The 70,882-nt window shown below is 47.3% G+C and overlaps 3 protein-coding genes across 4 annotated transcripts in view; 1 reads left to right on the forward strand and 2 right to left on the reverse strand.

Moving 5' to 3' along the window:
- Positions 1 to 18,389: 18,389 nt before the first annotated feature.
- On the reverse strand, positions 18,390 to 34,636 carry LOC308661193 (uncharacterized protein). The gene is made up of 3 exons (XM_081316044.1): positions 33,486 to 34,636; positions 30,184 to 30,307; positions 18,390 to 19,656 (listed from the first exon to the last, which is right to left on the reverse strand). Exons 1-3 carry the CDS (start codon positions 34,161 to 34,163, stop codon positions 18,833 to 18,835), a joined length of 1,626 nt encoding a protein of 541 aa, XP_081172170.1. The 5' UTR covers positions 34,164 to 34,636; the 3' UTR covers positions 18,390 to 18,832.
- Positions 34,637 to 44,909: 10,273 nt separating this feature from the next.
- LOC308661224 (uncharacterized protein) lies at positions 44,910 to 50,530 on the forward strand. Its single transcript, XM_081316123.1, has 2 exons — positions 44,910 to 44,916; positions 48,923 to 50,530. The coding sequence occupies exon 2, from the start codon at positions 48,941 to 48,943 to the stop codon at positions 50,156 to 50,158; it is 1,218 nt and encodes a 405-aa protein (XP_081172249.1). The 5' UTR covers positions 44,910 to 44,916; positions 48,923 to 48,940; the 3' UTR covers positions 50,159 to 50,530.
- A 12,889-nt stretch (positions 50,531 to 63,419) lies between these two features.
- LOC308661188 (uncharacterized protein) overlaps positions 63,420 to 70,882 on the reverse strand; it is a 14,755-nt gene continuing 7,292 nt past the window's right edge. For both annotated transcript variants that reach the window (XM_081316031.1, XM_081316032.1), the window contains 3 exons: positions 70,559 to 70,882; positions 69,445 to 69,562; positions 63,420 to 67,323 (listed from right to left, as the gene is read on the reverse strand). The exon at positions 70,559 to 70,882 is cut by the window's right edge. In XM_081316031.1, coding sequence (XP_081172157.1) covers positions 66,353 to 67,323; positions 69,445 to 69,562; positions 70,559 to 70,882 — 1,413 coding nt within the window. In that variant the 3' untranslated portion in view covers positions 63,420 to 66,352. The remainder of the gene's footprint in view (positions 67,324 to 69,444; positions 69,563 to 70,558) is intronic.

Consider the following 70,882-nt stretch of genomic DNA (forward strand, 5'->3'; position numbering starts at 1 on the left):
GCGGGACGAGGTTGGGTGGGGGGTTGGGGGTGGATGGAAAAGGGGGAAAGAAGACCCGGTTAATGCAAGGGGGGGGTCTTCAAACTTGGCCCTTTTATGACTTGTGGACTTCAACTCCCAGAATTCCTCAGCCAGCATGGCTCAGCTTGGACACCTCTCCCTTTCCCCTCAGCAAGGCCGGCTCAGGAATTCTGGGAGTTGAAGTCCACGAATCATAAAGCGGCCTAGGGCAGGGGTAGGCCACCTTGGCTCTTCGATGACTCGTGGACTTCAACTCCCAGAATTCCTGAGCCAGCCACGCTGAGGGGGAAAGAGAGAGGTTTCCAAGCTGAGCCATGCTGGCTCAGGAATTCTGGGAGTTGAAGTCCACGAGTCACAAAAGAGCCAAGGTGGCCTACCCCTGGTCTAGGCCGCTTTATGACTCGTAGACTTCAACTCCCAGAATTCCTGAGCCAGCCACGCTGAGGGGGAAAGAGAGAGGTTTCCAAGCTGAGCCATGCTGGCTCAGGAATTCTGGGAGTTGAAGTCCACGAGTCACAAAAGAGCCAAGGTGGCCTACCCCTGGTCTAGGCCGCTTTATGACTCGTAGACTTCAACTCCCAGAATTCCTGAGCCAGCCACGCTGAGGGGGAAAGAGAGAGGTTTCCAAGCTGAGCCATGCTGGCTGAGGAATTCTGGGAGTTGAAGTCCACAAGTCATTAAAGGGCCATGTTTGAAGACCCCAGGATTAGCACTAAGGAAATTAATCAAGGAGAGAGCCTGGTTCACATCTCTTCTTAGCTGTGGTACCTCACTCACTTTGTGTCAGTTGTTCCTTCTCAGCAAACTCATGGACTGGCTGGCTGGGGAATTCTGGGAGTTGAAGTCCACAAGTCATAAAAGGGCCAAGCTTGAAGACCCCCACCCCTGCCGTAACGGCTACACCTCTTGAAAAAGGATCTCATGTTTAATGTGCCGCTGGCTGAGGAATTCTGGGAGTTGAAGTCCACAAGTCATAAAAGGGCCAAGCTTGAAGACACCCCCCCTGCCGTAACGGCTACACCTCTCGAAAAAGGATCTCATGTTTAGTGTGCCGCTGGCTGAGGAATTCTGGGAGTTGAAGTCCACAAGTCATAAAAGGGCCAAGCTTGAAGACCCCCCCCTGCCGTAACGGCTACACCTCTCGAAAAAGGATCTCATGTTTAGTGTGCCGCTGGCTGAGGAATTCTGGGAGTTGAAGTCCACAAGTCATAAAAGGGCCAAGCTTGAAGACACCCCCCCTGCCGTAACGGCTACACCTCTCGAAAAAGGATCTCATGTTTAATGTGCCGCTGGCTGGGGAATTCTGGGAGTTGAAGTCCACAAGTCATAAAAGGGCCAAGCTTGAAGACCCCCACCCCTGCCGTAACGGCTACACCTCTTGAAAAAGGATCTCATGTTTAATGTGCCGCTGGCTGAGGAATTCTGGGAGTTGAAGTCCACAAGTCATAAAAGGGCCAAGCTTGAAGACACCCCCCCTGCCGTAACGGCTACACCTCTCGAAAAAGGATCTCATGTTTAGTGTGCCGCTGGCTGAGGAATTCTGGGAGTTGAAGTCCACAAGTCATAAAAGGGCCAAGCTTGAAGACCCCCCCCTGCCGTAACGGCTACACCTCTCGAAAAAGGATCTCATGTTTAGTGTGCCGCTGGCTGAGGAATTCTGGGAGTTGAAGTCCACAAGTCATAAAAGGGCCAAGCTTGAAGACACCCCCCCTGCCGTAACGGCTACACCTCTCGAAAAAGGATCTCATGTTTAATGTGCCGCTGGCTGGGGAATTCTGGGAGTTGAAGTCCACAAGTCATAAAAGGGCCAAGCTTGAAGACACACCCCCTGCCGTAACGGCTACACCTCTCGAAAAAGGATCTCATGTTTAATGTGCCGCTGGCTGAGGAATTCTGGGAGTTGAAGTCCACAAGTCATAAAAGGGCCAAGCTTGAAGACCCCCCCCTGCCGTAACGGCTACACCTCTCGAAAAAGGATCTCATGTTTAGTGTGCCGCTGGCTGAGGAATTCTGGGAGTTGAAGTCCACAAATCATAAAAGGGCCAAGCTTGAAGACCCCCCCCTGCCGTAACGGCTACACCTCTCGAAAAAGGATCTCATGTTTAATGTGCCGCTGGCTGGGGAATTCTGGGAGTTGAAGTCCACAAGTCATTAAAGGGCCATGTTTGAAGACCCCAGGATTAGCACTAAGGAAATTAATCAAGGAGAGAGCCTGGTTCACATCTCTTCTTAGCTGTGGTACCTCACTCACTTTGTGTCAGTTGTTCCTTCTCAGCAAACTCATGGACTGGCTGGCTGGGGAATTCTGGGAGTTGAAGTCCACAAGTCATAAAAGGGCCAAGCTTGAAGACCCCCACCCCTGCCGTAACGGCTACACCTCTTGAAAAAGGATCTCATGTTTAGTGTGCCACTGGCTGAGGAATTCTGGGAGTTGAAGTCCACAAGTCATAAAAGGGCCAAGCTTGAAGACACCCCCCCTGCCGTAACGGCTACACCTCTCGAAAAAGGCTCTCATGTTTAATGTGCCGCTGGCTGAGGAATTCTGGGAGTTGAAGTCCACAAGTCATAAAAGGTCCAAGCTTGAAGACACCCCCCCTGCCGTAACGGCTACACCTCTCGAAAAAGGATCTCATGTTTAGTGTGCCGCTGGCTGAGGAATTCTGGGAGTTGAAGTCCACAAGTCATAAAAGGGCCAAGCTTGAAGACACCCCCCCTGCCGTAACGGCTACACCTCTCGAAAAAGGATCTCATGTTTAATGTGCCGCTGGCTGGGGAATTCTGGGAGTTGAAGTCCACAAGTCATAAAAGGGCCAAGCTTGAAGACACCCCCCCTGCCGTAACGGCTACACCTCTCGAAAAAGGATCTCATGTTTAATGTGCCGCTGGCTGAGGAATTCTGGGAGTTGAAGTCCACAAGTCATAAAAGGGCCAAGCTTGAAGACACCCCCCCCTGCCGTAACGGCTACACCTCTCGAAAAAGGATCTCATGTTTAATGTGCCGCTGGCTGAGGAATTCTGGGAGTTGAAGTCCACAAGTCATAAAAGGGCCAAGCTTGAAGACACCCCCCCTGCCGTAACGGCTACACCTCTCGAAAAAGGATCTCATGTTTAGTGTGCCGCTGGCTGAGGAATTCTGGGAGTTGAAGTCCACAAGTCATAAAAGGGCCAAGCTTGAAGACCCCCCCCTGCTGTAACGGCTACACCTCTCGAAAAAGGATCTCATGTTTAGTGTGCCGCTGGCTGAGGAATTCTGGGAGTTGAAGTCCACAAGTCATAAAAGGGCCAAGCTTGAAGACACCCCCCCTGCCGTAACGGCTACACCTCTCGAAAAAGGATCACATGTTTAATGTGCCGCTGGCTGGGGAATTCTGGGAGTTGAAGTCCACAAGTCATAAAAGGGCCAAGCTTGAAGACACCCCCCCTGCCGTAACGGCTACACCTCTCGAAAAAGGATCTCATGTTTAATGTGCCGCTGGCTGAGGAATTCTGGGAGTTGAAGTCCACAAGTCATAAAAGGGCCAAGCTTGAAGACACCCCCCCTGCCGTAACGGCTACACCTCTCGAAAAAGGATCTCATGTTTAGTGTGCCGCTGGCTGAGGAATTCTGGGAGTTGAAGTCCACAAGTCATAAAAGGGCCAAGCTTGAAGACCCCCCCCTGCCGTAACGGCTACACCTCTCGAAAAAGGATCTCATGTTTAATGTGCCGCTGGCTGGGGAATTCTGGGAGTTGAAGTCCACAAGTCATTAAAGGGCCATGTTTGAAGACCCCAGGATTAGCACTAAGGAAATTAATCAAGGAGAGAGCCTGGTTCACATCTCTTCTTAGCTGTGGTACCTCACTCACTTTGTGTCAGTTGTTCCTTCTCAGCAAACTCATGGACTGGCTGGCTGGGGAATTCTGGGAGTTGAAGTCCACAAGTCATAAAAGGGCCAAGCTTGAAGACCCCCACCCCTGCCGTAACGGCTACACCTCTTGAAAAAGGATCTCATGTTTAATGTGCCGCTGGCTGAGGAATTCTGGGAGTTGAAGTCCACAAGTCATAAAAGGGCCAAGCTTGAAGACACCCCCCCTGCCGTAACGGCTACACCTCTCGAAAAAGGATCTCATGTTTAGTGTGCCGCTGGCTGAGGAATTCTGGGAGTTGAAGTCCACAAGTCATAAAAGGGCCAAGCTTGAAGACACCCCCCCTGCCGTAACGGCTACACCTCTCGAAAAAGGCTCTCATGTTTAATGTGCCGCTGGCTGAGGAATTCTGGGAGTTGAAGTCCACAAGTCATAAAAGGGCCAAGCTTGAAGACCCCCCCCCCTGCCGTAACGGCTACACCTCTCGAAAAAGGATCTCAAGTTTAGTGTGCCGCTGGCTGAGGAATTCTGGGAGTTGAAGTCCACAAGTCATAAAAGGGCCAAGCTTGAAGACCCCCCCCTGCCATAACGGCTACACCTCTCGAAAAAGGATCTCATGTTTAGTGTGCCGCTGGCTGAGGAATTCTGGGAGTTGAAGTCCACAAGTCATAAAAGGGCCAAGCTTGAAGACACCCCCCCTGCCGTAACGGCTACACCTCTCGAAAAAGGATCTCATGTTTAATGTGCCGCTGGCTGGGGAATTCTGGGAGTTGAAGTCCACAAGTCATAAAAGGGCCAAGCTTGAAGACACCCCCCCTGCCGTAACGGCTACACCTCTCGAAAAAGGATCTCATGTTTAATGTGCCGCTGGCTGAGGAATTCTGGGAGTTGAAGTCCACAAGTCATAAAAGGGCCAAGCTTGAAGACACCCCCCCTGCCGTAACGGCTACACCTCTCGAAAAAGGATCTCATGTTTAGTGTGCCGCTGGCTGAGGAATTCTGGGAGTTGAAGTCCACAAGTCATAAAAGGGCCAAGCTTGAAGACCCCCCCCTGCCGTAACGGCTACACCTCTCGAAAAAGGATCTCATGTTTAGTGTGCCGCTGGCTGAGGAATTCTGGGAGTTGAAGTCCACAAATCATAAAAGGGCCAAGCTTGAAGACCCCCCCCTGCCGTAACGGCTACACCTCTCGAAAAAGGATCTCATGTTTAATGTGCCGCTGGCTGGGGAATTCTGGGAGTTGAAGTCCACAAGTCATAAAAGGGCCAAGCTTGAAGACCCCCACCCCTGCCGTAACGGCTACACCTCTTGAAAAAGGATCTCATGTTTAATGTGCCGCTGGCTGAGGAATTCTGGGAGTTGAAGTCCACAAGTCATAAAAGGGCCAAGCTTGAAGACCCCCCCCCCCTGCCGTAACGGCTACACCTCTCGAAAAAGGATCTCATGTTTAGTGTGCCGCTGGCTGAGGAATTCTGGGAGTTGAAGTCCACAAGTCATAAAAGGGCCAAGCTTGAAGACACCCCCCCTGCCGTAACGGCTACACCTCTCGAAAAAGGATCTCATGTTTAATGTGCCGCTGGCTGAGGAATTCTGGGAGTTGAAGTCCACAAGTCATAAAAGGGCCAAGCTTGAAGACACCCCCCCTGCCGTAACGGCTACACCTCTCGAAAAAGGATCTCATGTTTAATGTGCCGCTGGCTGGGGAATTCTGGGAGTTGAAGTCCACAAGTCATAAAAGGGCCAAGCTTGAAGACACCCCCTTGCCGTAACGGCTACACCTCTTGAAAAAGGATCTCATGTTTGATGTGGAATTGATACATGGCGGGCTGATTCACTCAACAGCCGTGTGACTAATTTCACAACTGCAGTGATGCACTGAACAACTGGGGCAAGAAAGGTCGTAAAACGGGGCAAAATTCATTTAATATCTCGCTTAGCGACATACATCTTGGGCTCACTTGTGGTCGTGAGGACTAGTACGTCGCTGGCTGAGGAATTCTGGGAGTGGAGGTCCACCCATCACAAAGTTGACAAAAACACTAATCTCAGGAATGGGGAGGCTAAGTTTCATTTAGAGACCATTCAGAGTTACGACGGCACTGAAAAAAGTGACTTATGGCCATTTTTCACACGACCGTTCCAGCATCCTCATGCTCATGTGATAAAGATTGAGACGCTTGGCAATTAACTCATATTTATGACGGTTGCAATGACCTGGGGTCATGTGATCCCCTTTTGCGACCTTCTGACAAGCAAAGTCAATGGGATAGCCGGATTCACTTAACAACCGGGTTACTAACTTAACCAGCTGCAGTGATTCACTTAACAACTGTGGCAAGAAAGACAGTTGTGAAAGACTTGTCTTGCTTAGCAATGGAAATTTGGGGCTCAGTTGTGGTCGTAAGTTGAGGACTATCTGTATACATGCACGCACCCCACAGACACTCTATGGGGAGTGGATTTGGGCAAGTCTCATTTCTGAGCCCCAGAACCAGCAAGGAATAGCAGGGAAAGGTTGGACGAGGAATGGGGGAACCACAATTCTGGAGATTTTAGGTTAGTGCCAGGGGTAGGCAACCTTGCCTCTTTTATGACTCGTGGACTTCAATTCCCAGAATTCCTGAGCCGGCCATGCTGAGGGGGAAAGGGAGAGATTTCCAAGCTGAGCCATGCTGGCTCAGGAATTCTGGGAGTTGAAGCCCACGAGTCACAAAAGAGCCAAGGTTGCCTACCCCTGGCCTAGGCCGCTTTATGACTCATGGACTTCAACTCCCAGAATTCCTGAGCCGGCCACGCTGAGGGGAAAGGGAGAGGTTTCCAAGCTGAGCCATGCTGGCTCAGGAATTTTGGGAGTTGAAGTCCATGAGTGATAAAAGAGCCAAGGTGGCCTACCCCTGGCCTAGGCCGCTTTATGACTCGTGGACTTCAACTCCCAGAATTCCTGAGCCAGCCATGCTGAGAGGGAAAGGGAGAGATTTCCAAGCTGAGCCATGCTGGCTCAGGAATTCTGGGAGTTGAAGCCCACGAGTCACAAAAGAGCCAAGGTTGCCTACCCCTGGCCTAGGCCGCTTTATGACTCATGGACTTCAACTCCCAGAATTCCTGAGCCGGCCATGCTGAGGGGAAAGGGAGAGGTTTCCAAGCTGAGCCATGCTGGCTCAGGAATTTTGGGAGTTGAAGTCCATGTGTGATAAAAGAGCCAAGGTGGCCTACCCCTGGCCTAGGCCGCTTTATGACTCGTGGACTTCAACTCCCAGAATTCCTGAGCCAGCCATGCTGAGGGGAAAGGGAGAGGTTTCCAAGCTGAGGCATGCTGGCTCAGGAATTCTGGGAGTTGAAGTCCATGAGTCATAAATGAGCCAAGGTGGCCTACCCCTGGGCTAGTCCTTCCCTCTCAACCCCAGAGAAGGGAGGAATTCAGATTATCAAGGGACCCTTGTATAAAAATGATGGAAAATATTGAACTTCTCAATACAATTAATTTTGAACCTATAATCCATGTTTTACAAACAATAGCAAAGCCGCTATGGATTCATACCACGTAAAAATTCCCCCGGTTGTCATGGTTAGTATTAGGTGATGTACAAGGTGTTTTTAAAAAAAAAGTTTACTTTTTGTTCCATCATGAACTCATGGAACTGAGTTGAGAAACAGTGTTCTCAACAGTAACTAAGTCTAAAAAAAGTTCAACCACTTCCTTAAAATAGTTTTTGAATGAGTCTGTGCGTTTAAGGTCAGTATCTTAGTTATGTGTCAACTTGCCCCAGTTGTGATTTGCGTAACACATCTGCTTCTTATGTACTGTGCTGATTTTCCAAGAATGGGTTAGCATGAAGGTATCCAAACTCTTTCTAAATCCAATTTACACTTACGGGCAAAGCTTATGCAATACCGTGAAACTCCCCATGGGGAAATTAGAAGGGAAAGCGTCATTCTGAGGCTGTAACTACACATCTGCTCATCAACGTAACGCGGTGCGGACTTTCCTGCTGGAGCAGCCTCTCCCCAGAGCAGGGGTAGGCAACCTTGGCTCTTCTATGACTTGTGGACTTCAACTCCCAGAATTCCTGAGCCAGCCATGCTGAGGGGAAAGGGAGAGGTTTCCAAGCTGAGCCATGCTGGCTCAGGAATTCTGGGAGTTGAAGTCCACGAGTCATAAAAGAGCCAAGGTTGCCTACCCCTGGCCTAGGCTGCTTTATGACTTGTGGACTTCAACTCCCAGAATTCCTGAGCCGGCCATGCTGAAGGGAAAGGGAGAGGTTTCCAAGCTGAGCCATGCTGGCTCAGGAATTCTGGGAGTTGAAGTCCACGAGTCATCAAAGAGCCAAGGTGGCCTACCCCTGCCCCAGAGATCCTTCTGACTCCTCTGCACCCATGATGTTCCAAGATTACTTGAAAACCTGCTTGTTTGCCCAGTCCATAGCAGTGTGGCTATGGAGACCCCGTCAGAGTTGCTCTCTGGTGTGTTATGTGTGGTGTTGTTTGCTTTTTACCAGATGCACATTATTTCTTTTCTCCACTTTACTTTTCCATATTTATTATAATCTGCCCAAAGTCAGCGGAGATGAGCAACCTCTAAAATGAATTAAGCAAGCAAAGAACTAAGAGCTATTTATTACTACAGTACCATGGTGCCTAGTAGTAAGAGCTACCCACCAATCAAATCTTCCCCTCCTCAAAATAACAAGGAATGCTTACATCCTACACAGGCTTATTTCCTAGAAGTGTTCAGTAGTCCTCAACATAGAAGAGTTCGTTTAGTGGCTACCATCCCGTGGAAAAGGCTGCCTCATGTTAAATTCTCCTTCATTGGAGATCTTGAAACAAAGCCTGGTTCCCCATTTGCCCAAAAATGTTCTAGCAGCTCTTGTGCTAAGCAGAGGGTTAGACTAAATGATCTCTGAGGTACCTTCTACTCCAGTGTTTGACTCAGCAGACAATCATATCGCGTTCAAGGCTGCTATGTCTCAGATAAAGGTGGCTATAATGGCAACTAGGGTCAAGAGCAGGGGATTGGACTAGAACAGGGCTCTTCAAACTTGGCCCTTTTATGACTGGCTGAGGAATTCTGGGAATTGAAGTCCACAACTCATAAAAGGGCCAAGTTTGAAGAGCCCTGCACTAGAAGATCTCCAAGTTCCCTTCCAACTCTGTCATTCTGTTCTTCTATATATCTCACCTCAATCTATTTCCCTGTAGTTTATTTAATTTTATATATTTCAAGGTTTATAAGGTCACCTAACTATATATGGGGACGCGGTGGCTCAGTGGGTTAGGACGCTGAGCTTGTCGATCAGAAGGTCGGCAGTTTGGCGGGTCGAATCCCAAGTGCCGCGTAAAAGAGTGAGCGCCTGTCACTCGTCTCAACCTAGCAGTTCGAAAGCATGTAAAAATGCAAGTAGAAAAATAGGGACCACTACGGTGGGAAGGTAACAACGTTCTGTGCGCCTTTGGCGTCCAGTCATGCCGGCCACATGACCACGGAGATGTCCTCGGACAAGCGCTGGCTCTTCGGCTTTGAAACGGAGATGAGCTCCTAGAGTCGGAAACGACTAGCACGCATGTGCGGGGGAACCTTTACCTTTACCTAATTATATATATCCTTAACAGTTTTAAAAACTTGAATCCCAGGTACACACCATTAAAATCCAATAAAAGCTACTGATCTCCGGGATAAAGAAAAAACGTTTTTAATCACTGAGCTTTCGTCAGTCCTCTGCTGACATCATCAAAGTAAGAGCAAATGGCTGGAAGAACTCGCTTTTATAGCTATGCGATATTTAGCGCTCTGGTCATGGAGCGCGTGACCGGCCTATCCGTCCCTCGCTCTCCCGTAATTGATCCCGGTTTCACCATATAAGCTGGAATCTGCCGCGATCGTAACGCTTTCCCTCCCCTGATCTGCCCAGCCCGCTGGTCACGTTCATTCCGCAGCGCGCAGCTGTTTGGCGGTGCTGCCGGATCATTCTCCCTACCGTCCCTTTCGGCAGTGCCGTCAAAATGCCACGCAGCCATGTCCACTGACAACGCTCTTGCCGCACGTCTCATCCCGATCGTGCTGGTCTGCTGTCTTCCTTTTGATTCTGTAATGGGTGCTGCCCGTGCTTCCATCTCCCCACTCATGATGGGACCTTGCCGCTCAATAGGTAAGCGACCCAACTCTTTCATGTTTCTGTTCATCCGGTACAAATGTGGTAGAAGGTTTGCCTGCTCTGATTCCTTGCGTAGGTGTACGTCTTCTCAGTGTTTGGTATGGAGGTAGTAATTCCACATCAGTTGATTGAATCATGATTAGCCACGCTTTTCATAGGCGGCCCCCTTTCGTAGAGTCCTGGGTGATGACCTCAGCCCCCGCAGAATCAAATGTGTGGTTGTTCTCGGCTACACGTGACCATACCTGGGAACGCTGCTCATGTCGATGTCTCTGTAAGTGTGTGGCTAAGACCTTTCATGTTTCTGTTTGCTTCAGAGACGGGTGGTCGATGGTTTATCCGTTTGAGTCCCCTGCGTGACTGTTTGTGTTGTCTCAGTATTTGATAAAGGTAAAGGTAAAGGTTCCCCCACACATGCATGCTAGTTGTTTACAACTCTAGGGGCCGGTGCTCATCTCTGTTTCAAAGCCAAAGAGCCAGCGCTTGTCCGAGGACGTCTCCGTGGTCATGTGGCCGGCATGACTAGACGGCAAAGGCACACGGAGCGCTGTTACCTTCCCACCGTAGTGGTCCCTATTTTTCTACTTGCATTTTTACGTGCTTTCGAACTGCTAGGTTGGCAGAAGCTGGGATGAGTAACAGGCACTCACTCTGCTACGTGGCACTCGGGATTCGACCCGCCAAACTGCCGTCCATCTGATCGACAAGCTCAGCATCCTAACCCACTGAGCCACCGCGTCCCTGTCCAGTGTTTGATACGCTGGCAATAATTCTGTATGTCGGTTAATAGAATGCTGGTTGGATAGCCAGGCTTCTTTCAGCAGGTGGCCACCCTTTGTTGGGTCCTGGGCGATGACCTTAGTTCCTGCAAAGTTACATGTGTGGTTGTGTTCACTCATGTGTGTCCAGACCTGAGACCATTGCTCTTTACGTTTGGCCACTAATTCATGTTCATGGACCCTTGTCTGAAGGTGTTTCGCGGTCTCTCCAATATAATTGCACGGGCAATTAATTCTGTAGATCACGGATGACTTTTCGCCTTCGGATGGAGCCTTTGGGGCACATTATTCTCATTCGCAGGGTTTGGTTAGGCTTATGCGCCACTTTGATGCCATGAGAGGCGAGTATCCCTGCCGCCGCTTCGGATACCCCATTGATATACGGTAGTGTCACCCAAGTGGCCGTTGTTGGTCCATCATTGGTTGGTCATGGTTTTTGGTGTGGGCAGCAGCGTCGGATGAAATCCACTGAATACCCATTTGGCATGCATACAGTACCTGATAGAGGTGTGCATGTTCCTTAGACGCAAGCGGGGAGAGCAGCGACAAATATGACAAACGGCACATCCAGATATGTCAATAGAAGGAGATGTCCTGCAGCAACACTGAACGGCCATTCCTTGCGTGACAACCACGGTTCACGAGACAGAGAAGATCGGCAGACAGGGCAAGCAGAGAGAGCAGCGGAACTAAGGCGGATGCCAACCAGCAAGGGCGGATCGATACATTCTATCACGGGAGAGCGAGGATGGATGGATCTGTCGTGCGCCCAAAGGCCGGATCACTGGCATCTAGAGAGCCGTAGGGACAAGCACATACAGACGCTGGCTCGTAGTTTGAAAACTTCAGCAGTTGCTGACAAAAGCTCTGTTAGATGATTAGTGCCAGCCATTGGCAGTTCCCCAAAAGGGTCATCAGATGGAGGCAAAGAGGCTTCTTTGCTTCCACTGATGAGCCAAGGGTCTCAGACCCACAGCCCCATTGGTGAGAGTGTTTTATGGTCAAGGAGGGGCCAAGACCCCCATAAATACCTCTGCACGAGGGGCTGCTCTTTGTTCTCCATTTTCCAGCTTCTAGTTTCTATCTCCTTTGTTCCAGTTCTATCTCTACTCCTAACCTCTATTTTAGTCATGTAATACTAGCTTGTTTTGTTTTATTTTACTTCTCTCTCACATGCAGGCATGAATGCTTTCATGCCAAGTATTTCTTTCTCTTTGATCTATCATGAATAAATCTAATATGATTGCATCTCTGCGTGATGCCTTTGCTTGGAAGCACCTTTAACGATTCATTGTGAGAACACCTCACAAGTTGGTAGCAGAGGATGGTTTAAAGGAAAGCTTCCAAGCTTGCAGAAGATTTGAAACTGAAATGGATGGCCGCAGATCCCAGATTGTCACCAGGAGTCTTCAATCAAAATCAACAGCCCCAGCCCCTGAGGCAACCTCAGCTGCAGATGAGAGTGCAAATGACCTTCATTCCGTCAGAGGATCCAGCAGAGCGTCCAGGACCCCTTCACATGCCTCTCTACAACTGAACGCCACAGAGGAGAGCATACAAGGTTTGCAGACTGTCCAAGATTGCTCAGATGCTGCAGAGACGGACCTGGCTGAAACCAAACGCCGCGTGAGTAAACTGACTGCACAGGAACGTGAAGAGCTGCTTAAAGAGATTTTTGCAATGCAAGGGAAGGGGGGGGCAGCCCAGGAAACAGCAGAACCCCTGGTGAGCCTCTCCCTAGAGACCACGAGGCCCCCAAATATGGCGCCTGCCTCCTTTAGTGACCCCGGGACCCCAGGGCTTTTGGCGCGAACCCCCCCTCCCAGCCGTGAGCTACAGCTTCCGGGGGCAAGCGGAAACAAGATGGCTCCGCCCACGTGGTCTGGCACAGGAAACAAGATGGCGGCCCCCACTAAATCTAACAAAGACTTGATTTCTTTAAGTCTGGAAGGCCAGCAGTCCCTGGCATCCAGCCTGAATGACATGCAATTCCTGGCATCCGAGCAAGGCAGCATGCATATTCCTGATTTCTCCCCCCCACAAAGCCTAAAGTGCTATGATGGCGATGAGATCTGCCCAGCCGATACTAATACAAATACAAATGCAATTAAAACGGCCATCCAAGTCCTGACTACGGCCCTGGGGGCCAAGCAGACGTCGGGGGTGCCCACACCCCCCCCAAGGCCTCCCATCCTCTCCCCAGGGCCCAACTGCCGGGGGGAATCCAGCCTGCAGCCTCCCAACAATCAACCCCTGCGGCCTCCCACCTTCTCTTCAGGTCTTCAGGACCAGCAATGGGCTCCTCAGGGCAAAACAGGCAATGATAAAAATCCATGTGGCTTTAATTCTTGGGAGGATCCATTGAAGCAAGTCCGAGCTGGTAAATCTGGGCTCCGCCCCCCCAATGCCTCATGGGAAGAAGGGAGAAACCCTGAACAACGCCCTCCCCCGGGTCACATGGTTCCCGGGCACGCCCATCTGGAGTCAATAAATAACCAAGAAAGGATTCCCTCCTCGACCACTAGAGGGACCCCTTTCACTGAAGGATTCACTGAAGGAGCCACTTCAGGAGTAAGCATTTTTCCGCTTCCTTTTACATCAATGGACGTTTCAGAATTTTTTGAATATGGGTCCGAGTTTCTAGCCACAGACCTTCCTAGAGATTTTAAAAAACTACAGCTGGGGGGGGAGAATTATAGCAGTTGGAGTAAAGATATACAGCTATATCTCTTAAAGAATGGGATTCTACAAATGGTTCGAAAACCACCCCCTCCCCCATGGGGACGTCAAGAAGAGCTGCGACACTTGCAGGCTTATTCTGCTCTACTCAGTTCCCTGGACAATAACTTGTTCCCTAGCATCCCAGCTGGTCTCAGAGCTGCTCAGGTCTGGGAACTGTTATTCAAATTATTCAACAGCGATACCATTGGTTCCATCACCAGATATACAACTGAGCTCTATACAACCAAACTGAAATTTGGTGCCAGCATGCCTGAACATCTTGCAAAATTAAAGGCACTCAGGGCAGAATTGATTTCCAGAGATTTTCCTGTGTCTGATGTGAGCATGCTCTCCATAATTTTTACTTCTCTAGACAGGAGTTGGAGCAATTTCATTGTTTCACTCGAAGCGGTCAAGAGGGAAGACATAAATCTGTCCTACCTCACAGGGAGACTGATCGAAGAAGATCGGAGAAGGAGAAATGCTGGAGAATACGCTAGAGTCACCACTCAGCAAGCCAGAAGGGGGCGCCACAACTCAGAGCAAATTAATGCTCTGCTTAAATGTTTCATCTGTGGCTCTGAGGAGCATCTCAAGAAAGACTGCCCCCATCAACATCAAGCCCCTAAACGTGGTCCCAATCAAGTAAGAGGCAAAGGGGGAGGAAGGGGGCGTGGCAGGGGCAAGGGAAATTCACTGCATACTTGTTCCCTCACCCCCACAACAAAGGCTGATAGCTCCACTGACTTATGGTTGCTGGACTCTGGAGCTTCTTCTCACATTACTAATATGAGTCAAGGTTTTAAAAGGTTAAAGAAAATTACCTCATCTGTCAAGGTTGCAAACGGTGATACTGCTTCAGTTGTTGGGGAGGGTTTTGTTTCTGTACCTGGACTTGGAAAAGTAGAAGGTGTCTTGCACGTGCCTTCCATAGCCAACAACCTTTTGAGCATCACCAAATTGTGTGACGATGACAAAGTGGAAGTCTTATTTCGCAAGGGGGGAGGTCATGTCACCCGGGACCAGAAGGTCATTGGAAATATTACCATAATAAATGGCTTACCATATTTTTCTCCCAAGCCACCACAGCCTGCCCCAAGGCTTTCCAAGGGCAGTGTGGGCAAGGAGCCTGAATCTCAGCAGGCACCTACAGCACCACTCAAAGCAACCAGAGCCAAGAGAGTGTCAATGGGGAAGCCAATTCATGATATGTGCGCCCACTTATTGCACAGAAGGCTGGGTCATGCAAGCTTCCCTGTAGTTAAAAAGATGGGAGAATTTGCTGAGGGAGTCCAGCTCAAGGACTGTGACGTATTTCTGGACTGTGCCATTTGCAAGAAAACAAAGAGGAAGGCTGCCCCTATACCAAAGGTGTCATCCCGTAAGACTCTATATCCGTACCAACTAGTACATGTTGATTTGGTTGGGCCTTTTACACCTTCCCTAGGAAAGAAAAAGTATTTTCTCACTGCCGTTGATGATTTTTCACGTTACGGTCACGTGTATACCCTCACAGAAAAATCTGAAGCCTTTGACGCCATAAAGTCACTGTACAACTTCGTAGAGACCCAGTACAAGACCAAGATTGCACAATTGCAGAGCGATTGCGGGGCTGAGTTCATGTCTCAGAAGTTCCAGGACTGGGTAAGGCGTAAGGGCATCCGCCATTTCCTAACTGCACCATTCACGCCTTCGCAAAATGGTGTAGCTGAGAAAAGGAATGGAATCCTGCAAACCATGATGCGTAGTCTGATTGCAGACGCAAAAGTCCCAGAATCATACTGGGGAGAGGCGGTCCATTACGCTAATTACACCTTAAACCGCACCTGGAGCAGTGTTGTGAACCAGACCCCATATTTCCTGGTTCACGGTAGGAAACCAAATCTGGCACATTTGCGCGTGTTTGGTTCCTATGCATGGGTACACATCCCCAAGCAGCTGCGGAAGAAGGGGAGATCTGTTTCCCAGAGACTAAGGTTCTTGGGCTATGCTCCTGGCTCCAAGGCCTATCGTTTCCTGGGAGAAGGGGGCAGGCCTGTGACTTCTCAATCTGCCTCTTTCGAAGAGGATTCCAATTGGACCCAGATCCACTCAAATGATCTGGGCCCATATGCCAACCGACCCAGCAGAGGCACATCGACAACGACATCACCTGAGACGACCACATACCCTGCCACCGACGAAAGTGAGGAACAAGACGAAGATGCGTCCAGCCCCATGGAAGAAGACACGCCGTCTTCACCCCCAGCGACACCTCAGAAACCCGCGGAAGAAAAGAGCGGTGAGTGGCAGAAGGTAAGGAGGTCAAAGCGGTCCAACAAAGGGGTCCCGCCAAAGAGAATTGACATTGGCCACATCGCGTCTGTCAACAGCGTTGTGGTCACCCCAAAATCCTTCTCTGACATCCAGGAGCTGCCCATCGAGGAGCAGGAGAGATGGCAGCTCGCAATGGAGAAGGAAATGCAGAGCTTAAAACAACTCAAGGTCTTCACCCCCCAGCAACCTCCAAAGGAGAGAAAAGTCATTGGCACAAGATGGGTTTACAAGGCCAAACCACTTGCCAATGGCCTCTACCTATACAAGGCCCGTTTGGTAGCCCAGGGCTTCGCTCAGCGTTATATGGAGGACTACTCGGAGACTTACTCTCCAACCGTCCGGGCAGAGAGCGTCAAGGCCGCCCTCGTGACTGCAGCCGCTCTGGGAGAAGAAGTCTTCCAATTTGACATCCAGACGGCTTACCTCCACGCCAACTTGGACCGGCAGATCTACGTGAGAGCTCCTCCTGGCTACCAGCAAGAAGGGGGAAATACATGGTTGCTTCACAAAGGATTATATGGTCTTAAGCAGTCAGGGAAATTATGGTATGACTGTCTTAGAAAGAGTTTAGAACGAGTTGGTTTCTCAGAATCTCATGCAGATCAATGTGTTTTCACACGCAATTCCAAGGGAACCACAGAACGGGTGTTAGTTTATGTGGACGACCTATTATATGTAGGGCCTAACAAGGAAAGGTGTGATGAATTTGCCAAGGCCCTGGAAGAAAAGTTTACTCTGAAGTCTTTGGGGCAGGTTGACAAGTACTTGGGTGTGCATATTTTGGCCACTAAAGGGGGGTTCGCTCTATCTCAAAAAGAAAAGATAGAGGAATTACTGGCCAAATGCAAAATGACAGAATCCAATCCTACGCATAGCCCAATGCAAAGCGACTTTTACAACCACACCCATAAGGACGGTCCTGAGTTCACAGATAACACGCTTTACAGATCTGTGATTGGCTCCTTGCTATACATCAGCAATTGGAGCAGACCTGACATAGCTTTAGCTGTGAACCTATTGTCCAGGCACGTGGAACACCCAAAGGAATTCCACTGGACTGCTGTCAAAAGGGTGCTCAGATACCTAAAGGGCACAGCTGATGCTCTTCTCATGCTAGAACCAGAGAAGGGGAAGACGGCCCAGCTCTCCGCTTACTCAGACGCAGACTGGGCTGGCGACTCCAAAAGTAGACGGAGCACTTCTGGTTTCCTCATATTGCTAAATGGCTGCCTAATACATTGGCATGTTAGGCAGCAAAAATTTATTTCTTGCTCCACGGCCGAGGCTGAATTTGCCAGTCTGTCAGACACGGCCAATGATTTGACTTGGTTCAATGAGCTGATAACAAACATCTGGGCATCTCCTCCTCTGCCCATCCAAATTCTAGAGGACAACACTGCCGCAATTGCAATCTCGGAGGCTTATGCAGTAGGCTCCAGATCTCGCCATATAGACATACGCTATAAAAATGTCAGGCAGCTCACCAAAAGGGGTTTTATACATGTTGAGCACTGTAATACAGCTGACCAGATAGCTGATCTGTTTACCAAGCCTGTTCCCATTGACCGGCACAACCTTCTGTGTAAGCGTTTGTGTTTGGCCTTCTGAATGTTTTCATGCATGTCTATGACACCTGCTCGCCCCTTACATACATTCACTGGTCCCTGTCATTGGCTGGCAAGAAGGGGAATTGTTAGATGTTTAGTGCCAGCCATTGGCAGTTCCCCAAAAGGGTCATCAGATGGAGGCAAAGAGGCTTCTTTGCTTCCACTGATGAGCCAAGGGTCTCGGACCTACAGCCCCATTGGTGAGAGTGTTTTATGGTCAAGGAGGGGCCAAGACCTCTGCACGAGGGGCTGCTCTTTGTTCTCCATTTTCCAGCTTCTAGTTTCTATCTCCTTTGTTCCAGTTCTATCTCTACTCCTAACCTCTATTTTAGTCATGTAATACTAGCTTGTTTTGTTTTATTTTACTTCTCTCTCACATGCAGGCATGAATGCTTTCATGCCAAGTATTTCTTTCTCTTTGATCTATCATGAATAAATCTAATATGATTGCATCTCTGCGTGATGCCTTTGCTTGGAAGCACCTTTAACGATTCATTGTGAGAACACCTCACAAGCTCAGTGTTAAATAAAGATTTTTTCATCCCGGGGAACAGCATTTTAACAGTCTCTCATAATCTTTTAAATGAATACACCCGGGACTCAGATATTTAGAGTGATTTTACACACACACACACACACACACACACACACACACACACAGAGTTTCCCTATTTTTCAAATGCCTGAAAAGTTATTATTATTATTTACATTTACATTTGGATTTTAATATTGTTTTAATGTATTTTAACTTAACTTATTGTTAGTTACTGGGCACCTTGTTTAATCTTTTTTAATATTTGTATTCTTGTACTTTTATATGTTTACCCTGTTCACCGCCCTGAGTCCTTCGGGAGAAGGGCGGTATACAAATAAAATTAATAATAATAATAATAATAATAATAATAATAATAATAATAATAATAATAATAATAATAATAATAATAATAATAATAATACATTTAATATAGGCCACAGACTCCAGAGGACTTTAACGCTCCCTCAGTCCTCTTTTCTGGAGATTAAATGTACTATGTTCTTCACAGGACTTGCCTTTCCCCCCTCCCACCAACAAATCTTATTAGTCTTCCTCAGAATTCACTCCCAAATTTGTTGGTGTCCATTTTAGGGTGCGGTGTCCACAATGTGCATTAGATGTACACTACACCAGTGGTTCTCAGCCTTGGCCACTGTTAAGATGCGTGGACTCCAACTCCCAGAATTCCTCAGCCAGCCATGTTGACTGAGGGGTTCTGGCACTTGAAGTCCACACATCTTAAAGTGCCCCAGTATGACAGACACTGCCCTATGCAGACAAACTTTCCAGTTAGCCGGGTGCATGAATATCTTTTTTATGATTTCGCCAGCACTCCAAATCCAGATTTTGATTTTCATCAACATTTGTCTTCTTGGTGGCTGTTCTGGTGCCTGACGAGAAGCGATCTGTCTCCAAACATTTTCCCACAATCAGAGCACAGGTACGGCTTCTCCCCCGTGTGGATCCTCATGTGCACCCTCAGGTTTGAGTTGCCCCCAAAGCCCTTCCCACAATCGGTGCAGGTGTACGGCTTCTCTCGGGTGTGAGTGCGTTCGTGCACCAAAAGACCAGAGCTCTGGCTGAACCCTTTCCCGCAGTCTCGGCATTTGTAGGGCTTCTCTCCCATGTGGATCCGCTGGTGCCGAATAAGGACCGGGCGTTCCCGGAAGCTCTTTCCACAATCGGCGCACTGGTACGGTCGCTCGCCTGTGTGAGTCCTTTTGTGGACTATGAGGTTGGAGTTGTCGCAGAAACCCTTCCCGCAGTCGGAGCACCGGTAGGGCTTCTCGCCCGTGTGGATCCTGGCGTGGGTGACCAGATACGCCCTCGTGCTGAAGGCCTTGCCGCACACGGAGCACTTGTATGGCTTTTCGCCCGTGTGAGTTCTCTCGTGCGCTCCGAAGTTGTGCTTGGCTTGTAAGTCCTTGCTGTAGCACGCACAAGGTTTCTCACACTCACTTAGAGGTTTCTGTCTTCGGCCTGCAGGGGTTGTTAGCTGAGATGTGCCACTATCCAACTCAACATACCGTCCCTGGGAATTGATGAACTGGTCCAGATCTTTTTCAAGGTAAGTTTCTGTTGGGCTTATAGCGGCACCATCTTGCTTCAGATGGTTTGGCTCAGCTCTTCCGGGAGTTTTGGAGTTCTTCTTCCCCAATTTGCTTTCCTCTTCCGCATCTCCTAGAATAAAGAGGGAACTCTATGGTGAAAATCTGAATGGAAGGGTGCTTGGTGTTCTCTGAACCTGGTTGTTTTTATTATTAAATTTATATGCCGCCCTTCTCCCTGAGGACTCAGGGCAGCTGACAACCATAAAAATTTAAAAACATAGAGTAAAAAATTTAAAAGAGAATTAAACAATACATGCAAAATTACGAGACAATTTAACCCAGTAAAAAGCCTAATTAAAAACAGTAGTCAGTCCAGGCCCGCTTGTTGGAACAACCAGGTATTCAGGTCGCGGCGGAAGGACCGAAGGTCAGGGGTCGTCTGCAGCTCTGGAGGCAGTTCATTCCAGAGGGTTGGCGCGCCCACAGAGAAGGCTCTCCCCTTGGGGGTCACCAGCCGGCACTGCCTGGCCAACGGCACCCTGAGGAGGCCGACTCTGTGGGAGCGAACCGGGCGATGGGAGGTTGACAATGACAGCAGGTGGTCTCGCAAGTACCCCGGGCCTAAGCCATGTATGGCTTTAAAGGTTATTACCAGCACCTTGAATCGCACTCGGAGGGCAACCGGAAGCCAATGCAGCTCGCGCAGGAGTGGTGTAACATGGGAGTACAGAGATACTCCCATAAGCACCCGCACGGCCGCATTTTGCACCAGTTGAAGCCTCCGGGTGCTCTTCAAGGGCAGCCCCATGTAAAGAGCATTGCAGTAATCCAGGCGAGAAGTGACGATGGCGTGGGTAACCGTGCATAGGGCATCTCGGTCCAAAAAGGGGCGCAACTGGCGCACTAGGCGAACCTGTGCGAAGGCCCCCCCTGGTCATGGCCGTTAGATGATCTTCCAAATTAAGCTGTTAGATGATCTTCCAAATTAAGCTGTTAGATGATCTTCCAAATTAAGCTAAACTAGGTAGCTGGCACTGAAGAGGTTACCTAGTTTGGGTAATGAAACGTCTGCAAGAAAACAACCAAGCTCAGAGGGCACCAATGCCACAGATTCAACCCTGAGTTACAAAATCTGAGCTGCCATTTTTCCATTTGGGACGCTAATCTCTGGACAGAGATCTGCCAATCTACCCCAGAATCACCCTGAAGTAGCACTGGGTTTTGATGTCGTGACGTTTCTCCCTTTTAAAAAAAATAAAATAAAAATGTTTAGATTTATTGTACACTTCGATCACCCAATGACAGGAATACAGTAGGCCCACTGATTTCTCGGCACTACACAGTTTACAGGGAGGATAGAGGGGGGGGGGAAATCAAACTTTATTTTCACTAACATCTAACTAAAATTTAGGTTTTGTTACCGATCTATTGGACTAGTAAAGAAATTCATCTAGCACTGTTATTTATTCACACTGAATGTATATACCACACATCTCACTTTCCAGAGCAACTATGAATGGCTTACACTAGTATGATAAAATCGTAAATATGAGATTAAAATTAAGAAGAATTAGAAAAAGACTAAAAAATCAAGACCATGAAGAACATAATAGGATGACAGTATGAATATTCCACTCACATCATAGAGCAGGGGTCTTCAAACTTGGCCCTTTTATGCCTTGTGGACTTCAACTCCCAGAATTCCTCAGCCAGGCACGCGTGCCTGGCTGAGGAATTCTGGGAGTTGAAGTCCACAAGGTATAAAAGGACCAAGTTTGCAGACCTCTTTCACAGAGTACCCTCATCAGGGCCCCAAGCCAACTGGCAGAGCCAGTTTTTAAGGCTCTTTCGGAAAGCCAAAAGGGTGGGGGCCGATCTCACATCTGCTGGCAAGATGTTACAGTATTATAGATTTGTTATTTTTAATATTCTGATTATAGTATTTGAGCATAACTGCATTTTGCATTTATGCAAACTTCCTTTGCAAGGCTCCTTTGCTCTCTGAGCTTGCTTGTTTTCTTGCAGACCTTTCATTACCCAAACTAATGATCACTGTGATTACCCAAACGTGGTTTGATAATGATAGCGGGGCACTGTGATGATGGTAACCTAGTTTGGGTAATGAAACGTCTGCAAGAAAACATCCAAGCTCAGAGAGCACCAAGGGCCCCTCATTTCATCCCTGAGCTACACATGTTCTCCTTTATTAAAATTCCTTTTATTAGTTTTGCAGCCGTCCAGAGTGAACATCAGTATCCCTGGGTGTATCAAAATAGAAAACTCTGACTTCCTGACTCCATGTTAAGATTCCTGCTCCAAACATTGCCGCCAAAGTGAATATTAATACATTTTAAATAGCACTAATGAAACCACAAGGGACGCGGTGGCTCAGTGGGTTAGGACGCTGAGCTTGTCGATCAGAAGGTCGACAGTTTGGCAGGTCGAATCCCGAGTGCCGCGTAGCAGAGTGAGCGCCTGTTACTTGTCCCAGCTTCTGCCAACCTAGCAGTTCGAAAGCACGTAAAAATGCAAGTAGAAAAATAGGGACCACTCCGGTGGGAAGGTAACTGTTAGATGTTTAGTGCCAGCCATTGGCAGTTCCCCAAAAGGGTCATCAGATGGAGGCAAAGAGGTTTCTTTGCTTCCACTGATGAGCCAAGGGTCCCAGACCCACAGCCCCATTGGCGAGAGAGTTTTATGGTCAAGGAGGGGCCAAGACCCCCCATAAATACCTCTGCACGAGGGGCTGCTCTTTGTTCTCCTTTTTCCAATCTCCAGTTCTATCTCTACTCCTAACCTCTATTTTAGTCATGTAATCCTAGCTTGTTTTGTTTTATTTTATTTCTCTCTCACATGCAGGCATGAATGCTTTCATGCCAAGTATTTCTTTCTCTTTGATCTATCTTGAATAAAACTAATATGATTGCATCTCTGCGTGATGCCTTTGCTTGGGAGCTCCTTTAACGATTCATTGTGAGAACACCTCACAAGTTGGTAGCAGAGGATGGTTTAAAGGAAAGCTTCCAAGCCAGCCAGGAACTAACCAATAAGATGTCTGGAGGACCCGGCTCCAATCCATTTATAACAGATGGCAGGACTTCTACTATCGTGACCAGGAGTCATCGATCGAAGACAGCCTCCCTGCCTACATCCAAGACTTCAGTCCCTGAAGCAACCTCAGCTGCAGATGAAAGCACAAATGGCCTTCATCCCGTCAGAGGATCCAGCAGAGCGTCTAGGACCCCTTCACATGCCTCTCTACAACTGAACGCCACAGAGGAGAGCATAGAAGGATTACAGACTGTCCAAGGCTGCTCAGATGCTGCAGAGACGGACCTGGCTGAGACCAAACGCCGCGTGAGTAAACTGACTGCACAGGAACGTGAAGAGCTGCTTAAAGAGATCCTTGCAATGCAGGAGGAGGGAGGGGCAGCCCAGGGAACAGCTCAGAAAGCCTCAGAACCCCTGGTGAGCCTCTCCCTAGAGACCACGAGGCCCCCAAATATGGCGCCCGCCTCCCTTAGTGACCCCGGGACCCCAAGGCTTTTGGCGCGAACCCGCCCCCCCAGCTGTGAGCTACAGCTTCCTGGGGCAAGCGGAAACAAGATGGCTCCGCCCACGTGGTCTGGCACAGGAAACAAGATGGCGGCCCCCACTATATCTAACAAAGACTTGATTTCTTTAAGTCTGGAAAGCCAGCAATCCGTGGCTTCCAACCAGAATAGCCTGCAGTCCCTGGCATACAGCAGAAATGACATGCAATCCCTGGCTTCCGAGCAAGACAGCATGTATATTCCTGATTTCTCCCCCCCACAAAGCCTAAAATGCTATGATAGCAATGAGATCTGCCCAGCCAAAACTGTTACAACGGCTCTCCAGACAGCAATGCAAGCTCTGGCCACTGCCTTAGAGGCTAGCAAGACAGCGGCCAAGCAGACGTCGGGGGTGCCCACCCCCCCTCCAAGGCCTCCCATCCTCTCCCCAGGGCCCAACTGCCGGGGGGAATCCAGCCTGCAGCCTCCCAACAATCAACCCCCGAGGCCTCCCACCTTCTCTTCAGGTCTTCATGACCAGCGAGGGCAAAGAAAAACAGACAATGATGAAAATCCATGTGCTTGCAGCAACAAGAAAGGGATGCCGGCCGGCAAATCTGGGCTCCGCCCCCCCAATGCCTCATGGGAAGAAGGGAGAAACCCTGAACAACGCCCTCCCCCGGGTCACGTGGTTCCCGGGCACGCCCACCTGGAGTCAATAAGTAATCAAGAAAGGATTCCCTCCTCGACCACTAGAGGGAACCCTTTCACTGAAGGACTCACTTCAGACTTAAGCATTTTTCCGCTTCCTTTTACATCAATGGACATATCAAAAATTTTTGAAAGTGGGTCTGATAAGGACTATATTCCTGCAACAAATTTGCCAAATGATTTTAAAAAACTACAGCTGGATGGGGAGAATTATAGCAGTTGGAGTAAAGATATACAGCTACATCTCTTAAAGAATGGGATTCTACAAATGGTTCGGAACCCCCCCTCCCCCATGGGGACGTCAAGAAGAGCTGCGACACTTGCAGGCTTATTCTGCTCTACTCAGTTCTCTGGACAATAACTTGTTCCCAAGCATTCCAGCTGGTCTCAGAGCTGCTGAGGTCTGGAAACTGTTATACAATTTATTCAACAGCAATACCATTGGTTCCATCACCAGATATACAACTGAGCTTTATACAACCAAACTGAAGTTTGGTGCCAGCATGCCTGAACATCTTGCAAAATTAAAGGCACTCAGGGCAGAATTGATTTCCAGAGATTTTCCTGTGTCTGATGTGAGCATGCTCTCCATAATTTTTACTTCTCTAGACAGGAGTTGGAGCAATTTCATTGTTTCACTCGAAGCGGTCAAGAGGGAAGACATAAATCTGTCCTACCTCACAGGGAGACTGATCGAAGAAGATCGGAGAAGGAGAAATGCTGGAGAATACGCTAGAGTCACCACTCAGCAAGCCAGAAGGGGGCGCCACAACTCAGAGCAAATTAATGCTCTGCTTAAATGTTTCATCTGTGGCTCTGAGGAGCACCTCAAGAAAGACTGCCCCCATCAACATCAAGCCCCTAAACGTGGTCCCAATCAAGTAAGAAGCAAAGGGGGAGGAAAGGGGCGTGGCAGGGGCAAAGGAAATTCACTGCATACTTGTTCCCTCACCCCCACAACAAGGGCTGATAGCTCCACTGACTTATGGTTACTGGACTCTGGAGCTTCTTCTCACATTACTAATATGAGTCAAGGTTTTAAAAGGTTAAAGAAAATTAACTCATCTGTCAAGGTTGCAAACGGTGACACTGCTCCAATTGTTGGGGAGGGTTTTGTTTCTCTACCTGGACTTGGCAAAGTTGAGGGTGTCTTGCACGCCCCTTCTATAGCCAACAACCTTTTGAGCATCACCAAATTGTGTGACGATGACAAAGTGGAAGTCCTATTTCGCAAGGGGGGAGGTCATGTCACCCGAGACCAGAAGGTCATTGGAAATATTACAATAATAAATGGCTTGCCATATTTTTCTCCCAAGGCACCACAACCTGCCCCAAGGCTTTCCAAGGGCAGTGTGGGCAAGAAGCCTGAATCTCAGCAGGCACCTGCAGCACCACTCAAAGCAACCAGAGCCAAGAGAGTGTCAATAGGGAAGCCAATTCACGATAAGTGCGCCCACTTATTGCACAGAAGGCTGGGTCATGCAAGCTTCCCTGTAGTTAAAAAGATGGGAGAATTTGCTGAGGGAGTCCAGCTCAAGGACTGTGACGTGTTTCTGGACTGTGCCATTTGCAAGAAAACAAAGAGGAAGGCTGCTCCTATATCAAAGGTGTCATCCCGTAAGACTCAACACCCTTACCAACTAGTACATGTTGATTTGGTTGGGCCTTTTACACCATCCCTAGGAAAGAAAAGGTATTTTCTCACTGCCGTTGATGATTTTTCACGTTACGGTCACGTGTATACTCTCACAGAGAAATCTGAAGCCTTTGACGCCATAAAGTCGCTGTACAACTTCGTAGAGACTCAGTACAAGACCAAGATCGCACAGTTGCAGAGCGATCGTGGGGCTGAGTTCATGTCTCAGAAGTTCCAGGACTGGGTAAGGCGTAAGGGCATCCGCCATTTTCTAACTGCACCGTTCACCCCGTCGCAAAATGGTGTAGCTGAGAAAAGGAATGGAATCCTGCAAACCATGATGCGTAGTCTGATTGCAGACGCGGGTGTCGCAGAGTCATACTGGGGGGAGGCAATTCATTATGCCAATTACACTTTAAACCGCACCTGGAGCAGTGTCGTGAACCAGACCCCATATTTCCTGGTTCACGGTAGGAAACCAAATCTGGCACATTTGCGTGTGTTTGGCTCCTATGCATGGGTACACATCCCCAAGCAGCTGCGGAAGAAGGGGAGATCTGTTTCCCAGAGACTAAGGTTCTTGGGCTATGCTCCTGGCTCCAAGGCCTATCGTTTCCTGGGAGAAGGGGGCAGGCCTGTGACTTCCCAATCTGCCTCTTTCGAAGAGGACTCCAATTGGACTCAGATCCACTCAAATGATCTGAGCCCATATGCCAACCGACCCAGCAAGGACACCCCGACCGCGACATCACCAGAGGCGACCTCGTACCCTGCCACCGACGAAAGTGAGGAACAAGACGAAGATGCGTCCAGTCCCATGGAGGAAGACACACCGTCTTCACCCCCAGCGACACCTCAGAAACCCGCGGAAGAAAAGAGCGGTGAGTGGCAGAAGGTAAGGAGGTCAAAGCGGTCCAACAAGGGGGTCCCGCCAAAGAGAATTGACATTGGCCACATCGCGTCTGTCAACAGCGTTGTGGTCACCCCAAAATCCTTCTCTGACATCCAGGAGCTGCCCATCGAGGAGCAGGAGAGATGGCAGCTCGCGATGGAGAAGGAAATGCAGAGCTTAAAACAACTCAAGGTCTTCACCCCCCAGCAACCCCCAAAGGAGAGGAAAGTCATTGGCACAAGGTGGGTTTACAAGGCCAAACCACTTGCCAATGGCCTCTACCTATACAAGGCCCGTTTGGTAGCCCAGGGCTTTGCTCAACGTTATATGGAGGACTACTCGGAGACTTACTCTCCAACCGTCCGGGCAGAGAGCGTCAAGGCCGCCCTCGTGACTGCAGCCGCTCTGGGAGAAGAAGTCTTCCAATTTGACATCCAGACGGCTTACCTCCACGCCAACTTGGACCGGCAGATCTACGTGAAGGCTCCTCCTGGCTACCAGCAAGAAGGGGGAAATACATGGTTGCTTCACAAAGGGTTATATGGTCTTAAGCAGTCAGGGAAATTATGGTATGACTGTCTTAGAAAGAGTTTAGAACGAGTTGGTTTCTCAGAATCTCATGCAGATCAATGTGTTTTCACACGCAATTCCAAAGGTACCACAGAACGAGTGTTAGTTTATGTGGACGACCTATTATATGTAGGGCCTAACAAGGAAAGGTGTGATGAATTTGCCAAGGCCCTGGAAGAAAAGTTTACTCTGAAGTCTTTGGGGCGGGTTGACAAGTACTTGGGCGTGCATATTTTGGCCACTAAAGGGGGGTTCGCTCTATCACAAAAAGAAAAGATAGAGGAATTACTGGCCAAATGCAAAATGACAGAATCCAATCCTACGCATAGCCCAATGCAAAGCAACTTTTACAACCACACCCATAAGGACGGTCCTGAGTTCACAGATAACACGCTCTACAGATCTGTGATTGGCTCCTTGCTATACATCAGCAATTGGAGCAGACCTGACATAGCTTTAGCTGTGAATCTATTGTCCAGGCACGTGGAACACCCAAAGGAATTCCACTGGACTGCTGTCAAAAGGGTGCTCAGATACCTAAAGGGCACAGCTGATGCTCTTCTCATGCTAGAACCAGAGAAGGGGAAGACGGCCCAGCTCTCCGCTTACTCAGACGCAGACTGGGCTGGCGACTCCAAAAGTAGACGGAGCACTTCTGGTTTCCTCATATTGCTAAATGGCTGCCCAATACATTGGCATGTTAGGCAGCAAAAATTTATTTCTTGCTCCACGGCCGAGGCTGAATTTGCTAGTCTGTCAGACACGGCCAATGATTTGACTTGGTTCAATGAGCTGATAACAAACATCTGGGCATCTCCCCCTCTGCCCATCCAAATTCTAGAGGACAACACTGCCGCAATTGCAATCTCGGAGGCTTATGCAGTAGGCTCCAGATCTCGCCACATAGACATACGCTATAAAAATGTCAGGCAGCTTGCGAAAGAGGGTTTTATACATGTAGAGCACTGTAATACAGCTGACCAGATAGCTGATCTGTTTACCAAGCCTGTTCCCGTTGACCGGCACAACCTTCTGTGTAAGCGTTTGTGTTTGGCCTTCTGAATGTTTTCATGCATGTCTATGACACCTGCTCGCCCCGTACATACATTCACTGGTCCCTGTCATTGGCTGGCAAGAAGGGGAATTGTTAGATGTTTAGTGCCAGCCATTGGCAGTTCCCCAAAAGGGTCATCAGATGGAGGCAAAGAGGTTTCTTTGCTTCCACTGATGAGCCAAGGGTCCCAGACCCACAGCCCCATTGGCGAGAGAGTTTTATGGTCAAGGAGGGGCCAAGACCCCCCATAAATACCTCTGCACGAGGGGCTGCTCTTTGTTCTCCTTTTTCCAATCTCCAGTTCTATCTCTACTCCTAACCTCTATTTTAGTCATGTAATCCTAGCTTGTTTTGTTTTATTTTATTTCTCTCTCACATGCAGGCATGAATGCTTTCATGCCAAGTATTTCTTTCTCTTTGATCTATCTTGAATAAAACTAATATGATTGCATCTCTGCGTGATGCCTTTGCTTGGGAGCTCCTTTAACAATTCATTGTGAGAACACCTCACAGTAACAGCGTTCCATGCGCCTTTGGCGTCCAGTCATGCCGGCCACATGACCATGGAGACGTCCTCGGGCAAGCGCTGGCTCTTCGGCTTTGAAACGGAGATGAGCACCGGCCCCTAGAGTCGGAAACGACTAGCACGCATGTGCGGGGGAACCTTTACCTTTACTTTACCTTTAATGAAACCACCAGGAGACCAAAAAAAAAAAATGGTGGGCTAGGAGAAATCCTTAGTTAAAGCAGGGAGCAGGATCAGCTTCTGCGATTACAGAGATGCCTCTGTGTTGTTTTCTTGGCAACAGAATATCTGCCGTTGTCTTCTTCCACAATGTTTTTTTTTTAATATCTCCTCCAAAGCAGTCCTCGACTTATGAGCGTAAATCAATGACAGTTGTAAGTCATGCTGGTCATTAAAGAGGTCAGCACATGACTGACCCAATTTGACTTTTATTTTTTTTGCACCACAGTCATTGAGTGAACCCATTGTCTAAAACGAGTGTGGTTTGCTGAAAACTGGAAAAATGCTTCTTTCAGCAAAACTGTGGTAAATTGTGATCACCGGACTGGGGGTGGGGTGGGGAGAGAGGCAGGCGGCCCTCAAAACTTCAAATCTAAGTTGTCAGTATCTTTTAGGTGGTCCCTCACAGACTATCTTTATTGTCACTGTGTAACTCACAACGAAATTAAGCGCTATGCACAGCGCGCACTGCACACGAGTAAAAACCACAAATAAAAACGTACATTATCTACACACATCCTTCACATTCTATTCACCAATACGCCGCCCCCAATATTGCACCTCAATGTGGCACTATACATTAGTATTTAATATGGGATATAAACTATTTTTCAGCCTATTTGTCGTCGTTTTTATTATCCTGTACCGTCTGCCAGATGGTAATAGTTCAAAAAAAAAAAAAAAGAACGTCCGGGGTGAGACGAGTCTTTAAGAAAATTTTGAGCTTTCCTAAGACCGTCATAATGGTCACCAAGCAAACCCTCATAAGTCAAGGACTAGCCATACTGGGGATTTCTTATTGGTCTCCATCACCAACCCTGCTTAGCCACTGGAGAGCAGACAGGATCCCTGCACTCTCAGTCTTGTCTACACCAAAAGATCATTTAGTCAAGCTACAAAGAATTTGGCTAGTATCTTGATTCTTAGTCACTAGTCCAGGGGTAGGCAACCTTGGCTCTTTTATGACTCGTGGACTTCAACTCCCAGAATTCCTGAGTCAGCTATGCTGAGGGGAAAGGGAGAGGTTTCCAAGCTGAGCCATGCTGGCTCAGGAATTCTGGGAGTTGAAGTCCACGAGTCATAAAAGAGCCGAGGTTGCCTACCCCTGGCCTACTCACTAAACCAGGGGTCTTCAAACCTGGGCCGTTTATGACTTGTAGACTTCAACTCCCACAATTCCTGAGCCAACATGGGGGAACTATGGCTGCTTTATGACTTGTGGACTTCAACTCCCAGAATTCCTGAGTCAGCTATGCTGAGGTGAAAGGGAGAGGTTTCCAAGCTGAGCCATGCTGGCTCAGGAATTCTGGGAGTTGAAGTCCACGAGTCATAAAAGAGCCGAGGTGGCCTACCTCTACACTAGTCCATCTCCCTAGCCTTGTCATCCTGTAGCAATCAAGACAGATGGGGGGGGGCCCTTCTGAGCAGTCATCTCCTACCATTGGGAGACCCCGCTGCTTGGGATCCACTAAAACCCCAACAGGAGGGTGGGGATACCATCCCAAACGATCCTTACCTAACGGCAAGTGTGATTCCTTGTCCACCTCTTGTTTGATCTCCACGAAGGGAGGCTTCTGCCGTTCACTGCAAGGGAAGATTCTCAGTTCAGGGGATCCAGCACCACTTTTGCGGAAACCCACCTGAATTCAAAGGAGAGACAAGCAAAGATTTCTACCGGCTTTCAATTAAGGACTTTTTGTAAAGCGAGGCACCAAGCAAAAGAGGAAAGCGAGGAGAACCAGATGCAAAGAATAATATAGTGTAAATGATTACAAATTATGCAGTCTAAATTATATAGTACACATAAAACTATAAATCATACGGTATTAATAAGTTATACTGGAGAAAAACACAAAATATAAAGACCAGCAAAGTGAAGTAGAAAGAAAGCAAAGATAATTCTGATAGCAAGAGGCGCCTTGGGTGCAAATCCCCAAACATCTGGAGTGCTACCTAAACATTCCCATCAGTCAATTGCAAAAGGAAGCTTTGCTTGTAACAGCTTATATCCTGCAAGGAGAGCTTTATCCCCATCAAACCACAACATCTGCCTATCCCGGGGTCCTTGGGAAGGACTCAATAGGGCAGGGGTCTTCAAACTTGGCAACTTTAAGACTTGTGGACTTCAACTCCCAGAATTCCTCAGCCAGCCAGGTGGACCCCAGCAATAGGTGGACAGAGATGCCAAATCCAGCCTAAACATCTGGCTGACTGCGACCAAGAAGGATAAATTATTATTTTGTTAAATTGATATGCTGCCCGATTCCCAGCAACTCTGGATGGTTTGTTGTTGTTAGCTGCGAAGTCGTGTCCGACCCATCACGATCCCATGGACAACGTTCCTCCAGGCCTTCCTGTCCTCTACCATCTTCTGGAGTCCATTTAGGGCTCACGCCTACTGCTTCAGCGACTCCATCCAGCCACCTCATTCTCTGTCGTCCCCTTCTTCTCTTGCCCTCAATCTTTCCCAGCATGAGGCTCTTCTCCAGTGAGTCCTTCCTTTTCATTAGGTGGCCAAAGGATTTGAGTTTCACCTTCAGGATATGGCCTTCTAAAGAGCAGTCAGGGTTGATCTCCTCTAGGACTGACCGGTTTGATCGCCTTGCAGTCCAAGGGACTCGCAGGAGTCTTCTCCAGCACCAGAGTTCAAAGGCCTCGATTCTTTGGCGCTCAGCCTTTCTTATGGTCCAGCTTTCACTGCCATACATTGCAACTGGGAAGACCATAGCCTTGACTATACGCACTTTTGTTGACAGGGTGATGTTTCTGGATGGTTTACAAATTGCAAAAAAAATATGTGGCATGTGAGGCTGTCCCAAGAGATAGGGAGTTTGGGAGAAATGGTTTGCAGACACAGGAGACAAAGGGCTGTATGGGGATTCTAGGAAAAGATTTCAGGCACACAAGGACAGAAGAAAAGATTGATTATTCAAAGATCCCTGCAAAGACTTGAAGTCTAAAACATATAGGGAACTAAAACATATAGGGAACGGTTGCTGGAATTGGGTATGTGTAGTTTAATGAAGAGAAGGGTGAGGGGTGGCATGATAGCAGTGTTCCAATATCTCAGGGGCTGCCCCAAAGAAGAGGGAGCCAAGCTATTCTCCAAAGCCCCTGAAAGCAGGACAAGAAGCAACGGATGGAAACTAGTCAAGGAGAGAAGCAACCTAGAACTAAGGAGAAACTTCCTGACAGTTAGAACAATTAACCAGTGGAACAACCTGCCTCCAGAAGTGGTGAATGCTCCAACACTGGACGTTTTTAAGAAGAGACTGGCCAGCCACTTGTCTGAAATGGTATAGGGTTTCCTGCCTGAGCAGGGGGTTGGACTAGATGACCTCCAAGGTCCCTTCCAACTTCTTCTTCTTCTTCTTCTTCTTCTTCTTCTTCTTCTTCTTCTTCTTCTTCTTCTTCTTCTTCTTCTTCTTCTTCTTCTTCTTCTTATTATTATTATTATTATTATTATTATTATTATTATTATTATTATTATTATTATTATTATTATTATTATTATTAGTCCATGGGGGAGGGGGGGACAATCATTCAATCAGAAGGTGCACTTCTGTTCTTTCCCCCATCCTGTTCCCCAGCTGTGTTGGATGGGGAATTCTGGGAGCTGAAGTTCACACATCATCACCAGTGACTAGCACTGATGATGTTACGTAGTTTGGGTAACGAAAGGTCTGCAAGAAAACAACCAAGATCAGAAAGCACCAAGGACCCTAAGGGCTAGAGCAGGGGTCAGCAACCTGAAACAGTGAAAGAGCCACTCGGAACCAGTTCCCTCACAAAAGGAAAAACTGGGAGCCACAATAAATGTGTGCACATGTGCATACATGCGCGCATGCCCAGAACAGGGTTTGAACTGAAGAGTGGAGCCAAGGCGAGATATGCACCTACCCTGCATATTTGAATTGATTGGTTGAACTTTTTTTTTGGACTGCACATGGCAGAGGACTGGGAGCCGCAGGAGACGGCTGAAACAGCCGCATGCGGCTCCGGAGCCGCGGGTTGCAGACCTGTGGGCTAGGGAATCACAGAATAACAGAATTGGAAGGGACCTTAGAGCAGGGGTCCCCAACCCCCGGTCCGTGGACTGGTACCGGGCCGCAGCATGCCAGCAACTGGGCCGCACAAACAAGCAAAGCCCCATCTGCAGGATGCAGGAAGCACACAAAACCACGCCCCCTCCGGTCCGCGGAAAAATCTCTCTTGTAACCGGTCCCTGGTGCCCAAAAGATTGGGGACCTCTGCCTTAGAGGTCTTCTAGTCCAACCCTCTGCTGAGGCAGGAAACCCTCTGCCATTTCAGACAAATGGTTGCCCAATCTCTTCTTAAAAGCCTTCCCTGATGGAGCACCACAACTTCTGGAGGCAGGTTATTCCACTGGTTAATCGTTCTCTCAGGTAATTTCTCCTTAGTTCCAGATTGCTTCTCTCCTTGATTGGTTTCCACCCATTGCTTCTTGTCCTGCTCTCCAGGTGCTTTGGAGAATAGCTTGACTCCCTCTTCTTTGTGGCAGCCCCTGAGATATTGGAAGACTGCTATCACGTCCCCCCTCGCCCGTCTCTTCATTAAACTAGACATACCCAATTCCAGCAACGTTCCTTGTATGTTTTAGCCTCCAGTCCCGATTATCTTTGTTGCTCTCCTCTGCACTCTTTCCAGAGTCTCAACACCTTTTTTACATTGTGGCGACCAAAGCTGGATGCAGTATTCCCAAGTGTGGATTAGGGGAATGGAAGTCGACCCGAATGGAAGATCCCCCAGTCCCAATCCACCACCCTGACTCTCAGGCTTAACCACCCATCCTCTTACCTGCTCCACCTGTTTTGCTCCACGTTGCTGCCTCAGCAGGAAACCCTCTGCCAGGACCACAGCATGAGGGCAGCTCTCTGGCCTGCCTTGCCTCACCCAGCTCTGCATTTCTGCTGGAAGGATGGCCAGGAACTGCTCCAGAACCACCAGCTCCAGGATCTGCTCCTTGGTGTGTCTTTCCAGCTTCAACCACTGGTGGCAAAGTTCCCAGAGCTGGTGGCAAACCTCTCGGGGCCCTTCAGTCTCCTTGTAGCCAAACTGCCGGAAACGTCGGCGCTCCAGATCGGTGCCCAATGCTTGTTCGATTGGCTGGATCTCTTGCTTCACCTCCTCACCCTCCTCCCCTTGGTCTTTTGCCGGGTCACGGTTGACCATCAGCTGGACATCTCTGCTGAGCCTTGGATGGTTCATCTCCCCACTTGCCCGACGTTGGGAAGACTCCATCGCTCTCAAGAAAGCCTGCAGTTGGCCTTCCCAGGGCTGTTGCAGTCCATTTGGATAGCCAACCCCGGTTCTTTCCCAGAATTCTTCCCTGTTCCCAGTGAGCAAGATGGGAAGGTCTTTCCCATTCCCTGATTCAAACAGGATGGACTCTGCCTGCTCTGCTTTCACTTCCTGTGGAATTCCAACCTCTTGAAAAAGACCCAGAGGCATCACCACTCTTTGCTCAGAAGCCATGTCCTCTTCCTGCCACCAATGATGGCTTGAATGTGTGAATCCCACCCACTGAAGCGGCTGCTTTGGATATCAACACCCCACAGTGTATTTCAGGCCACAGGATAGTTTAGAAGCATCGGTCTTCTTGCCATGTGAAACGCTTCGAGTCCCTAAGGAGAAATTTTAAAAGGACAAGAGTTGACCAATGCCAAGGAACGCAAAATGAAATCACAAGCTGGCAAATCTATTCAGCTTTAGATAGCTAGGTAAAGGTAAAGGTTCCCCCGCACATGCGTGCTAGTCGTTTCCGACTCTAGGCGCTGGTGCTCATCTCCGTTTCAAAGCCAAAGAGCCAGCGCTTGTCCGAGGACGTCTCCGTGGTCATGTGGCCGGCATGACTAGACGCCAAAGGCGCACGGAACGCTGTTACCTTCCCACTGTAGTGGTCCCTATTTTTCTACTTGCATTTTTACGTGCTTTCGAACTGCTAGGTTGGCAGAAGCTGGGACGAGTAACAGGCGCTCACTCTGCTACGCGGCACTCGGGATTTGACCCGCCAACCTGCCGACCTTCTGATCGACAAGCTCAGCGTCCTAACACACTGAGCCACCGCGTCCCTTGAGCCACCGCTAAGATTATATTAATAAACTAAAGATGTTTGTGACAAATTATAGATAGAAGAGAGTCATGATGGAACTTTAGAAAGAGGTTACAATTGTACTTACAACTGCTAGGAAGAATATTAAAGGTAAAGGTAAAGGTTCCCCCGCACATGCGTGCTAGTCGTTTCCGACTCTAGGGGCCGGTGCTCATCTCCGTTTCATAGCCAAAGAGCCAGCGCTTGTCCGAGGACGTCTCCGTGGTCATGTGGCCGGCATGACTAGACGCCAAAGGCGCACGGAACGCTGTTACCTTCCCACCGTAGTGGTCCCTATTTTTCTACTTGCATTTTTACATGCTTTCGAACTGCTAGGTGGGCAGAAGCTGGGACGAGTAACAGGCGCTCACTCTGCTACGCGGCACTCGGGATTCGACCCGCCAAACTGCCGACCTTCCGATCGACAAGTTCAGCGTCCTAACCCACTGAGCCACCGCGTCCCAAAGCTGGCTGAGGAATTCTGGGAGTTGAAGTCCACAAGTCATAAAAGGGCCAAGTTTGAAGACCCCTGCGCTAGGCAGAGCTCCCCCACGCCCATGCCCGTACCTAAAACACAGAAAAATAAATATATCACCGTGGACCCTAAGCCGCCGCCTGGGAAAGTGAAACCCTACTTTCCCACGGGAAGCGGAGCAGGAAGTAGATTACATAATCTGTCACCCTCCTTGCCAAAACAGCTCTCTGCTTTGCTAGGAAATCAACACTCGGCCAATTTAACCCCTTTGTCGAATTGCAAAAGTCTGATCACAAGTTTCTAGCGTTTTACTTCATTCCCTATCCAAGCGCATTGCCGTCCGGATGTTGCCGGACTACAGCTCCCGAAACCCCTCGCGCAAGTTGGGAGGCGCAGCCAATCGCGAAACATTCCAGGCAGCGGTTCCCTGTGGAACGAAAGGTCGGGACCACGCAGGGAGAGAACGGCCCCCTCCCCTCAGCGCAGCTTCTCCTGCGGGCCGCTCTAGGAAATGGAGGACGAGGAGGTCTTTCCTTTCCTTTAACCCTTCAAGGCCCGCAGAAGAAAAATCCTCCTCTTCCCTAATATTTTTGTGCTGGGTGGGTTTAAAAGTGGCGCCGAATAAAGATGGTTTATGGAAATAACCCCAGGGATAACCTTGCTAGGCCTGGGTTTCCAAAGAACAAAGGCCAGATTCACACAACCGGTTTAGCCTAAATCCAACAAGCCTTGTTCTGACCTAGCAACTTGAATCAAATCTTTATTCCAGGGGTCTTCAAACCTGGCCCTTTTATGACTTGTGGACTTCAACATCCAGAATTCCTCAGCCAGCTTTGCTGGCTGAGGAATTCTGGGAGTTGAAGTCCACAAGTCATAAAAGGGCCAAGTTTGAAGACCCCTGCTTTATTCCCTAGGTTAGCCGTCTCCAACCTGGCCAACATATGTACAGCAACCCCATCCAAATATCTTAAAAAGTTCTAGAAATTGAGAAATACTGACTTCGTAGTGTGATATTGCGCATTATACCTTGGCACGACATGCCAAATAACCATAAATCATGGCTTGCAAACTCGAATAGGTATCTCAAAGGTGCTTTTTCAAGAGGCCACTGGACTTTCTTGTTTTCTATTCATAATTTCATAATAGTAAAGTTGGAAGGGATCTTGGAGGTCATCTAGTCCAACCCCCTGCTCAGGCAGGAAACCCGATACCATTTCAGTCCAATGGCTGTCCAGTCTCTTCTTAAAAACTTGCAGTGTTGGAAGCATTCACAGCTTCTGGAGGCAGGTTGTTCCACTGGTTAATTATTCTAACTGTCAGGAAGTTTCTCCTTAGTTCTAGGTTGCTTCTCTCCTTGGTCAGTTTCCATCCGTTGCTTCTTGTCCTGCCTTCGGGCGCTTTGGAGAATAGCTTGACTCCCTCTTCTTTGGAGCAACCCCTGAGATATTGGAAGACTGCTATCATGTCACCCCTAGTCCTTCTCTTCATTAAACTACACATACCCAATTCCAGCAACCGTTCCCTGTATGTTTTAGCCTCCAGTCCCCCAATCATCTTTGTTGCTCTTCTCTGTACTCTTTCTAGAGTCTCGACATCTTTTTTACATCGTGGTGACCAAAACTGGATGCAGTATTCCAGGTGTGGCCTTACCAAAGCATTGTAAAGTGGTATTAGTACTTCACTTGATCTTGATTCTATTCCTCTGTTAATGCAGCCTAGCACTGTGTTGGCTTTTTTGGGAGCTGCAGCACACTGCTGGCTCATATTTAAGTGATTGTCCACTAGGTCTCCGAGATCCCTCTCACAGTTACTACTATTGAGCAAGGTACCCCCTATACTATACCTGTACATTTGGTTTTTCTTGCCTAAATGTAGAACCTTACTTTTTTCACCGTTGAATTTCACTTGGTTAGATAGCGCCCAGTGTTCAAGTCTGTCCAGATCCTCCTGTATCTTAAGCCTATCTTCTGGAGTATTGGCTATTCCTGCCAGCTTGGTGTCGTCTGTAAATTTGATGAGTTCCCCATCTATCCCCTCATCCAAATCGTTGATGAAGATGTTGAAGAGCACTGGGCCCAGAACAGAGCCCTGGGGCACCCCACTACACACTTCCTTCCATGTAGATGCGGTTCCATTGAGGACCACACGCTGAGTACGGCCTGTCAGCCAGCTACGAATCCATCTGGTGGTGATGCTGTCTAACCCACATTTTTCTATCTTATCAAGTAGTAGGTTGTGATCTACTTTTTTCTTTGAAGACGTTTCACTTCTCATCCAAGAAGCTTCTTCAGCTCTGACTGGATGGTGGGGAATGGAAGGATTTATATTCCTTCAAATTAAAACAAGAAAGTCCCGTTGCTTCTTGAAAGAGCACCTTTCAGACAACCATGACCTGGACGACTGAGAATCTCCGTAAATATTCAAATACGTATGTAAAAACCAAGTCATATTAAGTATTAGCATGCTGGTGAGCCGGGGCATCAAATTAAACCACAATATGGTGGGACGCGGTGTCTCAGTGGGTTAGGACACTGAGCTTGTCGATCAGAAGGTTGGCAGTTTGGCGGGTCGAATCCCGAGTGCCGCGTAACAGAGTGAGCGCCTGTTACTCGTCCCAGCTTCTGCCAACCTAGCAGTTCGAAAGCACGTAAAAATGTAAGTAGAAAAATAGGGACCACTACGGTGGGAAGGTAACAGTGTTCCGTGCGCCTTTGGCGTCCAGTCATGCCGGCCACATGACCACGGAGACGTCCTCGGACAAGCGCTGGCTCTTCGGCTTTGAAACGGAGATGAGCACCGGCCCCTAGAGTTGGAAACGACTAGCATGCATGTGCGGGGGAACCTTTACCTTTACCTAGAAGGTGATAGGGAGGGCAGAAACACATTTTCAAAAATGGATGCCCATTGGTTGTAGTTGTCATAAGCACCTCTATTAAAAATGTTTTTTTTTTAAAAAAATGTATTGCCCAATTAATTGGTATGCCTTTCGGGTTAAAAAAAGTTTTATCTTTTTTATAGTGTAAATATGACATTATTTGCAACTGGTGCACCAATTGAAGCTGTACAATTGGTAGTTGTCCACAAATACTCTCTGCTCTTTTGAGCAGAATCCACAAGTTCTAGGTGTGGAAAGAAGGACGATCCAAGGGATCATAAGTTGTCAAGTTAAAAATGTTAATTTGTTTTACATGTGCAGCATATAGCCCAGCTGTCAGTGAACGCTACAAGGGTTCATTACATTTGAAATAAAAGCTAGATTTATTAAGAAAGGCATGAAGATAGGAATTCCCCCCCCCTTATTTAGAATAGAGGAAAGCACGAGACGAGAGGGTTCTCGTGTGTGAAGTTGTCTTGCTAACAATGAGCCAAGTGACAGACAGAGCTCCAGAAACAGACTACAGAACAATAGAGGTAAAAGGGACCTTGGAGGTCATCTAGTCCAACCCCCTGCTCAAGCAGGGGACCCTACACCATTTCAGACAAATAGTTGTCCAGTCTCTTCTTTAAAACTTCCAGAATTGGAGCATCCACCACCTCTGAAGGCAAAAGCAGTTCCACCGATTTAATTCTTCTGTCAGGATGATCTTCTCCAGTTGTTCACTATTGGTTGGAAGTATCCCCCTAAGACAGGGGTGTCAAACTCAATTTCATTGAGGGCCGCATCAGCATTGCGGTTGCCGTCAGTGGGCATGGCTAAAGTGCATATGGCCTACTGGGTGGGCATGGCATGTGAACATCGTTCACATCAAGGGTGCCTATGGGGGCCTAGGCAGGAGTGGGACAGATCTGAGGGTCACTGGCAGGAGGAGGGTCTCTGGGCCAGGGCCAAGGCAGTGGGGGCCGTTCCCTCACTGTTTCGAGGATGGCTTCGCGGGCTGCATGAAACCACTTCGCGGGCCGGATCTGGCCCCCGGGCCTTGTGTTTGACATGTCTGGTATAGGGTCTCCTGCCCTAAGACAAGTGGAAAGGATTTATGTGATCTCCAGCATCCCTCTTTCCCTCATACCATCAGAGATGAATTCTGGAGCTTGTTCAGCCCCTCAGTCACCGTCCCTTATGGGTCGGTGAAGAATCCTTGCTCTGTAGGGCCCTAAGGTCTCTCTGCACTTTATTCTCAAACGAATCTGAGATAACCAAGTCAGAGGGGCTCAAATTGTGATTTCTCCTTATATCGAGGCGATTCCGTTTCTTTGAGGGAGCCAATGAAGTGCTCTTAATTAATTTCAGCCTAAGTATCCAATGCAAACCAAGAGGCTTTTCTCCATCCATTTATTTTGAGGTTTGCTGGCAGATCTTTTAACTTCTGATTCTCTGTTTGTCATATGCTCAAGAAGGTGAAGTGCAGCTATACAAGGAGAGGAAACGAAATGGTTTTTCACTGAAGGAACCAGGCAATCCCATTAAGCAACTCTGGATGGCTAACCCAGCTGAAATTAAGAGAAAGAGACATGAAAGACTCACGTCCCTGCTTTTCCAACTGCTGAGCCTTCTGACCATTCAATCCAGCCAGGTGCCCTCAAAAAAAGATCAAATCACCCTCATCGACACCAAGCTGGCAGGAATAGCCAACACTCCAGAAGACAGGCTTAAGATACAGGAGGATCTGGACAGACTCGAACACTGGGCGCTATCTAATAAAATGAAATTCAATTGTGAAAAAAGTAAGGTTCTACATTTAGGCAGGAAAAATCAAATGCACAGGTATAGTATTGGTGGTACCTTGCTCAATAGTAGTAACTGTGAGAGAGATCTCGGAGTCCTAGTAGACAATCACTTCAATATGAGCCAGCCGTGTGCTGCAGCTGCCAAAAAAGCCAACACAGTGCTAGGCTGCATTAACAGAGGAATAGAATCAAAATCACGTGAAGTACTAATACCACTTTACAATGCCTTGGTAAGGCCACACCTGGAATACTGCATCCAGTTTTGGTCACCATGATGTAAAAAAGATGTTGAGACTCTAGAAAGGGTACAGAGAAGAGCAACAAGGATGATTGGGGGACTGGAGGCTAAAACATATAGGGAACGGTTGCTGGAATTGGGTATGTGTAGTTTAACGAAGAGAAGGACGAGGGGTGACATGATAGCAGTGTTCCAGTATCTCAGGGGCTACCACAAAGAAGAGGGAGTCAAGCTATTCTCCAAAGCACCTGAAAGCAGGACAAGAAGCAACGGATGGAAACTAGTCAAGGAGAGAAGCAACCTAGAACTAAGGAGAAACTTCCTGACAGTTAGAACAATTAACCAGTGGAACAACCTGCCTCCAGAAGTGGTGAATGCTCCAACACTGGAAGTTTTTAAGAAGAGACTGGACAGCCATTTGTCTGAAATGATATAGGGTTTCCTGCCCGAGCTTGGGGATGGACTAGATGACCTGCAAAGGTCCCTTCCAATTTTATTATTATTGCTATTATAAGTTGCAAGCTCAATCAATCAGAACAGAGCTGGAAGGGACCTTGCGTGCCTTCCAGTCCAACCCCCTGCTCAAGCAGCAGATCCTATCCCATTTCAGGCAAGTGGCTGTCCAAAAACCCCAACGCCCATAATGGAGCACGATGGGTGCTGGAGTCCAACGTATCTGTTAGGCGCCGCTCTTTATAGTTTAGACTTGTCCGATCCCCTATTGCAGGGGTCTTCAAACTCGCCCCTTTAATGACTCATGGACTTCAACTCCCAGAATTCCTCAGCCAGCATGCCTGGCTGAGGAATTCTGGGAGTTGAAGTCCACAAGCCATAAAAGGGCCAAGTTTGAAGACCCCTGCTTGAAGGCTTGTGGAGTTCAACTCCCAGAATTCCCCAGCCAGCATAGTTTAAGCCTTGAGAACTTCAGCTCCCAGAATTCCCTAGCCTTTCCCTAGCTAACACACTTTGAGACAGGGGTATTCAAACTTGGCCCTTTTATGACTTGTGGACTTCAACTGCCAGAATTCCTCAGCCAGGCAAGCTGGCTGAGGAATTCTGGGAGTTGAAGTCCACAAGTCATAAAAGGGCCAGGTTTGAAGACCCCGGCCCTATTGGAACGTTCATGGGGGGGGGGGGAGGCGGACAGTCGAGCTTTCCACCCCGATTCCTAGAGGGATCGTACAAGCGAGCGAGGGGGGGGGCGATAAAAATGAAGGCCACTTCCTGTTCCTCCTCCCTTCCATTCCCCCTCCTCGCCACTTCCTCCTCTCTCGTTCCCCACCACCACCCTTCCCCCCCTTCCCCCCTTGCCGGCGCCCTTCCCATCGCTCCGGCGGAGGCTGGCCCGCCTGGCGGCATTTGCGATCGCCGCGGCTCTTCGGATAAGCGGCTTCCGCGGCGCACCTTGCAGGTGGGCTTGAGCGGGGAAGAAGCCCCGCCGTTTTCCCCGCGGCTGGATTGCAGACAAAAGGAGCTTGGGGAGGAGGAGGAGGAGGAGGGGAGAGCCAGGAGGGTGGAGGAGATGGGGAGGGGAGGGAGAGCAGCCGCTGAACCGGAGAAAGGGGGGAGGAGGGAGGGGGAGGGGTCTTCCTCCGTCCCCTTTAAGTGGGGAAGAGGGAATCCCCCCCAAAAAAATAAAAGTTCCCTTTGTTTCCCTGCCTTAAACCTGCTTTGAGCTCTGCAGAAGCAGACAGATGTCAAGCCTTTCCTTGCATGGGGGAAATGGGGTGTGGTGTGTGTGTGTGTGTGAGCCTTGGTGGAGCAGTGGGCTAATGCAAGGGTCTTCAAACTTGGCCCCTTTTATGACTTGTGGACTTCAACTCCCAGAATTCCTCAGCCAGCGTACCTGGCTGAGGAATTCTGGGAGTTGAAGTCCACAAGTCATAAAAGGGGCCAAGTTTGAAGACCCCTGATATGGACTTTAAGAGGAGTGGACTTCAACTCCCAGAATTCCTCAGTCAGGCACGCTGGCTGAGGAATTCTGGGAGTTGAAGTCCACAAGTCATAAAAGGGGCCAAGTTTGAAGACCCCTGATATGGACTTTAAGAGGAGTGGACTTCAACTCCCAGAATTCATCAGTCAGGCACGCTGGCTGAGGAATTCTGGGAGTTGAAGTCCACAAGTCATAAAAGGGGCCAAGTTTGAAGACCCCTGATATGGACTTTAAGAGGAGTGGACTTCAACTCCCAGAATTCCTCAGTCAGGCACGCTGGCTGAGGAATTCTGGGAGTTGAAGTCCACAAGTCATAAAAGGGCCACGTTTGAAGACCCCTGGGCTAATGCCTCCTTAAGTAACACCAGCTGCCTGCAATTAGTGCTGGTTCGAGTCCCACCAGGCTCAAGGTTGTGACTCAGCCTTCCCTCCTTCCGAGGTAGGTAAAATGAGGATCCAGATTGTTGGGGGCAAAAAATGCTGCTTTCCCCCCCCCCAAAAAAAAGCCCTAATAAGCAGGCATATGCATAGAATGAAGGCTATTGCTAAGCACATTGATTTGTGCTTCTTAGATTGTAAGCCGCTCCCATTTATAAATGGGATTAAAAAAAAACAATCCTCAAACTGGGGTGCCTTTATTTTATTTGTCTACTATGGAGATTCTCAGTCATGCAGGTCATGGCTGTCCCAAAGGTGTGTTTATTGATCACATTTACCTGGGTCCTCATCTCTGTGGCTGTGCGTGTGTGTCTGTGTGTGTGTGTGTGTGTGTGTTTGTTTGTCTGTGTGTGTGTGTGCAGTCGAACCAGGAATTAAAACATTAGGTTGCAAACGTTTTCTTGCAAACCCTTAGCAACGATCAAAATAAATTTCAGTAATGATCAAAACAAATCTCCTGATAGAACAGTCAACCAGGGGAAGGGGCTTGGCTTCTGTAGTGGTGGGCGCTCCATCACTGGAGGCTTTTTAAAAGGAGATTGGACAACCACTTACCTGAAATGGTATAAGGCAAGGGTCTTCAAAGTTGTCCCTTTTACGACTTGTGGACTTCAACCCCTGGTATAAGATGTCATGCTCGAGCAGGGGGTTGGACTAGATGACCCCCAAGGTCCCTTCCCACTCTGTTCTTCTGTTATTTCTCTTAAATAAGCAAAGCCAGGAGGGAAGAGGTGTTAGAAATACAACCAACGAACGGGCAAGCTCCCAAGTGACGGGATCTCCAACTTTTTGGAAAAAACAACCATGTTTTAAGGGCTTTTGGGAAGATCCTGAGGGCTGGGGCTAACCTCATTTGGGGGGGGGGCTGTGTTGTTCCAGAGGGTAAGTGAAAGGCAGAGGGATGATTGATAGCTGTTCTTCCCCCCCCCACCCCCACCCCTCCAATGTTTTGTTAAGACCTTGTAGGATTTGATTTGATGGTGCATTGGATGAAAGGAAGGGGCTTCTGCCCCTTTAAGTCACATTAGTGGGGCTCCAAGATTGAACACCCTCCCCAACTCAGTTTGGCTTTTTCAACCCTTAAATGAAAAGAACCAGAATGCGCTTTTTGGAGAACAAGCCAAGCCCTGCTAGCTACATCCTGGCTGTACAGGCAGATGTGCAGTGTTTGAAAAGAACAGAGGAGGCAACCCCGGCTGCCTGCAATTATCTTCATCAAAGATTTGTGTTCAGAGGTGCCTGTTGTGACTCAGGGCCAGCCTGTGGGTCCGGCAGCCGGCTCAGATGTCTCGGATGACTCAGATGAGGGGGAGGAGGAGTGTGTGGAAGACGAACCGGCTGATGATGGCTTGGAGGCTTCGCAGAGCCCCCAGCCGGGGCCTTCTTCTCAGCTGCGTGAGCCCGATAGTGCGGAGGATGATGACCCACAGCTGGCCCTGTTCAAGGACGCCCGACGCAGGAGGCAGTCGAGCAGGACCAAACAGAGAAAGGCTGTGGGACTCCTCGGGAGGAGGCAGAGGGAGGCCACGCCCTGAACTCTAAATAAAAGGAGTGTTTGGGGAAGGGCTGGTTGCTGAAAGCAACCCTTCCGCTTGAGGATTCAAGTTCCAGTGTTTTTGTTTCTTGTTCTGTTATTTGAGTAATAAATCTTGGCAGACGCTTTCCAGCCTTAGACGCTCTCCAGTCTCTACTGTTTGAACAGGGGTTTGCCTTATTGCAAGGCCGGTAGCAGGCTGGTTCAGAACAGTGCCCTTGCAAAAGCTACTTGGGGATGGCTGCTTGCCAGGCCCAGTACTTTGTTTATCGTCAATCACGGGCTTTTTTTTTTTCTTCCCTGCCAAGCTATGCAGCTTACAATGGAACTTTTATCCAGCTTTTCTTTTTTTTTTTCATTATCAAATAAACATGTAAGGAGGGAAAACACTTTGGGGAAAACATATCTAGCCTATTCCTGTTGGGGTCTCTTAGTCCCTTGAAATAAACCTATTTGTAATGATAATCCTCTCTCCCTTTTCTTCCACCGGTGCAGAGAAATTTATTTATTTATTTATTTTAATCCCATTTATATCCCGCCCTTCTCTGAAGACTCAGGGCGGCTTACAATCTCACAAATCAATGTGCTTAGCAATATCCTTCATTCTATGTATATGCCTGCTTATTAGGGCTTTCGCCCCCCCCCCAAGCGGCATTAATACAAAGTCAGCTTATTGCCCCCAACAATCTGGGTCCTCATTTTACCTACCTCGGAAGGATGGAAGGCTGAGTCAACCTTGAGCCTTGTGGGACTCGAACCTGCACTAACTGCAGGCAGCTGGTGTTACTTAAGGAGGCATTAGCCCACTGCTCCACCAAGGCTCTTGAATAGCCAACGTGATATTTTGGGCCGAAGTAAGATCTTTATTTGGATTTATTTATTTATTTATTTATTTATTTTTATTTCGATTTATATACCGCCCTTTTCCTGAGGGACTCAGGGCGGTTTACAGGGCAAATTAAAACAGTACAATATATATACCGGTTAAAATAAAAAATGAAATGAAATAGCCCCCAAATAATTAAAAATTAAAACCATTAACCCAAAAACCCTCAGTCCAGGCCGGCAAGCTCGAATAGCCAAGTTTTTAGGTCCCAGCGAAACGAGCGAAGGTCGGGGGCCATCTGGAGTTCCATGGGCAGCTGATTCCGTAGGGCAGGCGCGCCCACCGAGAACGCTCTCCCCCTGGGGATCGCCCGCCGGCACTCCCTGACCGGCGGGACCCTGAGGAGGCCCTCCCTGTGGGAGCGCACAGGACGATGGGAAGTTGATGCTGGCAGCAGGTGCTCCCGTAGGTAATCCGGACCCATGCCATTTAGGGCTCTATAGGTCAGGGGTAGGCAACCTCGGCTCTTTTATGACTCATGGACTTCAACTCCCAGAATTCCTGAGCCAGCCAAGCTGGCTCAGGAATTCTGGGAGTTGAAGTCCATGAGTCATAAAAGAGCCGAGGTTGCCTACCCCTGCTATAGGTCATCACCAGCACCTTGATTGCTGAGTCTCTTTCCAAGCGAGAGTCGATTCTCTAGATTAGAAAATGGGGGGAGCGGGGGAGTAATGATAGAAAGAAGTGAAGCGTTGGCTCGCTTTCAGTCGAAGGGCTAAGGAACCAGGGACCTGACATAATAGTTACTACTTAGACCAGGGGTCTTTCAAACTTGGCCCTTTTATGACTTGTGGACTTCAACTCCCAGAATTCCTCAGCCAGGCACATTGGCTGAGGAATTCTGGGAGTTGAAGTCCAGTCATAAAAGGGCCAAGTTTGAAGACCCCTGACTTAGACTGAGCAGGAGTTCCATGCAATATTAAAAAGGAGGCTTTATTTATTTATTTAACTGTATTTAGCGCTCTGACGGGGGGGGGGCATAAGAAATTTTTTAGACGTATTTATTTTATACAGGTGGTCCTCGGCTTATTTACCACAACTGAGCTCAGAATTTCCGTTGCTAAGCAAGACAGTTGTTCGGCAAGCTTTGCCTCATTTTACAACCTTTCTTGCCCCGGTTGTTAAGTGAATCCACTGCAGCTGTTCAGTTAGCGACATGGTTGTTAAGTGGATCTGGCTTTCCCCCGTTGACTTTGCTCGTCCGAAGGTCACAAAAGAGGATCACATGACCCCGGGGCACTCCAAACGTCATAAGTAGATGCCGGTTGCCAAGCGTCTGAATCTTGATCATGTGACCATGGGGGAATGCTGCTGTGGTCGTAGGTGTGAAAAACGGTCATATCACTTTTTCCAGTGGCGTCGTAACTTCGAACGGTCATTAAGCAAATGCTGGTAAGTCGAGACGGCTTGACTCCAGATGAATCTTACATTAAAAAAGTAAAAACAATTTTAAAAAAAAATCATAAGTATCCGGATGACAAACTCTATGGCAAGAAAACTTCCTAGAGCAGCCCAGCCACTCTGAGAACAGCCACCCTTTCAGTTGGAAGGGACCTTGGAGGTCTTCTAGTCCAACCCCATGATATTTCCTGAGGTGTTTTCCATGCTCCCATTTTCTTCTGTGAGTTAAGAGAGCTCTTGTCTGACTTGTAGACTTCAGCTCCCAGAATTCCTCAGCCTGCCGTGCTTGGTTGAGGAATTCTGGGAGTTGAAGTTCCACAGTCTTAAAGTTGCCAAGCTTGGAGACTCCTGGTCTCTAGGCCAATGTTTCTCAACCTTGGCAGCTTTTAAGACCTGTGGACTTCAACTCCCAGAATTCATGCTGGTTGGGGAGTTCTAGGAATCGAAGTTCCCGCGTCTTAAAGCGGCCAAGGTTGAAGCTTAAAGCTGCAGCATTTCTTGCTGTCTCCCAAGGTTATTTTTGCAGCCCATTACAATCCCAGCTGGTGGGCTCTTGGAAGAGCACAATCAAGAGGAAAAAAAAGCAAAACATTAAGAATGGGATACAATAAAAGCTCATCAACATCTAATACATTGCAGAGATCATTTCAAGTAAAGTATTGCAGAGATCATCCTTAGATTAAAGCAGGGTCCATAATCCCCGCTCCGTGGACTTGTACCGGGCCGCAGCATGCCAGCAACTGGTCCGCACAAACAAGCAAAGCCCTATCCGTGGGATGCAGGCAGCACACAAAACCACACACTCTCCGGTCCACGGAAAAACCTTCCTCCATGGAACCGGTCCCTGGTGCCCGAAAGATTGGGGACCTCTCGATTAAAGGGCCAACTACCGCCTTCTGCAGGAACAACAGTACTTTAGATAGTTTTTTAAGTGACAGTAGACTGGGCCATCTCTACTTCCCAAGGGAAAGAATTCCATAACATGAGGGTACCACTAAGAAGGCCTAATGGAGGCCTTATCTGCTTCACCAGGAATAATCTTCTTCTTCTTCTTCTTCTTCTTCTTCTTCTTCTTCTTCTTCTTCTTCTTCTTCTTCTTCTTCTTCTTCTTCTTCTTCTTCTTCTTCTTCTTCTTCTTCTTCTTCTTCTTCTTCTTCCTCTTCCTCTTCCTCTTCTTCTTCTTCTTCTTCTTCTTCTTCTTCTTCTTCTTCTTCTTCTTCTTCTTCTTCTTCTTCACACAGTCAGCCAGATGTTCAGACTGGATTTGGCATTTTTATCTACCTATCGAGTCCTTACCAAGGACCTGGCATAGGCAGATGTATTACAGATATTTGATGGTATTACAGATATTGTTGCAGGATGCAAGCAGTTCCTAGTAAGGCTGCCTTTTGCAATTGACTTATTGCAAATTTGTCAGTGCCAATGGTGTTCAAGTGGTGCTCCAGTTGTTGTTGATAATAATAATAATAATAATAATAATAATAATAATAATAATAATAATAATAATAATAATAATAATATAATAATAATAATAATAATAATAATAATAAGAAGAAGAAGAAGAAGAAGAAGAAGGTGGTAAGTTCGAAGGGACCTTGGAGGTCATCTAGTCCAACCCCCTGCTCAAACAGAAAACCCTCTACCATTTCAGACAAATGGCTGTCCAGTCTCTTCTTAAAAACTTCCAGTGTTGGAACATTCACCGCTTCTGGAGGCAGGTTGTTCCACTGGTTAGTTGTTCTAACTGTCAGGAAGTTTCTCCTCAGTTCTAGGTTGCTTCTCTCCTTGACTAGTTTCCATCCGTTGCTTCTTGTCCTGCTTTCAGGTGCTTTGGAGAATAGCTTGGCTCCCTCTTCTTTGGGGCAGCCCCTGAGATATTGGAACACTGCTATCATGTCCCCCCTCGTCCTTTTCTTCGTTAAACCAGACATACCCAATTCCAGCAACCGTTCTTCGTATGTTTTGGCCTCCAGACCTCTAATCATCTTTGTTGCTCTTCTCTGTACTCTTTCTAGAGTCTTAGCATCTTTTTTACATCCTGGTGACCAAAACTGGATGCCGTATTCCAAGCGTGGCCTTACCAAGGCATTGTAAAGTGGCATTAACACTTACCAAGTAGACAGATTACTTGTAGCCCTCGATTTACAACCGATCGTTTTGTGACCATTCCGAGTTATAACGGCACTAAAAAAAAAAGCGACTTATGGCCGTTTTGCATTTACGACCGTTGCAGCTTCCCCAGGGTCACGTGGTCAAAATTCAGATGCTTGGCAACTGGCTCATATTTATGACGGTTGCAGGGTGCCGGGGTCACGCAATCCCCTCTTGCGTACCTCTGACAAACCAATTCAATGGAGAAGCCAGATCCACTGTGACTTAACGACCGGAGTGATTCACTTAGCCTCTGTGGGAAGAAAGGTCGCCAAATGGGGCAAAAATCCACTTAACCCGCATGTCACTCCGCAGCAGAAACTTTGAACTCAGTCGTGGTCGTAAGTCGAGGACTGCCTGTGTATTCTTTTGGAGCGTCACCTGATTTAATTTTTCTTTCTTTCTTTCTTTTTTTAACGAAGCAAGGGGCTGGCGGACAGATGGATGACCATGGGGACACCGTGGAGGTGAAGAAGCCGGGGTTCTTGGAACCGTGTGTTTCGTTCCTGGAAACGGCCCCAGGCATTTCGGCTTTCCGCAAAGTGGAAGGAATCTGCGAGCTCCAACACGGATCGGTGGGTCTGCCGGGCATGATCCCCGGCTTGGAAGACGGGAGTCCCATCGAAGGCACGACTTACATCTGCTCCGATTGCGGGAAAAGCTTCTGCAGCATCGCCAGCCTGATCAGCCATCAGAAACGAAACCACTCGGGGGAGAAGCCGTACAAGTGCGCCGACTGCGGGAGGAGCTTCCACCAGAGTTCGGATCTGGTGAAACACGAGCGGATCCACACGGGGGAGAAGCCCTATCAGTGCACGGTGTGCGAGAAGCGGTTCAACCAGCGGTCCTACCTGATCGTCCACGAACGCTTCCACGCGGCCGAGAAGCCGTACAAGTGTTTCCTGTGCGGGAAGAGCTTCTGCTCCAACGCCCACCTCATGACCCACCAAAGGACCCACACGGGCGAACGGCCCTATCAGTGTCCCGAGTGCGGGAAACGTTTCACGACCAGCTCCAACTTTGTCAACCACAAGAAGACCCACACGGAGGAGAAACCCTACAGTTGCTCCCTCTGCGAGAAAAGCTTCAAGCGCAGCTCAAACCTGATCCAGCACGAGAGGACCCACACGGGCGAGAAGCCGTACGCCTGCCTAACCTGCGGGGAAAGCTTTGCTTCCAACTCGGGTCTCGTGAAACACCAGCGAAGCCACACGGGGGAGAGGCCTTACAAATGCTCGTACTGCGGGAAGTGCTTCAGCCAAAGCATGATCCTCACCCAGCACGAGAGAACTCACACGGGCGAGAAGCCTTGCAAATGCCCGGCCTGCGGCAAGAGCTTTCGCTCCAGCTCGGATCTCGTGAAGCACAAAAGGATCCACACTGGAGAGAAGCCCTACAAATGCTCCCTGTGCGGGAAAAGCTTCACCACCAGTTCGGATGTGGTGAAGCACGAGCGGACCCACACGGGCGAGAAACCCTATAAATGCGGCACCTGTGGGAAAAGCTTCAGCCAGAGCGCCCACCTCATGCAGCACCAGAGAATCCACACGGGGGAGAAGCCTTATTCCTGTCTGATTTGCGGCAGGTGTTTCACCTGCAGCGCGCACTTAGTGGTCCACAAACGGACCCACAAAGATGGGGAGGTCTTCAAAGTGTAACGATTGGTGTTGTCTCAGGCTGGTGGGGGTGGGTGTATTTACTGGATTTGTGTGAGAATGCTTCTCGGAGGAAAAACTAACCGCATTTTGTCTGCTGCCACCAAGCCGGTTCTCTCTAAATCAAACTAGAATCCAGAATAGAGGAGGGTAGAAAAAGTAATCTTAGGAATGGATCTGTTCTTATTATGCATGGGGGGGGGGGCGGGGAGAGGAAAAAAAATTGAATTAGGAGAGAAGCCATAATTTTTCCCACTCCAATCCAGATGGGGGTCCGGAGCTGGCTTGGCAAAATTGGCAGTAAACCCAAGATGAATTTAATTAGATTATACTCGCCAAACCCAGTACATTGTGATTTTCATGAGTTATTATGTGTGGTGGTTATTGTTATTATTATTATGTATTTTGTAATAAATAGATGGATGTTGGTTGTGTGGTTTCTCTGAGACTTGCTTTGACACGGACTTCAAACTTTGGCAACTCTTAAATTGCAAACTAATTCCCCCCACCCACCCGAAATTCGAGTTACGCTCAGCAGCTTCTGCAGGAGAGGTCAAAAAAGTCAATATGGCAGCTGCAAGCTTCTACAGTAGAAGCCCCGCCTCTTTTTACAAATACATTTAAAAGGGGCGGGGCTTTGATCACACGATTGTGGGCCCTTAACTTGACTCTTTTGAGCCCCCCAAAAATAATTCCCCCTTTTCTAAGACTGCAAATGGACAGTCTTCTTAAACCTCGTCCCTTGCTTCTCGTTCTTCATTACTTTGTCTTGACAGATAGTCCTCGTCTTACGTAATTGAACCTGCCATTTTGGTTGTTCGTTCTTCTCTTGTGTGGCATTTTTTTTCTGGAAACTAGAAGTACAGGTAGCTCTTGGATTACGACCACAATGGAGCCCCAAATTTCTGTTGCTAAGCAAGACCGTTGTTAAGTGAATTTTGCCTCGTTTTGCAACCTTTCTTGCCACAGTTGTTAAGTGAATCACTGCTGCTGCTAGTAAAGTTAGTAACCCGGGTTGTTAAACAAATCTCGCTTCCCCATTGACTTTGCTCGTCAGAAGGTCGCAAAAGGGGATCACGTGAGCCCGGGAGACACCTCAAGCGTCATAAATACGGAACCTGTCGTCAAGCTCCCAAATTTTGATCATGTGAGCAGGAGGGTCACTTTTTTTTTCCAGTGCCGTTGTAATTTTGAACAGTCATTAAATGGAAGAACGGTTGCAGAATTTGGGTTTGGTTAGTCTAGAGAAGGGGTAGGCCATCTTGGCTCCTTTATGACTCGTGGACTTCAACTCCCAGAATTCCTGAGCCGGCTGTGCTGAGGAGAAAGGGAGAGGTTTCCAAGCTGAGCCATGCTGGCTCAGGAATTCTGGGAGTTGAAGTCCATTCTATAGGAGACAGTCTACTTTTTTTTCCTATTCCTACAGTCAGTGCTTTTTTTGTAAAAGAAAAAGGTGCCGGAACTCATACATGTCATACAACCTGCCTTGCCTACCCTACAAGGTTCCATCCAAAAAAGGTGCCGGAACTCCGTTCTGAGAGTTCTATGACAAAAAAAGCCCTGCCTACGGTCATGTCCAATTCTTGGAGACTGACTATAGAGAACCTGTCTGTTTTCTTGGCAAGGTTTTTCGTTGCCTGCTCTCTAGCTGCCTCGAACTCAGAGCCTCCCCATCTCTAGCCTGATATTTTAAGCACTACTCCACTGGCTCACTTATTATGCCCTAGAACAGGGGTAGGCCACCTTGGCTCTTTGATGACTCGTGGACTTCAACTCCCAGAATTCCTCAGCCAGCCATGCTGAGGGGAAAGGAAGAGGTTTCCAAGCTGATTCGTGCTGGCTGAGGAATTCTGGGAGTTGAAGTCCACGAGACATCAAAGAGCCAAGGTGGCCTACCCCTGCTTTAGACTCTGGAGAAAAGGAGAATTAAGAGAAGTTATGGGTGGAAACTAACCAAGGAGAGAAGCAACCTGGAATTGAGGAGAAACTTCCTAACTGTGAGAACAATTAAACCAGTGGAACAGCTTTGCCTTCAGAAACCGTGGCTGCTCCATTACTGGAGGTCTTTAAGAAGAGACTGGACAGCCATTTGTCTGAGATGTTATAGGGCAGGGGTAGGCAACCTCGGCTCTTTTGTGACTCGTGGACTTCAACTCCCAGAATTCCTGAGCCAGCACGAATCAGCTTGGAAACCTCTCCCTTTCCCTTCAGCATGGCTGGCTCAGGAATTCTGGGAGTTGAAGTCCACGAGTCATAAAAGAGCCGAGGTTTCCTACCCCTGTTATAGGGTCTTCTGTTTGAGGAAGGGGTTGAACTAGAAGACCCCTAAGGTCCCTTTCAATGCTATTCTGATTGGCTACCTATAACTGATTTGCAGAAAAAACCTAAATTGTGGTCAAGTGACCACGGGATGCCACAAATGGCTGCAAATGTGGGCTGATTGTGCCTGTCATGCAGCCACGTGACCATGAGGGAGGGGGAACTTTAAATCTGGATCCTAAGTCCCTTTTGGTGTGGGGGGGTCTGTTATAGCTTTAAATTGTCGCTACGTTTGCTGCTTCAGTGCCATTTTCTTAGAAGCAGGACCGCCTGCTCAAAGTATCCCAGCCAATCTGGCCTGACCGTGGCAGCCAATCAGGATGGGGGTGGGTGGGTTTTTGTTTTTCTTTGTGTGTCTGTGTGTGTGTGTGTGTGTGTGTGTGTGTGTGTGTGTGTGTGTGTGATCATGTGACAAAATCAACTTGGAGGGAGGACACTATTTGCAAACATTGCTGCCAATAGCAACTATTTTTGCCTTGTATGGTAAGGGTCTCGGGACTGCCACCCGGTGGTGAATGTGGGTATGACGTAATTTTGCAGAGGATGTTAATCTCTGCTCATTAACGAATCTGATGTCAGCTTGTAGTCCTCGATTTACAACAGTTTCTTTAGTGACCCTTCAAAGTTGCAACGGCACTGAAAAAGGTGACTTGGGACCACCACGTTTCACACTTGTGACTGTTACAACATCCCCAGGGCCACGTGATTTACCTTTGGATGCTTGGCAACTGGTCCGTATTTATGGCGGTTGCGGTGTCCCCGGGGTCACGTGATCATCTTTTGTGAACTTCTGACGAGCAAAGAGGAAAGCCAGATTCACTTCACCACCCGTGTTCCTAATTAAGCAACTGCAGCGATTCACTTAGCAAATGTGGCAAGAACAGTCCTAGAGTGAGGCAAGAGCTCATTTCACAAGTTGCTCACTTAGTAACATAAGCTCTGGGTTCAGTTGCCGCTGCAAGTCTAGGACTATCTGTATAGGTAGGTCACAATTAGCGTGAATTCAAATAGAGTGATATTGGATTATAAATTGACGCGGTGGCTCAGTGGATTAGGACGCTGAGCTTGTCAATCAGAAGGTCGGCAGTTTGGCGGGTCAAATCCCAAGTGCCGCGTAGCAGAGCGAGCGCCTGTTACTCGTCCCAGCTTCTGCCAACCTAGCAGTTCGAAAGCATGTAAAAAAGTGCAAGTAGAAAAATAGGGACCACTACGGTGGGAAGGTAACAGCATTCCGTGCACCTTTGGTGTCTAGTCATGCCGGCCACATGACCACGGAGACGTCTTCGGACAAGCACTGGCTCTTCGGCTTTGAAACGGAGATGAGCACCGGCTCCTAGAGTCAGAAACAACTAGCACGCATGTGCGGGGGAACCTTTACCTTTACCTTTTTATAAACTGACACCGGGTTGCGCTTAATGCAAGGCAAAATTGGGTGAGTGGGTGGCTAGTGTGCACGCTTGAGGCTAGCATTTCCACAGCTGCCACGAGAGTTTAGATGCTTAATTTTTGTGTGTACAAAATGGTAAAAAGGAAAGCTCAAAATTAAAAAAAGAGGCTAGTTTTGAACTACAACAGGAGGGAGCAAGTACACTAGAGATATTTTATTAAAATGTATTTATTTGTCTCCCGCCTTTATTATTTTCACAAATAAGGCAACAGGCGTACCCAACGTGCCTTCCAACATGATATAGATTCACACGCATAAGCCACGTACGCATATGCTGTACACGTATACAGAAACGCGGATATATTCACATGTTCCCTGTTGAAAGAAAAATCTTCGTCAGCGTCCAGTCCAAGCTGGGAATGAACAAAATGGAGACTGCGTGACACAGGAAATACAAAGTCTCAAACAGGAACAGGAAACCACCTCAAAAGACCCAGAAGGTATAAAAACCCACCCACACGTGGTCAGTTTTTCCTAGAGCCCTCTTTCTGTCTGGCTCTCCTCTTCAATAAACTACAAGCTTCTTTCTATAACCTTTCCTGCCACAGTTGTTAAGTGAATCACTGCAGCTGATAAGTTAGTAACCCGGTTGTTAAGTGAATCTCGCTTCCCCCATGGACTTGGCTGGTCAGAAGGTCGCAAAAGGGGGTGGCGTGACCTTGGGACACAGCTCCCGTCATAAAGATGAACCTGTTGCCGAGCGCCTGGATTTCGATCACGTGATCACGGGGATGCTGCACAGGTTGCAAGTGTGAAAAACGGTTGTAAGCCACCTTTATAATAAATAATAATAATAATAATAATAATAATAATAATAATAATAATAATAATAATAATAATAATAATAATAATAATAAAGTTGGAAGGGATTTTGGAGGTCATCTAGTCCAACCCCGTGCTCAGGCAGGAAACCCTATACCATTTCAGGCAAATGGCTGTCCAGTCTCTTCTTAAAAACTTCCAGTGTTGGAGCATTCACCACCTCTGGAGGCAGGTTGTTCCACTGGTTAATTGTTCTAACTGTCAGGAAGTTTCTCCTTAGTTCTAGGTTGCTTCTCTCCTTGACTAGTTTCCATCCGTTGCTTCTTGTCCTGCTTTCAGGTGCTTTGGAGAACAGCTTGACTCCCTCTTCTTTGTGGCCAACCCCTGAGATATTGGAACACTGCTATCATGTCACCCCTCACCCTTCCCTTCGTTAAACTACACATACCCAATTCCAGCAACCGTTCCCTATATGTTTTAGCCTCCAGCCCCCTAATCATCTTTTTCAGTGCCATTGCAACTTGGAACGAAGTCACGAAGTGAACGGCTGTAAGTCGAGGACTACCTGCACACCTTGAGCTTCCCATTGACAAAACAATCCCAGAAGCAGCTTCTCCTTCTGTGAAATCTTGCAAAGCAGAGGATGGGTCTCCCCCACCCCCACCCCCCGCACTTAAAAACAAGGAAAACCACCTTGCCACATTGGCTGCTGAGCAATCAGCCTGGATGGGGGAATTCAAAAGGCTGGCTCTGTTGGAGAGGGGGAGAGAGATAGGAAGAGGGAGCGGGAAGGGACTTTTATTATTTACTGTTCCCCCCACCCCCTTTTGCAGGTGCCACATGGCCGCTCTGGGAATATGCCCTCCATGGCTTTAACCCTTGAAAGACCCACCAGGAGAGCAAACACCGAGCGTTTTTAAATACAGTTGGCGTGGTTCCGACAGATGCAATTCTTCAAAGAACCTCGAGGCATTGTTTACCTTAAGGAGTCTTTTAATAGAAAGAGCAATGGAACCGCATCTACATGGAAGGAAGTGTGTAGTGGGGTGCCCCAGGGCTCTGTTCTGGGCCCAGTGCTCTTCAACATCTTCATCAACGATTTGGATGAGGGGATAGATGGGGAACTCATCAAATTTGCAGACGACACCAAGCTGGCAGGAATAGCCAATACTCCAGAAGATAGGTTTAAGATACAGGAGGATCTGGACAGACTCGAACACTGGGCACTATCTAACAAAATGAAATTCAATGGTGAAAAAAGTAAGGTTCTGCATTTAGGCAGGAAAAATCAAATGCACAGGTATAGTATAGGTGGTACCTTGCTCAATAGTAGTAACCGTGAGAGAGATCTTGGAGTCCTAGTGGACAATCACTTCAATATGAGCCAGCAGTGTGCTGCAGCTGCCAAAAAAGCCAACACAGTGCTAGGCTGCATTAACAGAGGGATAGAATCAAGATCATGTGAAGTACTAATGACACTTTACAATGCCTTGGTAAGGCCACACCTGGAATACTGCATCCAGTTTTGGTCACCACGATGTAAAAAAGATGTCGAGACTCTAGAAAGGGTACAGAGAAGAGCAACAAAGATGATCGGGGGACTGGAGGCTAAAACATATCGGGAACGGTTGCTGGAATTGGGTATGTGTAGTTTAACAAAGAGAAGGATGAGGGGTGACATGATAGCAGTGTTCCAATATCTCAGGGGCTGCCCCAAAGAAGAGGGAGTCAAGCTATTCTCCAAAGCACCTGAAAGCAGGACAAGAAGCCACGGATGGAAACTAGTCAAGGAGAGAAGCAACCTAGAACTAAGGAGAAACCTCCTGACAGTTAGAACAACTAACCAGTGGAACAACCTGCCTCCAGAGGTGGTGAATGCTCCACTGGAAGTTTTTAAGAAGAGACTGGCCAGCTATTTGCCTGAAATGGTATAGGGTTTCCTGCCTTAGCAGGGGGTTGGACTAGATGACCTCCAAGGTCCCTTCCAACTTCTTCTTCTTCTTCTTCTTCTTCTTCTTCTTCTTCTTCTTCTTCTTCTTCTTCTTCTTCTTCTTCTTCTTCTTCTTCTTCTTCTTCTTCTTCTTATTATTATTATTATTATTATTATTATTATTATTATTATTATTATTATTATTATTATTATCATTATTATAGCATAGCTTTGGCATGTACACAATCGAGCCCAACAACCCGCCCAATTCTTCTCTTATTTCAAAACAGCCTTGAGAGACATTCTTCCTGTTCCCCCCCACCCCCCAGCATCAACTAATTCTAGCTCTAAAAGTTAACACACCAGTTTTTAGAGAAGCAAAGCTGCCTCTCCACATCTTGTCAAAGCCAGAAGATCTGATGTTAGCAGCGTTGACCACAGTACTTGTATTTCGTTAAAAGACCCAGCTGCCACCTTTTCCCAGATAATCAGAAGTTTCCACCACCACCACCACACGCTTCCTGGTGGCTCCCATTGGTCAGCTGCGGCATTACAGGCAGAAGTTCCAAAGGAGCAGTCTTCCATCACTTTTTAACTTCTGAAAGACAAGTCGCACAAATCTTGGGCCTGCTTTTTATCTTTTATATCGTTCCCCTCCCGCCATTGTGGCTTCTGTGCCTTGGCGTGGGCAGAGATAAAGAGATACCATTTTCTCCAGCAATCTGGGCGTCCTCCTAGATTCATGACTCAGTTTTGAAGATCATATTGGAGTCGTGGCTAGGGGGGCATTTGCAAAGATTCGCCTTATATACCAATTGCGCCCCTTTCTGGACCGAGATGCCCTACGTACAGTCACCCACGCACTCGTTACCTCCCGTATAGATTACTGTAATGCTCTCTACATGGGGCTGCCCTTGAAGACCACCCGGAGGCTTCAGCTGGTGCAGAGTGCAGCTGCACGGGTAGTGATGGGAGCACCCCGATACTCCCATATTACACCCCTCCTGCGTGAGCTGCATTGGCTACCGGTTGCCCTCCGGGTGAGATTTAAGGTGCTGGTACTTACCTTTAAAGCCCTAAATGGCTTAGGACCGGGATACTTGCAGGAACATCTGCTGCCGGGAACGAATTTCCATCGCCCAGTACGCTCACACAGAGAAGGCCTCCTCAGGGTACCGTCAGCTAGGCAATGTCGGCTTGCGACCCCCAGGGGAAGAGCCTTCTCTGTGGGAGCGCCAGCCCTATGGAATCAGCTCCCCCCTGAGCTTCGGATGGCCCAAAATCTCCAGTCCTTTCGCCGCGGCCTCAAAACACTCCTTTTCCACCAGGCTGACCTGGACTGACAGGCATTTTAATTAATTATATTTAGAATTTTTAATTTATTTTTAGTTTTTAATTTATTGCACAGATGATTTTAATTTTATTTTTATCTTGATTTCTGTACTTATTATATGTTTTGTTGTTAGCCGCCCTGAGTCCTTCGGGAGATAGGGCGGGATATAAATCCCATCAATAAATAAATAAATAAATTTGTCCATGAGAGAGAGAGAGATTCTACATTTTATCTAGTTATCTGGCATATCTATCCCCTAATATTCTTAACATATTGTTAATGACTAATGGTACATTCAAGAGCGTGCTACTGTTATAATGAGCTTTTATGATAAGAGAATTCGCTTTTCTGTATCATTCCAGCCTGAACCAGCTCTCAGCAGAACACTGCGGTTCTCAGCTTCTTACCCCAAAGAAACTCGAAACAATAATCAAAAACCAGTCCTTTTACTGAATATATTACCTAAAGAGGCTCCTTTCTTGTACCCATCACCACTGTATCTTCAAACAGTTGCTAAGTGACTGATGGTAGGTCAATTATTCCCTGTACCCAGGGGTAGGCAACCTCGGCTCTTTTATGACTCATGGACTTCAACTCCCAGAATTCCTCAGTCAGCTATGCTGACTGAGGAATTCTGGGAGTTGAAGTCCATGAGTCATAAAAGAGCCGAGGCTGCCTACCCCTGCCTGTACCGATAGTCCCCGACTTACAAACCATCATTTAGTGACCATTTGAAGTCACAACAGCACTGAAAAAAGTGACTTATGACTGTTTTTCCCTGATGACCTTTGTAGTGTCGCCATGGTCACATAGTCAAAATTCAGGTACTGGACAACTGGCATGTATTTGGAATAGAATAAGAATAAGAATAAGAATAAGAATAGAATAGAATAGAATAGAATAGAATAGAATAGAATAGAATAGAATAGAATAGAATAAGGAATAGAATAGAATAGAATAGAATAGAATAGAATAGAATAGAATAGAATAGAATAGAATAGAATAGAATAGAATAGAATAGAATAAGGAATAGAATAGAATAAGGAATAAGGAATAGAATAGAATAGAATAGAATAGAATAGAATAGAATAGAATAGAATAGAATAAGGAATAGAATAGAATAGAATAGAATAGAATAGAATAGAATAGAATAGAATAGAATAGAATAAGGAATAGAATAGAATAGAATAAGGAATAAGGAATAAGGAATAAGGAATAGAATAGAATAGAATAGAATAGAATAGAATAGAATAAGGAATAGAATAGAATAGAATAAGGAATAGAATAGAATAGAATAGAATAAGGAATAGAATAGAATAGAATAAGGAATAGAATAGAATAGAATAGAATAGAATAGAATAGAATAGAATAAGGAATAGAATAGAATAGAATAAGGAATAAGGAATAAGGAATAAGGAATAGAATAGAATAGAATAGAATAGAATAGAATAGAATAGAATAGAATAGAATAAGGAATAGAATAGAATAAGGAATAAGGAATAAGGAATAGAATAGAATAGAATAGAATAGAATAGAATAGAATAGAATAGAATAGAATAGAATAGAATAGAATAAGGAATAGAATAGAATAGAATAGAATAAGGAATAGAATAGAATAGAATAAGGAATAGAATAGAATAGAATAGAATAGAATAGAATAGAATAGAATAGAATAGAATAGAATAGAATAGAATAGAATAGAATAGAATAGAATAAGGAATAGAATAGAATAAGGAATAAGGAATAAGGAATAGAATAGAATAGAATAGAATAGAATAGAATAGAATAGAATAGAATAAGGAATAGAATAGAATAGAATAGAATAAGGAATAGAATAGAATAGAATAAGGAATAGAATAGAATAGAATAAGGAATAGAATAGAATAGAATAGAATAGAATAGAATAGAATAAGGAATAGAATAGAATAGAATAGAATAGAATAAGGAATAGAATAGAATAGAATAAGGAATAGAATAGAATAGAATAGAATAGAATAGAACAGAATAAGGAATAGAATCGTATAAGGAATAGAATAGAATAGAATAGAATAGAATAGAATAGAATAGAATAGAATAGAATAGAATAGAACAGAACAGAACAGAATAGAATAGGGAATAGAATAGAATAGAATAAGGAATAGAATAGAATAGAATAGAATAGAATAGGGAATAGAATAGAATAGAATAGAATAGAATAGAATAGAATAGAATAGAATAGAATAAAAAATAGAATAGAATAGAATAAGGAATAGAATAGAATAGAATAGAATAGAATAGAATAGAATAAGGAATAGAATAGAATAGAATAGAATAGAATAGAATAATAGAATAGAATAGAATAGAATAGAATAAGGAATAGAATAGAATAGAATAAGGAATAGAATAGAATAGATTAGAATAAGGAATAGAATAGAATAGAATAGAATAGAATAGAATAGAATAGAATAGAATAGAATAGAATAAGGAATAGAATAGAATAGAATAGAATAGAATAGAATAGAATAGAATAGAATAAGGAATAGAATAGAATAGAACAGAATAAGGAATAGAATAGAATAGAATAGAATAAGGAATAGAATAGAATAGAATAGAATAAGGAATAGAATAGAATAGAATAGAATAAGGAATAGAATAGAATAGAATAGAATAGAATAGAATAGAATAGAATAGAATAGAATAGAATAGAATAAGGAATAGAATAGAATAGAATAGAATAAGGAATAGAATAGAATAGAATAGAATAGAATAGAATAGAATAGAATAGAATAGAATAGAATAGAATAGAATAGAATAAGGAATAGAATAGAATAGAATAGAATAGAATAGAATAGAATAGAATAAGGAATAGAATAGAATAGAATAAGAAATAGAATAGAATAGAATAGAATAAGGAATAGAATAGAATAGAATAGAATAGGGAATAGAATAGAATAGAATAAGGAATAGAATAGAATAGAATAGAACAGAACAGAACAGGGAGTGGAATGGAAACACAGGGATTATTTATCTTCCTTCCTCTCTTTCTTTCTGCCAAACTCAGATGCTCTCTGGGTAAATTACAGATTATACAGCGTTTAACTATATCAGTGCTTTTCAAACTTGGCAAATTTAAGATGTGTGGACTTCAATTCCCAAAATTCTCCAGTCGGCATGCATGTCTTTTTTTTAACTTTTTACTCACTACTCAACTGCATACTTCTCAGCTACCTCTGGGCCCAACATAACTATGCCTGAGATATTTTAACGCAAGCGATTATTAGTAGATGGGTGAGGTCCATTGAGGTGCTAACGCTGCCTCTCAAGAACGAGATTTATGGCTGAGCTTCTAAACCAAAAGGATTATTTATTTCAAGAATACAGCATTACATATATATATACACACACACGCACACAAACACAAAAGCGGTGTACAGGACGATCATCATAAACATTAATATTGCAAGCTAGCTCTGCCCTCAATTATTTAGGCAGATTGAAAAAAAAATTGAGAAAACCTCAGGTTGAGCATGCATCTCATAGACAGCCCCGCGGGGGCCCCCCCAAAGATAAAAACACTGTTTTTAAGGGTTCAAAGGCTGGGACAGCTTGTGGTGCGATTTTGAAGGGTCCTTCCTCACGTGTGCGTCATTAAACATGCACCCTTGAGCCACAAACATTGAAGGTCTTTGGAGAAGCAGCGCGGAAGACAGCAAAAGTCGGGGGGGGGGGAGAAATTGTGCTTTTCTGTCTGAATTGAATCTGCTGGTGTCAAATGGATCCTTAGCTAAGAACTCCGAAAGTGATGGCTGACCTTTCTCCAGCCAGGTGCTTCTAGAAACAGAATTTTATAGCTTTCCTGCTACAACAACGATACGGCCGGGCAGGCAAGGAGACCACACAATTGGGACAAGAGCAAGACGGTGGCTGCACCGGTGTGGCTGAAGTTCCACCGTCTTTTGCCTCCATCTCATTCTTGCGGCCATCTTTTGACTTTTTTGCCACCAATCCTGCAGAGATTCCAGGCACAGGAGTGAAACAGCTTAATGTCCATTTCTGTGGTGATTTTTTAGATCCTTAATGTTGGCTGCAGAGTTTCTCGCAATGGCTCGGAGAGAGGTTTTTTTTTTGTTTGGATTCGCGGAGCGAGGTTTGCGTTAACAAAAAAGCAGAACAAGTAGAAAAGGATCCAAGGTAGATACAGAAAATCTGGAGAGGTAGCCATGCGTTTGCCCTTTAGGGTGTCTTGGGAGGCCTGGATCACATTCCAGTTGTATCCCAGTGTACGTCCAACAACTTTGGGGAGTTGGAAAAGACCTGTTTTTGAAATAAGGATCTGTGCAGCTAAGATTCCTGCCGTTCCTTCCTCCCAGCCTATCAACGCATTACGCATCAATCCACCCAACGACCTCTTTGCCTTCCTTTTTGAGGACTGGCAACTTTTCCAGCTGTGTTGGTCAAGTCTTGAGTAAGGCAAATAATTCTTTGGCAGGGTTAGGCGGAGGGAGGGGGGGATTGCTGCCACGGTTGCATAGCCGCACCTGAACAGAGTTGATCTGCTTGAATCCACCTTGTGACCCAAAGACACTCATCTAGTTTTCACCAAGGCATTGAGAAATAAGCCATTTATATTACAGGCATTAAAAAGGTAGCGTCCCAACCACGAGGATAAATAAATAGTCAAACATACTCATGCTTTCCCCCCCCCAAAAAAAAAACGTAAGACACGTACAGATTTCTTTCGACAATACCACACCCACCTCCTCCGATCTCTATTAAGACATGTCAGCAAAGGAAAGCCATTTGGGATGTAATTAATTTTTTAAACAATCCCTTGTGCGATTCAGGCGCAGAAGTAGAGACAAGCGCTCCGTTCGGTGATCTCCCTGACCTGCTATAAAATCCACAAAACCCCAAATTCCCACCAGTTTCCTTTATGGAATAATTTGGCTGTTGTTGTTTTTTCTCCCCAAAGGCCAAAATTGTAGAAACACGGGCCTTCTGGGAAGGAATCGATGTGCTTTTGTTTTATTTATTTATTAAATTTTTATGCCGCCCATCTTCCTTACAAGGCGACTCTGGGTGGCGTAAAAATTTAAACTCTGAAGAATAAACCTATATTCTTCCGAGGCACAATAGCCGTCTATTTCTGTACAGGCAGTCCTCAGATTGTAACCGAAATTGGGATCGGAAATATAGTCTGAAGTCGCTAACGGTTGTAAGACCGAGGCACCCATGTGTCCAGAAGCAATTTTCCAGCCTTTGTTTTTTGTTTTTGAAGAAGTCATTGTGAACGCAGCAAATTTCTCCAGGCAAAACACGTACTCGGCCACTGAGCTACATAATTTATATAGCTGCCATATAATTTATGACGAACTTCTATTCTAGGGCTGTTTCAAACTTGGCCCTTTTATGACTTGTGGACTTCAACTCCCAGAATTCCTCAGCCAGGCGTGTGCCTGTGGCCGAGGGATCCTGGGAGTTGAAGTCCACAAGTCATAAAAGGGCCACGTTTGAAAGAGCCATGTTCTATTCTGTGGCTTGTCCCCATATCTCCAATTTGGGGCAAGAAAGGCGCCAGTTCTTCAAGAATCATCTCATAAAGAGATAAATATTCTTCTTCCTTTTGCCTCAGCTGAGGAGACCCAAACCAGTTCAAATACTGGTTTGGGCCTGAGCATTCAAAAGCATCTTCCAGATCAGCCTGGCATCCTTCTAGATGTAAGCTAATCAGAGGCCTCTGAGCAGCTCACAGGCAGAAGAAATTCCACCAGCCTTATTTTATTTATTTATTTTAATTCCATTTATATCCCGCCCTTCTCCGAAGACTCAGGGCGGCTTACAAGCTTAGCAGTAGCCTTCCCTCTGCGCCACTTATTTCTCATCTCCATGCACCCCTCTTTATTAGTCATCGGAAATGAAAGAGGTACAGGCAGTCCCCGACTTACGACCCCACGGTCACGTGAGCAAAATTTGAGTGCTTAGCACCGGCATATTTCTACAACGGGGACATGTGGCCACTATTTGCCACGTTCCCAGCGATCAAAGTCAATGGGGAACTCGGATCTGCCTAATGCTTGATCGCTTAATATTCTTAATGGAATAAGAACTGGAAGGGACCTCGGAGGTCTTCTAGTCCAGCCCCCCTGCTTAAGCAGGAGAACCTATATACCATCTCAGACAAGTGACCATCTAGCCTCTTCTTAAAAATGTCCACTGATGGGAGGGCCCACGATTTCTGGAGGCAAAGCTGTTCCACGGGTTAATTGTCCTCACAATCAGGAAGTTTCTCCTTAATTCCAGGTTGCTTCTCTCCTTGATCAGTTTCCAACCATGGTTTCTCGTCCTGCCCTCTGGTGCTTTGGTGAACAACTTGGCCCCTTCTGCCTTGTGGCAGCCCCTCAGATACTGGAACGCTGCTATCATGTCTCCCCTATTTCTTCTTTTCTTTAGACTGGCCAAACCCAAAGTCCCACAGCCGTTCTTCGTATGTTTTTTAGTCTCCAGGCCTTGGATCATCTTAGTTGCTCTTCTCTGAATTTTTTCCAAACTCTCAATGTCTTTTTTGTAGCACGGTGACCAAAATTGGCTGTAGTATTCCAGGTGTGCTCTCACTAGGGTTTTAGAAACAACTGATTAACAAATCAAACATTAGATCGTGTGTGGAGTTCAACTGCCAGAATTCCCCAGCCAGCATGGCGGCTTAGGGGATTCTGGGAGTTGAAGTCCAGACATCCTCAAGCAGGCCAAGGTTGCTGGTCTAACAGTTCTGTACTGCAAACGAATGACGGGAAGTCCTTGACGTACGACCACAATTCAGCCCAGAATCTCTGTTGCTAAGTGAGACCTTTTGTTAAGTGAGCCTTGCCCCATTTTATCACCTTTCGTGCCACAGTTGTGTGAATTATTGCAATTGTCAAATTAGTTAAATTGTTAAATTAGTAACACGGTTGTTCAGTCAATCCGGCTCCTCCGAAGGTTGCAAAATGGGATCACACGACGCCAGGACTCTGCAAACCGTCATAAATATCTGAGTTGGTTGCCAAGCGTCTGGATTTTGATCTCGTGACCACGAGGGTGCCACAACAATCGTGTGATAGTTACAAGTCAGTTTTTTTTCAGTGCCGTTGTAACTTCAAACCATCACTAATTGAGTACTGTGAGTCGAGAGCTCCTGTATATATATGCACCTTGAGGAAGTATGTATTTTTAATAGCAAAGTGGGGAAAAAAATCCGAATTTTCCTTTTTTCAAAAGTTGCTTGTGTCCGGGAGGAGAGGCTGGGGACAGAGTGGAGTATAAAAGGGAAATGTTTTGGCTAAATTCTCCTTTGGGGTTCTTTTTACAGAGATTTTCAGAATTGGGACCTCTTGACAAATAATTTAGAACAATTCTTCTTAGGGAAGTTGCCGTATTACAGGAGGTCAGACCCACAGTTCAGGATCTTTTAGCAGCCTTACTAGACGGAGTTGGGTGGGTGGGGGTGTACAGTCAGACTTTTACAATGGGGGCGGGTCAACCCCAGCCCACCCAGCATTCCTCCATTAACAACAACCCTTCGGCCAACGCAGCGTTCTTTTCTGGCTATCTGGACCCATTTCCAACCAAGCAGCCATCTATCATTTTTATTTCCCAAGAAAGGAGAAGGACCCTTTGGGCCTTAGGCCAGTGCCTGACTCAAAGTCCGTTTTTTTTTAAAATTCCATTTATATCCCGCCCTTCTCCGAAGACTCAGGGCGGCTTACAAACTTAGCAGTAGCCTTCATTCTATGTATATGCCTGCTTATTAGGGCTTTCACACACACACACACCCCAAGTGGCATTATTACAAAGTCAGCTTAATTGCCCCCAACAATCTGGGTCCTCATTTTACCTACCTCGGAAGGATGGAAGGCTGAGTCAACCTTGAGCCTGGTGGGACTCGAACCTGCACTAATTGCAGGCAGTTGGTGTTACTTAAGGAGGCATTAGCCCACTGCTCCACCAAGGCTTATTTCCCACTTATTATCAGCTTTAATTAAAATATATTAATTGAATACAGGAGGAATAGAGGGACGATAGGCCCACGGGTGTCTACAAGCTCAATACGAGAACCCCACTGCACGGGCTTTTCCTAACTGCTACCCAATCTTTGAAGCCATTACAGGCCCTTCGCTCAGCTTCTTTTCCTCCCACACGATCCAGCACGGGTGTTTCTTGCCACCCAAACCCAACTGTACAATTCAGGATTCGCAACCGCGGCCGATCAAGACTCTTCCCCAGTGAAGCTACAGGACGGGGAAGTTTGCCGCTTGTTTTGACAAATCCCCGCAAAGAGAAAACTAAGCCGTCGGGACTTATTTCTGACTAGCTTTCGACAGGCCAGGCTTCTCTTTTTCGATCCACGTCAAGGGAAAGCCTCTGAAACGTTTCAGGGCGCTTTTGTTCCTTTCACAGAACCGGCAGGGTTTCTTGCCCTAAATGCATCCTCTGATGCTTCACAAAGTATGAACTGGTGGTGAAGCTTTTCCCGCAGTAGTTGCACTTGTAGGGCTTCTCCCCCGTGTGCGTCCTCTTGTGAAGCACCAGATGGGCTTTGCAACTGAAGCCTTTCCCGCAGGCCGTGCAGGCGTACGGCTTCTCCCCTGTGTGCGTCCTCTCGTGGTAGAGGAGGGCCGAGCGCTGCCGGAAGCTCTTCTCACAGGTGGAACACTTGTACGGCCGCTCCCCGGTGTGGATCCACTTGTGTTTCACCAGATCCGAACTCCGGTGGAAGCTCCCTCCGCAATCGGAGCACTTGTACGGCTTCTCTCCCGTGTGGATCCGCTCGTGTTTCACCAGGTCCGACCTCTGGTGGAAGCTCCTCCCGCAGTAGGAGCAAGTGTGGGGCTTGACGCCCGTGTGGAACCGCTCGTGGACGATCAGCTTGGACCGCTGGCTGAAGCACTTCTCGCAGGTGGTGCACTTGAAAGGCTTCTCCCCCGTGTGGATCCGCTCGTGGCGGGAGACGTCGGAGCTGCGGTTGAAGCTCTTGCCGCAGAAGGAGCACTTGTACGGCCAGTCGCCGGTGTGCAGCCGCTCGTGAGCGATGAGCTTGGCAACCTGGCAGAAGCTCTTCTCGCACACGGAGCATTTGTAGGGATTCGCACCCAGGGGAAACCCTTCTGGGTCGAGCAGACCGGAGATAGGATTAAAAGTTCCCCCACAGTTTGAACACAGGGACTGTTTCGCTCCAGACGCGTTCCCCTCCGTTCCCCTGGGGCCGTTCTCCTGCGGGCCTTGAGGATTTTTCTGGGCTTCTCCCGCTTCACCAAGTCCACCCGTCCCTTCCCGCCTTTCCGTGGACAACGAGCCGTGGGGCTCCATTCCCACGGCGTGGTTCCACTCGTCGTCTTTTCTGATTTCGCCCGCCTGCCCATCGTCTGCCGGAAGAAAGAGAAAACACGGTAAAATTCGTTCTCAAAGGAAGAGTGCAAACTCGGGACACTCAACGTTGGGGGAAAAAGCGTGAAGAGGAGCAACTAAGATGATCAAAGGCCTGGAGACTAAAACATATGAAGACCGGTTGCCGGATTTGGGTAGGGCCAATCTAAAGAAAAGAAGGACTAGGGGTGACACGGTAGCGGTATTCCAGTATCTGAGGGGCTGCCACAAAGAGGAGTGGGGTGTGAATTTATTTCCCGAAGCACCAGAAGGCAGGGCGAGAAACAACGGATGGAAACTAATCAAGGTCAGAAGCAACCTGGAACTAAGGAGAAAATTCCTGACAGTGAGGACAATTAACTAGTGGAATAGCTTTCCTTCTGAAGTTGTGGGTGCTTCATCACTGGAGGCTTTTAAGAAGAGACTGGACAGCCACTTGTCTGAAATGGTATAGGGCAGGGGTAGGCAACCTTGGCTCTTTTGTGACTCGTGGACTTCAACTCCCAGAATTCCCGAGCCAGCCATGCTGAGGGGAAAGGGAGAGGTTTCCAAGCTGAGCAGTGCTAGCTGAGGAATTCTGGGAGTTGAAGTCCACGGGTCATGAAAGAGCCAAGGTTGCCTACCCCTGGCCTAGGCCGCTTTATGACTTGTGGACTTCAACTCCCAGAATTCCTGAGCCAGCATGGATTAGCTTGGAAACCTCTCTTTCCCCTCAGCATGGCCGGCTCAGGAATTCTGGGAGTTGAAGTCCACGGGTCATGAAAGAGCCAAGGTTGCCTACCCCTGGCCTAGGCCGCTTTATGACTTGTGGACTTCAACTCCCAGAATTCCTGAGCCAGCATGGATTAGCTTGGAAACCTCTCTTTCCCCTCAGCATGGCCGGCTCAGGAATTCTGGGAGTTGAAGTCCACGGGTCATGAAAGAGCCAAGGTTGCCTACCCGTGGCCTAGGCCGCTTTATGACTCGTGGACTTCAACTCCTAGAATTCCTGAGCCAGCCATGCTGAGGGGAAAGGGAGAGGTTTCCAAGCTGAGCAGTGCTAGCTGAGGAATTCTGGGAGTTGAAGTCCACGGGTCATGAAAGAGCCAAGGTGGCCTACCCCTGGTATAGGGTCTTCTGCTTGAGCAAGGGGTTGGACTAGAAGACCTCCAAGCTCCCTTCCAGCTCTATTCCGATTCACTGATTCTGACTGTCTAGAACTACAAAAGAGGAAAATGCTGAATTTTGGGAGAACGTTGCTTACAGTTTTTTGCTACTGTTTTCCAGTATCAGTAGGTGGGGGTTATATTTCTGGCTTTTTGTAAAAAAAAGGTCATTTTTTTCTCAGTCTTATTCCAACCTATTACAGTAACTTTTTTTTTCCAGACCGATGTCCTGTTACCGCTCCTTTGGCCAATATTTTTATAATATCTTCCTCGCTTTGTTTAATTTATTGAAACGGACAAATGCATTTAGCGAGAAAGAGAATTTGTAGATGGGGGAGAAAAAAAGTTAACAGAAGAATCTTTTCTACTGTTAAGGTTACATTTTTAAAATAAATGAACAATAACTGTCAAGCAAGTCTAGTCTGTGAGCTCCACAAGGTAGCCCAGACCAGAACAATCAACTCCACAGGAAAATTTGGAGCCTTGGTGGAGCAGTGGGCTAATGCCTCCTTAAAGTAACACCAGCTGCCTGCAATTAGTGCAGGTTCGAGTCCCACCAGGCTCAAGGTTGACTCAGCCTTCCATCCTTCCGAGGTAGGTAAAATGAGGACCCAGATTGTTGGGGGCAATTAAGCTGACTTTGTAATAATGCCGCTTGGGGTGGGCCGAAAGCCCTAATAAGCAGGCATATACATAGAATGAAGGCTATTGCTAAGCAGATTGATTTGTGCTTTAAAAATTGTAAGCCGCCCTGAGTCTTCAGAGAAGGGCGGGATATAAATGGGATTAAAAAAAAATAAAAAAAATAGTGTTTCTCAATCTTGGCAACTTTACGAGGTAATGGGCCTCAACTTCCAGGAATTTCCCAGCCAGGTAGTTGCCTGGCTGGATAATTTGGGGAGTTGAAGTCCAGACATCTTAAAGTTGCCAAGGTTGAGGAAAAAACTGATTTAATTGGTAGTAAGAACTGCTTACCTTGAGAAAGTCCATCTTCGTTGACCTCCTGCTTCACTGGCCTGCTAAGAAGCCTTTCAGGTGATACTTGATCAGAGTCAGGAAAATTCACGGTCACGACGTGAAACATGCCTGGGCCCTAAAAATAAGCAAATATTTGGAATTGCTCAAGATGGAGAGCTATCGGAGGATTAGGAAAGCCAGGATACCTACCTACATGCCTTCCTTCTTTCCTTCCTTCCCTCTTTCCTTCCTTCTTTCCTTTCCGCCCTCTCCCTCTCCTTCCTTTTTCCTTCCTTCCTTCCTTTTCTTTCTTTTTCTTTCTTTCATCTTCCTTTCTTCCTCCTCCCTCCCTCCCTCCCTCCCTTCTCTCTCTCTCTCTCTCTCTCTCTCTCTCTCTCTCTCTCTCTCTCTCTCTCTCTCTCTCTCTCTCTCTCTCTCTCTCTCTCTTTCTTCTATTTCTTAACAGCCCATCTGCCTCAGAGAAGGTTTCTGGGCAGTGTTCAATGTCATCAATACAATTAACATTAAAACTAGAATTAATTTAAGATGAAGAGTTTCAAAACGATAAAACAACAAATTGTAAAATTTCAAAATTCCATGTTGCCTTCAGCTGGGTCCCTTCAGGATAGTGGCAGCTCTCAAAGATGGCCAAAATTGCCCTAGTTACAGAGGGGTAGGCAACCCTGGCTCTTTGATGACTCATGGACTTCAACTCCCAGAATTCCTCAGCCAGCCATGCTGAGGGGAAAGAGGGGTTTCCAATCTGAGCCATGCTGGCTCAGGAATTCTGGGAGTTGAAGTCCACGAGTCATCAAAGAGCCAAGGTGGCCTACTCCTGGCTTAGGCCGCTTCATGACTCGTGGACTTCAACTCCCAGAATTCCTGAGCCAGCCACGCTGAGGGGAAAGGGAGAGGTTTCCAAGGTGAGCCATGCTGGCTCAGGAATTCTGGGAGTTGAAGTCCACGAGTCATCAAAGAGCCAGGGTTGCCTACCCTTGCCCTAGTAATACCCATCATGGCACCCAAAAGCCCGTCCCTCTGGGCCATATGGGACAAATTAAAGGACAGCTTCTGGAAGGATCTGGAAGGCTGGTGGCCCACCTGAGGTCCTAAAGAGGATTTAGGCTCTCACCTTCTGCTCCTGCCTCCCTTCCTCTGGGTGCCTCACCAGGAAGTCCTCCGCCAGGGCTACGGCCTGGGCACACGTGTGGGGGTGGCACTCCCGGACCCAACACTCCATGGCCCGGGGCAGGACGGCCAGGAACTGCTCCAGGGTCACCAGCTCCAGGATCTGCTCCTTGGAGTATCTCTCCGGCTTCAGCCATTGGTGGCAAAGCTCCCGGAGATGACTGCAAAGCTCTCGGGGACCCTCTGCTTCTTGGTAGAGGAACTGCCTGAAGCGCTGGCAGGGGGGCTCCTGGTTCTCCACCTCCTCCTTAACTTCCCACCTTTCCTG

The sequence above is a fragment of the Vipera berus genome (assembly GCF_964194415.1).
Source record: "Vipera berus genome assembly, chromosome: 2".
Lineage (NCBI taxonomy): Eukaryota > Metazoa > Chordata > Lepidosauria > Squamata > Viperidae > Vipera > Vipera berus.

What these genes read in the sequence shown, in the direction of transcription:
- LOC308661193 (XM_081316044.1), bottom strand. Translation starts at nt 34,163, where the DNA reads ATGGCTTCTGAGCAAAGAGTGGTGATGCCTCTGGGTCTTTTTCAAGAG. An exon ending in GAGCAAAACAGGTGGAGCAG is followed by an intron (nt 30,308 to 33,485) that starts GTAAGAGGATGG and finishes CTTTGAATTCAG; the next exon opens with GTGGGTTTCCGCAAAAGTGG. An exon ending in GGAATCACACTTGCCGTTAG is followed by an intron (nt 19,657 to 30,183) that starts GTAAGGATCGTT and finishes TCTTTATTCTAG; the next exon opens with GAGATGCGGAAGAGGAAAGC.
- LOC308661224 (XM_081316123.1), top strand. Translation starts at nt 48,941, where the DNA reads ATGGATGACCATGGGGACACCGTGGAGGTGAAGAAGCCGGGGTTCTTG.